This window comes from Oryctolagus cuniculus, chromosome 16, assembly GCF_051225735.1.
Source record: "Oryctolagus cuniculus isolate XC-2025 breed Fujian yellow rabbit chromosome 16, ASM5122573v1, whole genome shotgun sequence".
Lineage (NCBI taxonomy): Eukaryota > Metazoa > Chordata > Mammalia > Lagomorpha > Leporidae > Oryctolagus > Oryctolagus cuniculus.
This window is the reverse complement of record NC_142882.1, coordinates 11,954,023-12,026,111: the sequence shown is the minus strand read 5'-3', so window position 1 is coordinate 12,026,111 and position 72,089 is coordinate 11,954,023. Positions and strand designations below refer to the sequence as shown.

The 72,089-nt window shown below is 39.0% G+C and overlaps 1 protein-coding gene across 1 annotated transcript; it reads left to right on the top strand.

Moving 5' to 3' along the window:
* Nucleotides 1-18,316: 18,316 nt before the first annotated feature.
* Nucleotides 18,317-64,283, top strand: LOC149121478 (vomeronasal type-2 receptor 116-like). Its single transcript, XM_089315528.1, has 3 exons — nucleotides 18,317-18,466; nucleotides 49,681-49,814; nucleotides 63,266-64,283. Exons 1-3 carry the CDS (start codon nucleotides 18,317-18,319, stop codon nucleotides 64,281-64,283), a joined length of 1,302 nt encoding a protein of 433 aa, XP_089171654.1.
* Nucleotides 64,284-72,089: the final 7,806 nt, after the last annotated feature.

Genomic DNA, 72,089 nt, shown 5'->3' with positions numbered 1-72,089 from the left:
TATATACATTATAATATAATATATAATATACATATTATTATATAATTATTATATAATTAATTAAATGAATTAAAGTCTAGGGAAAACACAAATACCCAGATGTAAAATTTAACCTCAGAAAGTTTATTTCACTATCTAATTTCTATTTGCACTTATAATAATATTATTTCAAATACTCTGTGTTCTTATTTAGTCCTTAGAAAAGAAGTGAATATGTCAAAGGATTCCAATGATATATTCCTAATATATCCTACATCAGGCATCATGTGATCCAGAAGAAAAGGGTTAATTCACAGTATAGATAATTTCAATATAGTCAGAAGATTTGGAAGTTTTCTTTTTGGTCATACCCAGATTCCCATAATATCAAAGAAAATCACACTCAATAAGTAGTCCAATGACAGAGACAGAAAATAATCTATATAATATGATATGTATACATAAAATTGCATTTTTACATTTTTGTAAGTTTGAGCCTACCAGGTAATACAAGGTGTCTATAAACAGAAATGGTGAAATCTGAAAAAAATCCCTGGATTTATTTGTAATTGTTGAACAAAAAACATCTTGAATTTCAATTCTGAACTAAAATGAAATTATTTTAAAAAACCTAATCCTGTATGTTCACACTTGTGTGAGCTACATAAATTAATATTAATATCTCCATCCATGTTTTGCTTATGTTATTGAAGTACTAAATTAGCTTCCATAAAGTTGCAACCAAAGCTTTGTGGAATGGACTCTACAACAGCTCATACCCTAACCACCCTTGCAATTACTTCATACACTTTTTTCTTTGGACAGGCAGAGTAGACAGTGAGAGAGAAAGAGAGACAGAGAGAAAGGTCTTCCTTTTCCGTTGGTTCACCCCACAATGGCTGCTGAGGCCTGCGCACTGCACTGATCCGAAGCCAGGAGCCAGGTGCTTTCCCTGGTCTCCCATGCAGGTGCAGGGCCCAAGGACCTGGGCCACCCTCCACTTCCCTCCCAGGCCACAACAGAGAGCTGGACTGGAAGAGGAGCAACCAGCACAGAATCCCACACCCTGACTGGGACTAGAACCCGGGGTGCTGGCACCGCAGGCAGAGGATTAGCCTATTGAGCCGCAGCGCTGGCCCATACACTTTTCTTGATTGAGTTAAAACAATTCCCAGTTTGTTGCAAGGGTGCATGAACAATCAATTTCTCACAATTTAAACTCATGAAATGGTGGCCTCAAATATACAAAAAAAAAAAAAAAAAAAAAAAAAAAAAAAAAAAAAACTACACTTCAACTTCAACCAAAAAGAAACCTTGAGAATAGGGAGGTTGAGGAAAAATAAGGACTTTTGAGTACACATGCACCTCTCACCACTCATTGCACTGCTCTCTCTTTCCAATTATGCCTGTCCTACAGCTTCAGTGAGTTCCAATGGAAATCCAATTTGCAAACAGTGCTGGGATGACATATCATTCCATGACCAAGGCACCATTTGGAACACGATGATATCCACAGTGTGTGGATTTTCCTCTGGGTCTTGGGTTGTTGGCTAAAATTGGAGAGTTTCCCTGAAAGAGTGCACATGACCAAGCCTTGGTCACCAATGAAGAGATGATAGAACGGCCTACTGCATTCAAGAAAGTGTGGCTTCATGAGATGAATTAGAAACAGAGGGAGGTGAGAGGAGTTGAAATGTGAAACTTTGAAATATGCATTTAATTCTCACTTCACATGTATGCATAAAATATGAAGTTTCTCACACATGTCCTCAGCCAGTGTCTATTACACGTGGAAGTTGGTATCAGCAGTGGAGAGAATGATAGGAACATGAAGAAAAAAGCAAATTAAGCAGACAGAGGCACACACACAAACACATAGATGCTACATATTTTCCTGTACACATTCTGAAATGCTTAATCATATATGGTGAGAATCATTACTGTATTTTGATGCACTATGGACTCAAGCAGATTACACAAGAAGATGTGTAAGTGGATCAGTTTTGTGGAGGAGTTGGTGTGGGGATGAACTTCTGCCCTTCTCTGGATATGCATACTCATTGGCAAATCATGAAGCCCATTTCTCCATTTGAATACTGCAGGCCTGGGAGAGACATTAGACACAGCCATGAAGAGACTTTCTATGATACACGTAGGGTCATCAGTGGTGAATTTGACCTTTGGTCTTCTCTATGAAGAATCATGTGAAATAGTGAAACCGATTGTGTGTTTTTTTTTTCTAATTCCAACACTAATTTTTCTACAATTACCAAATCCCAAAAACAGGCGACTGACCTAACAATGCTTGGCCCCTATGCACACAGGTTTACAGAGCTATATCCCACAATGCTCCAGGGACAAAATAGAGTCCAAAGCATGTTTTTCCAAAGCTGTTTTTCCCATAAAGGAGAGCGGCAGGTGCATAGCCTCAGGTGATGCCATGAGTTCTAGGATGGGACAGAAGTTTATCAATGAAAATATATAGAAGTCAGAGCTCATCTGATCTTAGGAACATTAAGGCAAGGCCTCAGCCCTGTGACTCCCTTTGAAATGTCTTCCTTGTGATTCTAGCTGTGTCCCTGTGTGACTCAGTAGACTAGCACACACTGTTTATAGGATGAGGGCATACAGCAATACTGGGACCAGCTGTGCCTACATAGAGATCTATTCTCCCTGCAGGGGGCTGAGACAGAAGATATAATCCAAAAGAATTTTTTCCTAATATCAACAGAGTCTTTAACTTTATGTTGGGTTGAGTTGACATGTTCTTTACTGTGATTTTTCTCAACCTACTCCTGAATCTTTTATACAGTTCACAGGACATACCTCCCTGGAACTGTGATAATTCCATGAGGTCAAGTGTCTACAGAGATGGAGACCTGGTACTGGGTGGGTTTTTCCCCCTTTACTTCCTGGAACCAGAATCAGACATGGTCCAGTTATCTTTTTTATCCAGGCCAAAGGATAAAATGACAGTAAACTGGTAAGTCCAACATTGAGTTATGTGTTAACTGTGGTTCAGATTGCAAGTTTGTGTGTGTTTGTATTGGTTAATCTGCTTAAGAATTCTAAAAAATGTACACAGAAGTTTCAGGAATGCAGATCAATGAAGGCTGGTGTTCCTTCCCTTTCCATTTTATTTTTTTCTCTACTCCTTCATGGGAGGAGAGAGAGATGGATATATTTTGTATTCATCTGATATCCTGAACAGACTCCTAGAATCTTGAAATTAATGAGACAAATGGAACTCCAGCCCATATCCCCATCCCCACCCCTGCCTGCCCCATCCAAAACCCATGGAACAGAGAATGGCCTGAGGACAGTGTTCGATCTAAGGCACTCACTCTAGGTGTCATTGCTAACAAATGTGCCTGGTAGAGAAGCTGTTTGTGTCTGAGATCCACCACCTGACATACACACTGCCTCCCATACATCAACACTTGCAATCTACTCAATAGAAGTCTTTTGGGAACCCGCTCCTGAAAATAAATCTTTACTCTTTAATCTATGGTATTCTGTATGGGAACTTTGAGAATCTCTTTTGCTCAGGAGGAGCCCATGCCACAAGCATAGATGCCTGTTGTGGAGACTGCATAGAAATTGATTTGTTATCATCCATTGACTGGCACCTTTCACTGCACAATGTTTCCATGTTTTATCCATTTTGTGGCTTTTATCAACCTGTAGCATACTTTTCTCATACTATTTTTTAAAGATTTATTTATTTATTTGAAAGTCAGAGTTACACAGAGAGAGGAGAGGCAGAGAGAGGTCTTCCATCTATTGGTTCATTCCCCAGTTGGCTGCAATGGCCAGAGCTGTGCCAATCTGAAGCCAGGAGCCAGCAGCCTCCTTGGAGTCTCCTACATTTGTGCAGAGGCCCAAGCACTTGGGCTATCTACTGCTTTCCCAGGCCATAACAGAGACCTGGATTGGAAGTGGAGCAGCCAGGACCTGAACTGGCAACCATATGGGATGCCAGCATTGCAGGCGGCAGCTTTACGGGGTATGCCACACTGCCAGCCCCCTTCTCATAATATCTTAATAGCTAGGTCTACATTTGGTATCAAGATACTTGTGCTTACTTATTATTGATGTAAAATATTGATGTAAATTATTGATGTAACTATTAAGAATACATGTTTTTCTTTTTTATCAAAATTCTATTCAGTCTTTTTTTATATAACTTATTACATATGATTTATATCTCACAACTTGGAAAACCTAAACCTTATGAATGTTAGGATATACTGAACAAAATATTGGTTATTCATCAAATAATTTACCAAGTATCTTTCATGTGACAAACTAAACACGCTATGCATGGTTGCAGTATGCATCATGAAATCAGTGGATGTCTACATGTGAGACAGATTTGTTTTATCTAGAATGATCACACATCCTGGTTTGCTTCCTACAGCCTATTTATGCCAATAATCCTTGTGTATTCATTAATATCACCCTATCTTATTATTAGAAGTGTACCAGTTTGGAAGGTCATTTACATGGTCACTGTAGATACTGGAAGGAGTATGAGAACTGTTTACAGAAAGGAGATAAAGTTCTGACTGTGCCTTCTCTCTGTTGATGACATCAAGCCTTATGCCCTTCATCTGCTAATTAAGGATATTACTACTACAAAACAAAATTCTTATTATGATAAAGTTAAAGGTTTATAAAATGCTTGTTCCCCCACCAGCAAGTGTCCAGCATCTTTGTAGATGAAATGTAATTACTTTAAATGTATTTACTAAGAATATATGTTTTTCAATCTTCTGATATATAAACTTTACCATTGGTGTTATCTATAAACTGAATATTTGGCAAAATTGATCAATGAAGCAATCATAGACTTGTTCTGCCTCTAGACATCATATTCTAAAATCAATCTTGCTTTATCATCAAATTTTTAAAAATCTTCCAAGTTTAAAAAATATTTCACACACAAGTACTTTTGCACATTTTTTATGAAACAAGGCCATATTTCAAAACATGGATCCTGTGTCAAATCACCATTCTAAACTGCTTTAAGTTCCATGTTTTGTGAAATAATATCATCGAGATCACTAAGTGGAATCTAATTAAAAACATTTCTTATATTTTAAATTTGTTTCAAGGTTATAGGAATCACAGAAATAGTTTGGAGAGATCTCTATTTTATTATCACTGCAGCTTATTGCATACACTTGAAAGATGAGTTAAGAACACTGAAAAAATTTGGGTTTTGAGTGAGATGTCAGTCATGAATACACATATCTAGCGCTAATGCTTATGATCTCTATAGGGTTTTTATCAACTTTGTACACGGTCCAGAACTTAATACCGGGCAGGCATGTATTTGGGGGAAAAAGAAGCAAACTTCTCAGCTTTCAAGTGACAGCAAGAGCTACAAGTAACCAAGCACTGAAAAATAAAGCTCTTCATGAAATAAATAATTGCATTTAAGCAGAATGATTAAAAGCAAGAAACATTTCAATCAATGCTATTTGCCATTCAAATAAGTAAATCTAAGAACTAAACAGACTTCAGTAGCATATAGATAGAGAAATAGATAAAATGGAACTTCGTGGATGAGGAAAAGAGTGAATTAAAATAAACATTGTAAGTATTATGACAATTTGAAATTCTGAATGAAATGCTCATTTTCAAGACAAACATAACTGAATGAAAATACTTCTGTTAGTATTTGTATATTATAACAGAAAATTACAGAAAGGGCTCATGAAAATCCCTATGGTGAATAGATTAGAGATGCTTCCAAACGCTAAAATCACTGACAAGTCAGATGGTGTTCAACTATTTCAGAGGGTACTGAAAACAGAGATGCTTCCTCTTGGGTTCCATCCCTAAGTAGAAGTGAAATCCCATGTTGGGACACATCAAGGCTTTCCTGAAGGACTAGGGAAGGTGAGTGTGATCATGGACACAGTTTGCTTCAGAGAAATCTGAGGGTCATTCCAAAATCTTCTAGAGCCCTTGGAACCTCACTCACACCTCCTCCATGTGCCAGAGCTGAGGCACCACTGCGTGGAAGCCTGAGTATGACCATTGCTGCCTCAGGGCACGGCTGTGTTGTTGCTCTGAATTCCATAGTCTCACCCTTCTCCCTGATGCTGCCCCTCTCTTTAGGTGGCTGTGGAAGAACTACCAATACGTGCTGGCCTTCCACTTTGCTATCCAGGAGATCAATAAGGACCCCCAGCTCCTCCCCAACCTGACCCTTGGTTTCCAACTCTACAATTCTGTTACCAGTGGTCACTTCACCCTGAGGAGCACTCTGCACTGGCTGACTGGAAACATTCATTTCATCCCTAACTACACCTGCCAGACACAAGGCAAGACGGTTGCCATAATTGCTGGAACCATGTCAGCATTTTCAGCTGAAATTGGAACAATGTTGGAGCTGTACAAAACCCCACAGGTAAATATGTTGTGAATTCTGGTGAGGAATTCTGCCATCTCCCACCAGACATGTCCAATTTGAAGCAAAGGTCACGTGGAACACAACTGCACATATAGCACCACAATTTGAAACAGATTCTGGGGAATTCCTTAGATTGTGAGAGAGATCACTGTCTAGGCCCAATGTATCCATCCCCACCTGCTGAGAAAGTTGACTGCTGACTATTGACAGGAAATACCCACAGCGCAGAGATATCCTAGGATGACTCAATGTTAGACATGGGTATATCAAGACCTGGGCCCAGACTTTCCATTTGGAACCCACTGAGGTCCATGACAGTCCCAAAGATCATCAAGGAGTGTTTGGGGCTGAGTTACACTTAGATGAGATTTTACCCTCTCCCTAGGCCTAATCCTGACTTCCTCACATTCAGCAGATTCCTTCACAGGACTCCCAGTTCACTTCCATGTGCAACTAAGATATTTAGATCTTAGTGTTTGACAGAATAAGAAACAAATACAGGCAGACAGTGTGCACCCATTCACAGTATAATCACAAAATAGCCACCATAGTGCTGGTGCTCACTGACCATGGTGAAAGTAATCAATCCAAATCTTACAAGTAGGTGTTAGGAAACCAATCACGTAACCAATCAAGCTGCTTCCCAGGGCCTGTATTCACATTTCCAGGATTCTGAATGGAGACCCACTACAAAGAGGTAGCAATCTGCACACATTACCATCAAGCTCAGACTGCAATAGCTTAGGATGATTGTGGTCTGAAAAGCAATTTTATGTATACTCAGAGATGATAGGTGAATATATTTTTCAAGACAATTTAGGATATGCTTGAAAACAAATGAAATTCAAAGTATCAGGAGATCAACCCACACAAAATATTTGTCCCTGAGGAAACACACAACACCAGTTGCAGTGGGAGCTGTTCTCCACATGTCTCATGAGGTGAGAGGTGGGAAAGACCAATGTCCTGGTGATTCTGAATCTAAAATACATGCCTTCTTCTTCCCAAATATACATGAAGAACGTGGGTATCTTACACATTATCTTTCATGCTATGAATGAAGATGTACATTTCTTCTCCTAAAAGCAACAGGCATTGAAGCACAGTTACTCTGATCCCAGGTGATAGAATTTTCTTATGCCTACACATGATATTTCTTCATAGGACTTTTTTAAATCACTTCCCAAGACAGAAAACTCAAAACCCACAAAAGTCAAATCACACCGGTTTTCTTTCCATTCAGATCACATATGGCCCTTTTGATCCCATGCTAAGTGAGAGAGACAAGTTTCCATCACTCTATCAGATGGCCACTAGTGACAGCTCTCTGGCCTGTGGAATGCTCTCCTTGCTACTACATTTTGGCTGGATTTGGGTGGTGATCTTTGTATCTAATGATATGAAAGGAGAGAAGTTCCTACAGGATATTCAAACCGAGATGGTAAAGAAAGGTCTCTGCTTGGCCAATATAATAAAGCTCCCAGACACTAAGTCAAGATACGAAAAAACTGAAATATCCTTCCTAGCAGGGCTTCGAATTTCATCTGCAAATGTGCATATTCTATATGGTGATGTAAGGAGTGTGTATACCATGGAATTTCTAAGCAAATTCTATTTAACCCTGGGGAAGGTGTGGATCATGGCTGCAAAGTGGGAGATTGTTGTGAAGGAGACAGACCACATGCTACACTCTTTTCATGGAGGCTTCTCATTTTCATACCACAAGGAAGAAATCCCTGGCCTCAACCACTTTGTCAAGACAGTGGACCCTTCCCACTACCCAGAAGATTTCTTCCTCAGTCAACTATGGCTTCATGCTTTTCACTGCTTACCTCCTGGGCCACTTTGTGGAACAATTGGAGTCTGCCCACCAAATGCTTCCTTTGAGTTTTTCCCAGGACGCATTGACATGCTGACCATATCTGACTCCAGCTATTTCATCTACAATGCTGTGTATGCAGTGGCCCATGCCCTCCATAAGATGCTTTCAGAGCAAATAGAAAAGGGATCTCCAGGAGATGCAACTCAACCAAGAATTTTTCCATGGCAGGTAAACATCTCCCAGAACAGGACATTTATTGAACACCTGATGGCATTCTCAGGTATTTTTATTGCAGTACCACATGACCATGTTTTCATGTTGAGATTGCCATGATCAGGTATAATGGAAAGTGGGTTCTTTCACAACAGACTGGGCATAGATACATCTGTAATTGTTATCTATGTGTGGAGAATTTGTTATCTGCTATGGAGCATTTTAAATATATTTTCTGTTATGCAACATATTAAAAATAATTTTAAAATGGTCTATATGCTAAGAAATGCACATAAGTCTACAGATAAAAGAGTTTTTGGTCATCTGATCATACTACAACCAACACCCATATTAAGAACATAGCATTACTAGTACTGCAAGAGTCCTCAGTAGCAACCACTTAATTTTTTTAATGTGTGAAAGAGGAACATATTGTCAATAATATGATTTGATTTATTTTTTTATTTTTTTTACAGGTAGAGTGGACAGTTAGAGAGAGAGAGAGACAGAGAGAAAGGTCTTCCTTTGCCATTGGTGCACCCTCCAATGGCTGCCGCGGGTGGTGCACAACGCTGATCCGAAGGCAGGAGCCAGGTGCTTATCCTGGTCTCCAATGGGGTGCAGGGCCCAAGCACTTGGGCCATCCTCCACTGCACTCCCGGGCCACAGCAGAGAGCTGGCCTGGAAGGGGGGCAACCGGGACAGAATCTGGCGCCCCGACTGGGACTAGAACCCTGTGTGCTGGCGCCGCTAGGTGCAGGATTAGCCTATTGAGCCATGGTGCCGGCCTATGATTTGATTTAGCGAAGCACTACTTATAATTACATAGGAAATTATCTAAAGTCCACACAATTTTATACTCATATATTAACTAACACAAATGAGAGGAAACAATATTTTTGTACCTCTGGCTTATGTAATTTACTGTGATGACCTCCAGTTTTAAATGTCAAGATTTCATTCTTAATTATGGCTGTGTAATATTCATATATGTGAGATGATATAATATGATTTTTTATATATATATATAAGTATCTCACCAATTCCTTCTCCCAGCCATCAGTTGATGGACCTCTAGATGATTCTACATCTTATGTGTTGTGCATTGAGCTTCTGTAAAGTTGGGAGTGTAGGAGACTCTTTCTTGTGCTGATTTCAATTCATTTGGATACATTCCCAGGTCTGAGACAACTAGGCCATGTTGTAGAACCAATATTGGTTTTCTGAGGAGTTCCTCTATTGTCTTCCATTATGTTTGTACTGGCTTATAATCCTTCCCATCAACATTGTATTGGGGTACCTTTTTTTCCTGATCCTCAGCAGAATTTGCTATTTTTCAAATTTTGGATAATATTCATTCAAAGTGGGGTGAAGTGAAATCCCACGTTAGTTCTTATTGGTGCTTCCCTGATGGTTAGTGATCATGAACCTCTTTTCATGTTTCTCTTGGGCATTTGTATTTCATCCTGTGAAAAAATCCCTGTTCATATCCTTAGTTCATTTCTTAACTAGATTGTTGGTTATGTTGTTGTTAAGTTTCTTGAATTCCTTATACATCTGGAGATTAATACTTTATTGGAACCATGTTTTGCAAATATTTCTCCCATTTTGTAAGTAGTGTCTTCACTTAGATGAATGTGTCTTTTGCTGATGAGAAGTTACTTAGCTTAATGTATATTCTTGCCTTTATTGCCTTTACTTCTTGGATTTTATCTAAGAAATTCTTGCCAGGGAAATGACTTGTAGTGTTTCCCCAATGTTTGCCTCTTGTAATTTGATGGTTTCAGGTTTTAGGTTTAGATCCTTGATAAATTATGAGTTGATATTTGTATAGGGTATGAGGTAGCAGTCTGATTTAAAATCTCTGCATGTGGAAATCCAAATGTCTGCATTTGTTGATGAGACTTAATCTAGGGAGTGAGTTTAGCTCCATGTAACATTTTCAATACAGATTCTATAATGACATATCATAGAATAATGTTTCTCAGAGTATAGTGCAATGTTTAGAATATCCTAACACAGCTCATTACAAAGACTGGGAAGAAAAAATGATCAAAAGTACTCTTTTTGTTGGAATGTATGTAAGGTTAGGAAATGTGGACTCTGGACATATCCCACAACAACTATATACCCTATAATAATATCCCCTACAGGTGTGCTGTAGTCCACGCCCTCTGTGAGACATTACTGGGGCAAATAGCAGTGGGGTGCACATTTTATCATAAAATGACTCTGAAACAGGAAAATATCCTGATCAAATTATTTGAGTAAATCAAATAAATTGAATGTCTCACAGAAGATAAATATATATTCTATATTATACATATACGTAAATTAAATTGACTTCAGCATGTTTACTTCACTATGTAATTTCTGGGATTACATCCAATATTAATTAACATCCTATTTGTGATTTGATAGACTCACATTTTAAAAGTAAATGTACTGGCCGAGAAGGCTTACAAATATAAGATTAGAGAATATTTATGAAGTTCTTGGTTCAAATTAGTGAAGACATAATGATAGTCCTTTAAAGAATTGGCTGTCCCACAACAGGTGTCAGGAGACTCTGAAAGTCAAGAGTTAATACACACTGTTCAGATACTAACTGCCATCAGGGTATTGTTTTTTTATATAGTAAATAAAAATTTACAAAGTACAACTTTTGCATTGTTGTAGCTTTTTCCCCCATAACCTCTCTCCCACCCATAACCGCCCTATCTCCCACTCCCTCTCCCATCCCACTCTTCATCAAGATTCATTTTCAATTATCTTTATATACAGGTGATCAACTTAGTATATACTAAGTAAAGATTTCAAAAGACTGCACCCACCCAACCGCACAAGATATAGAGTACTGTTTGACTAGTTGTTTTACTGTTAATTCTTACAGTACAACACTTTAAGGACAGAAATCCTACATGGAGAGCAGGTGCACAGTGACTCCCATTGTTGAGTTAACAATTGACACTCTTATCTATAAGTCAGTAATCACCCGAGGCTCTTGCCATGAGCTGTCAAGGCTTTGGAAGCCTCCTGAGTTCACCAACTCTGATCTTATTTAGTCAAGGCCATATCACAGTGGGGGTCCATTCCTCCCTTCAGAGAAAGGTACCTCCTTCTTTGATGGCACATTCTTTCTGCTGGGATCTCATTCACCGAGATGTTTCATTCAGGTCATTTTTGCCACAGTGCCTTGGCTTTCCATGCCTGTGAGACTCTCATGGGCCTTTTAGCCAGATCCGAATGCCCCAAGGGTTGATTCTGAGTCTGGAGTGCTGTTCAGGGCATTTGCCATTCTATGAGGCTGCTGTGCATCCTGCTTCCCCCATAGGATCATTGTCTCCCTTTTAATTCTATCCTTCATTATTTACAGACACTGGTCTTATTTGTGAAATCTCTTTGACAATTATGTACTTAAAATGATCACTTTAACAAGTGAGATGGAATGGGTACATGCCACCTTGATGGGATTGAATTGGAATCCCCTGGCATATTTCTAACTCTACCATTGGAGGTAAGTTGGGTGTGCATGTGCCAAACTGTATATCTCCTCAATCTCTTACTCCCACTCTTATATTTAACAGAGATCACTTTTCTGTTAATTTTAAATGCCTAAGAATAATTGTGTATTAACTAAGGAGTTCAACTAATGGTATTAAGCAGAAAAAAAAATACTAAAAGGAATAAAATAGTAAGTTCTTCCTCAACAGTCAAGACAAGGGCTTATCTGGTCATTGTTTCTCATAGTGTCCATTTCACTTCAACAAGTTTCCCCTTTGGTGCTCAGTTAGTTGCCATCGATAAGTGAGAACATACGATATTTGTCCCTTTGGGACTGGCTTAATTCACTCAGCATGATGATTTCCAGATACCTTCATTTTGTTGCAAATGTCCAGATTTCATTTATTAAACAGCTGTACAGTATTCTGTAGAGTACATAACCCATAATTTCTTTATCCAGTCATCTGTTGATGGGCATTTAGGTTGATTCCATGTCTTAGCTATTGTGAATTGAGCTGCAATAAACATTGAAGTGCACACAGCTCTTTTTTTCCAGTTTAATTTCCTTTGGGTAAATTCCAAGGAGTGCGATGGCTGGGTCATGTGGTAAGGCTATATTCTGGTTACTGAGGACTCTCCAAACTGTATTCCATAGTGGCTTTATCAGTTTGCCTTCTCACCAACAGTGGATTAGTGTCCCTTTTTCCCCACATCCTCGCCAGCATCTGTTGTTAGTTGATTTCTGTATGTGAGCCATTCTAACTGGGGTGAGGTGAAACCTCATTGTGGTTTTGATTTGCATTTCCCTGATGGCTAGAGATCCTGAGCATTTTTTCATGAGTCTGTTGGCCATTTGGATTTCCTCTTTTGAAAAATGTCTGTTAAGGTCCTTGGCCCATCTTTATATTGGGTTGGTTGTTGTGGAGTTTCTTGATCATTTTATAGAGTCTAGTTGTTAATTCTTTACCAGTCATGTAGTTTGCAAATAATTTCTCCCATTGTGTTGGTTGCCTCTTCACTTTCCTGACTATTTCTTTTGCTGTAAAGAGACTTCTCAATTTGAGGTAAACCCATTTGGCTATTTTAGCTTTGACTACCTGTGCCTCTGGTGTTTTCTCAAGAATTCTTTGCCTGTTCCAATGTCTTGAAGGGTTTCCCCTATGCTCTCAATTAATTTCATGGTGTTATGGCATATATCTAGATCTTTGATCCATGGTGAGTGGATTTTTGTATATGGTGTATGATGATAGGGGTCTTGTTTCATACTTCAACATGTTGACATCCAGTTTTCACTGCACCATTTGTTGAAGAGGCTGTCCCTGTTCCAGGGGGTTGGTTTTAGCTCCTTTGTTGAATATGAGTTGGTTATAGATGTTTGGATTGATTTCCAGTGTTTCCATTGATCTGTCCATCTATTTTTGAACCAGTACCAGGCTGTTTTGATAATAACTGCCCTGTAGTATGTCTTGAATTCTGGAATTGTGAATACTCCGGATTTGTTTTTATTGTAAAGGATTGCTTTAGCTATTCACGGTCTCCTGCTTCTCCATATGAATTTCAGCATCATTTTTTCTGGGTCTGTGAAGAATGACTTTGGTATTTTGATTGGCATTGCATTGAACCTGTAAATTGCTTTTGGGATAATGGACATTTTGATGATATTGATTCTTCCAATCCATGAACATGGCAGATTTTTCCATTTTTTTGTTTCTTCTTCTATTTCTTTCTTTAGTGTTTTGTAATTTTCTTCATAGAGGTCTTTGATATTCTTGGTTAAATTTACCCAACGTACTTCAATATTTTGTGGCTATTGTGATTGGGATTTATCTTAGAAGTTCTTGCTCGGCCACAGCATTGTCAGTGTATACAAAGCCTGTTGATTTCTGAGCATTAACTTTGTATCCTGCTACATTACCAAACTCTTCTATGAGATTCAATATTCTCTTACAAAAATTTTTGGGATCCCCTATACATAGGATCATGTCATCTGTTAACGGGGATAGTTTGACTTCCTCTTTTCCCATTTGTATTCCTTTAATTTCTTTTTCTTGCCTAATGTCTCTGGCTAAAGCTTCTAGGACTATATTGAATAGCAATAGTGAGAGTGGGCATCCCTGTCTGATGTCAGTTTCAATGGAAATGCCTCTAACTGTTCCCCATTCAATATGATGCTGGCCATGAGTTTATCATAAATTGCCTTAGTTGTGTTGAGGAATGTTCCTTCTAACCCCAATTTGCTTAAAGTTTCATCATGAAAGGGTATTGTATTTTGTCAAATGCTTTATCTGCTGCTATTGAGATAATCATATGATTTCAGTTTCTCAACTTGTTAATGTGATTGATTCTCGAACACTGAACCATCCCTGCATACCAGGGATAAATCCCACTTGGTTCATGTGAATGATCTTTCTGATGTGTAGTTAGATTCGGTTTGCCAGGATTTTGTTTAGTATTTTTGCATCTATGTTCATCAGGGAGATAGGTCTATAGTTTTCTTTCTCTGCTGTGTCTTTCCAGGGCTTAGGGATTAAGGAAATATTGGTGGCCAGCGTCATGGCTTACTAGGCTAATCTTCTGCCTGCAGCACTGGAACCCCAGGTTCTAGTCCCGGTTGGGGTGCCGTTCTGCCTGGTTGCTACTCTTCCAGTCCAGCTCTCTGCTGTGGATCAAAAAAGCAGTGGAGGATGGCCAAGTGCTTGGGCCCTGCACCCACACAGGAGACCAGGAGGAAGCACCAGGCTCCTATCTTCAGATCGGTGCAGCACGCCGGCTGCAGCGGCCATCTGGGGGGTGAACCAACGGAAGGAAGACCTTTCTCTCTGTCTCTCTCTCCCACTGTCTAACTCCCCTGTCAAAAAGAAAAGATGATATTGGCTTCATAGAAAGAATTTGGGAGGATTCCCCCCTTTCAATTGTTTTGAATAACTTGAGAAAAACTGGGGTTAGTTGTTCTTCAAAAGTCTGGTAGAATTCAGTGGTGAAGCCATCCAGTCCTGGGCTCTTCTTTTTTGGTAGTGCGTTTATTGCTGATTCAATTTCTTTCATGGTTATGGGTCTGTTTATGTTTTGTATATCTTCATGGCTCAGTTTAGGAAGGTTGTAAGGGTCCAGGAATCTATCCATTTCTTCCAGGTTCCTCAATTTGTTAGCTTACATCTCTTTGTAATGGTTTCTGATGATTCTTTTTATTTCTGTTGTGTCTGCTGTTACATTTCCATTACCATCATTACTTTTATGGATTTGGGTCTTCTCTCTCCTTTTGTCAGTTCGTTGGTCCAATGGTGTGTCTATTTTGTTTATTTTTTCAAAGAACCAGCTCCTGGTTTTGTTGATCTTTTGTATTGTTTTTTTGTTTGTTTGTTTCAATTCTGTTTATTTCTTCTCTAATCTATAGTAGTTCTTTTCTTCTGCCTGGTTTGGGTTGGATTTGCTGCTGTTTCTCTATATCCTTGAGGTGCATTGAGAGGTCATTTGTTTGGTTCCTTTCCAGTTTCTTGATGTAGGCACCAATTGCTATAAGCTTTCCTCCTAGCACTGCTTTTACTGTATCCCACAAGTTTTGATAGGTTGTGCTGTCATTTTCATTTGTTTCTAGAAATCCTTTGATTTCTCTTGATTTCTTCTATGACCCACTGTTCATTCAGAATCATGTTGTTCATTCTCCATGTATTTGCATATGGTGTAGAGATTCTTGGGTTGTTGATTTTGAGTTTCACTGTGCTATGGTCTGAGAAGCTGCATGGTATAGTTTCAATTTTTTTGAATTTGTTGAGGCTCCCTTTATGGCCTAGCGTATGGTGAATCCTAGAGCGCTCCATGTACTGGGGTGAAATACGTGAACTCTGTGGCTGTGGGGTGAAAGGTTCTGAAGATATCTATTAGGTCTATTTGGTCTATAGCATCAATTAACTCTGTTGTTTCCTTGTTGAATTTCTGTCTGGTTGATCTGTCCATTGGTGAGAGTGGCATGCTGAATGCCCCTGTAACCATTGTATTTGAATCTATATCTCCCTTTAAGTTCTTTAGTAATTCTTTCAAGTAGTCAGGTGCCCTGTAATTAGGTGCATATACATTTATAATAGTAATGTCTTCATGTTGGATTGATCCTTTAATCATTATATAATGCCCTTCTTTCTCTCTTTTAATAGTTTTTGTGTTAAAGTCTATTTTGTCTGATATTAGGATGGCCACCCCAGCTCTTTTTTGATTTCTGTTAGCTTGAAATATCTTTTTCCACCCTGTCACTTTCAGTCTGCATGCATCTTTGCTGATAAGGTGTGTTTCCTGAAGGCAGCATATAGATAGATTCTCTTTTTTAATTCAATCCGCTAGTCTGTCTCTCTTGGTTGTCGAGTTGAGGCCATTTATATTCAGTGTGACTATTATTAAATACTGTCTTTTTCCAGTCATGGTTCCTTAAACAAGCTGTTTATGTATTTTGAGATTTGTTTGTAGTTTAGTTGGCTCATTTTCTACATTCACCTTTTTTTGTAGTGAAGTTCTTGTTTCTGTATTTCTGTGTGCAGCACGTCTTTGAGCCAGTGTTGTAGGGTTGGATGTGAGGATACAAATTCCTTCAGTTTCTGTTTGTCGTGGAAAATCTTTATTTTCCCTACATTCATATATGATAGCTTTTCAGGGTATAGTATTCTAGGTTGTCATTGTTTGTCTTTTAAAACTTGGAATATATCATGCCATTATCTCCTTGCCTGTAGTGTTTGCGATAAATCTGGGGTGAGTCTGATTAAATTATCCTTAAATATGATTCATCGTTTCTCTCTGGCACAATTTAGGATTTCTTCTTTGTGTTTCACTGAGCTGAGTGTTGCCACAATGTGATGCAGTGAATTTCTCTTCTAGTCTAATTTACTGGGGCTCCTGAGTATTTGTTGAATTTGGTTGTTTCCATCAATTTGCCTCTGTTGGAAGTTTTCTGATATTATTTCATTGAAAATGTTATACAAATAGAATTACACATAAACTGTATACACATGTTTATCAGTTTGGACTTGCCAGCAGCAGCCAGGGATGTCAGGTTCCAGAAACTTTATTATGAAAAATTATGCTTGGATTTCTAATTTATTTAACAGAATTCATCTGATATTTTATTCAATATTGTTAAACTCTAAAAAAAATTATTTGAAAATCAAAGTTACTGTAAGAGAGTGAGAGACAGAAAGAGAAAAGGAGACAGATCTTGCATCTGCTGATTCACTCCACAATGGCTTCAAGGACCAGGACTGGGAACACTCTAAGCCAGGATGCAGGAGCTTCAACTGGGTCTCTCATGTGAGTGTAGGGGCCCAGGCAGTTGGGCGATCATCTAATGCTTTCCCATGTACATTGGCAGAGACCTGAACCAGCAGTAGAACAACAGTAATTTAACCAGCACTCACAGGGATGCTGGGCACTGTGGACAGCAGCTTCACCTGCTGCACCACAAGGCCAGCCCAAATTTGCTAAAGTAAAAAAATATTGATATGAACATAATAGATTTCATGTATTTCATAGATACATTTCTAAGAAGATATCCATTCTTCCTTCCCTCCCTCCCTCATTCTCCCCTCCTTCCTTTCTTTTTAATTTTTGCAAAAATAGCATTTCAATTTGCTTTATAATCACAGGTGTAATGCCACAGTAATCATAATGATTCATAAATGAAAAGTAGAAAGACCATGTTCCACAGGAACTTACACGAGATGATAAGCAAAAATGAAATCCAAGATATCAGTTTCATTTTGATACATGGTGGGGTTTTTCTTTGCATCTATAGTAACTACTACACATCACAGAAAACAAATTATATTTTCTGATTGGAACTGGTTTATTTCAGTAAGCATAAGCATAAAGGTCTCCAGTTGCATCCATTTTTTGTCAAAGAGAGGATTTCATTCTATTTGGTAGGGGGTATATTTTGAAAAGTGCACATGTTTGCACTCACCTATGGAACCATCACAATAATCAAGATATTGCATATATAAAGTCATGTTGTTTACATTTGGAAAACTAAGATGAGCTTTCCTAAACCTCTAACAATCTTTCATGGTCAGCCACCCTGTGGGACACATCCTGTGATTTCTCTGGATTCAAACTGTCCCCATCATTTTAATGGGTGTTGTGGGGTAGAATTCCCTGCATTTGAACAATGATATGATGATCATTCAGACAAAAGTCAGCCTCCACCAAATAGAAAACCTGAAGATACACAGGAGGCAAAAGAAGGATTTCTCAGTCATATGCACCTCCCACCTCTAATCTGAATGTTCTCCCTCTTTCCAATTGTGCCTCCCCTCCAGCTTCATCCACTCCTGAAGAAAATCCAATTTACCAACAGTGCTGGGGAGGATGTTTCCTTCCATGAAACAAGACACCATATGGCACATTATGATATCCACAACATTGTGAATTTTCCTGCTGGATTTCGTTTGCTGATTAAAATCGGGGAGTTCTCCTCTGAGAGTGCACATGACCAAGGCTTGGTCCTCAATGAAGAGATGATAGAATGGCCTATAGCATTCAAGAAGGTGTGGATCCATGGAAATATTGGATACATACAGAGGGTCTGAGAGGAGATTAAGTGCGAGATTTTAAATAAGCATTCAATTCTCAATTCACATATTGGCTTCAAAAGATATGGTGTCCCTTACACATATATGAGTCAATGTGTATTAGAAGTTTATGTTTGTATTAGTTATTGCTGTTTTTACTTTGGAAATAATTATGCATTCAGATGTTGAGTGACTAAAATGAGCAATGTTAATGAATAGCGATAGATATCAGTATATAGACATAAAATTACAAAATACATGTGTACAGAAATTGTAAATTTTTTCAATTTTTTATTTATATAAGGTGAAAAATTTTCATTTCATGTATATATATACAGGTATATAGATTTAGAAGAACAGTGATATCTTAAATATGGTGAGAGTCATATATTTTAATGCAGCATGAACACAAGTAAATTATAAGTTGATCTATCCATCGCCTATTTGTAGCAAGCATTCTCATTTTCATTGTCATTGTGGTTGCCAATAAGTGCAGTTTCATTTCTGCATAGCATCTCACAGCTGTGGTCAAATGTTTTATCATCATTCTACTGTTGAAATCCCCCAGGGAATTTTGTGGGTGATTTGTGTAACTATCATGCTTTATGCCCAAAATGCATTCTTAGTTTCTTGAAATTGATACTCTTCCTGAATCTAGAAGTCCAGAAGAGGATTAGATACACAATCCATATTTTTATAACATTTGCTCATCATTTCTCTGTGGCCTTGTCTTTTTCTGAATACTCAGTCTCAAATATACACATTACATAATAATGATATGAATGTTAAAGATTTCAGAGGAAGAAATGTAGTAGAAAGAAACAAAGGCCTAGAAGAATAGATCTGGTGATGAACAAAATTACAGCAATCAGGTACCCTCATAATGTTTGGTAGACAATTGACAAACCTGGAAAGAGCATCATAGAAACTACAAATTGGATGTATGAAAAAATCAACAAGACAGAGAATGGGGAAGACAGTGATGACCTTCAGAGTGATGGGGCAAATAGAGACATCTTATCACAGTGCCTAATGATGTGCAAAACAATGACCATCGCTTCTCTTTCCCCCTCAGACTCCTCAGTCTTTATGTGGCCAGAGGTGTGGTCCAGGATTCAGGAAAATGCCACAGGAAGGAAGAGCTGTCTGCTGCTATATTTGTGTTATTTGTCCAGAGAGAGACATTTCCAATCATACAGGTAGAAAACGTGTAACTCACTATGAAAACTCCACCATCTTAACTATTTCTAGATAAAAAGGAAACCAAGAATCTTTATAATGGGATAAGAGTGCCCCATTGTTCTCTATGCACACTTTCACTCACTCTTTCCATACACTTGTTGTATGCTCACTCTCGCCATCTCAGTAGTCTGGTGGTGCTCATCCTCTCTAGCTCAACACTGACACTGATTCTCTCTGATATCCTTCTTTTCCATCCAGTGCTAGATGAGGCTGTCTCAATCTGAGATCTTCTAGTAGGCCTACTAATGTCTGAACAAAAAATATCAGATGAGCATTTGTTAAGGCTCCCTAAGGATTTCTAGAAATCTTGAAATCAAAACTTTTCGATACACACCTGAGAAACAGGGAGCTACTTCACAGGAATTGTGATGGGAATACTGTATTACTTTCTGTGCTGGGTCTTTTACATAGTGCGTGCTGTGTAGTACACATAATGAATGCCTCCCTTTGTCCTTTTGTTTTCTATACTAGAATAAGAGACAATAAGTGTGAAATATACAGACAAAACATCCTAATAACTATGCAACTACATAACACCTCCAGTCCTCCAGTCCATGAAGCTTGTATGATTACCAACTTAAAACCTGAGAAGCACTTTACTACAAGTGTGGACCAACTAATATCATTTCCTTTCTTTTAATAAATATTTCTTTTTAATTTCAAAGAGTTACAGAGGAGACAGACAGAGAGAGAGAGAGAGAGAGAGAGAGAAAGAGATTCCATCTACTTATTCAAGCCCCAGACATGCACAATTGACCAGGTTTGGCAAGGCAGATGCCAGCAGCCAGGTTCATTTGGGTCTCCCACATGGGTTCAGGGGACCCAAGTACTTGGGCCATCTTCTGCGGCTTTTTCCAGGCCATTAGCAGGGAGCTGGATTGGAAATGGATTACTGGAACACAAAATAATGTCCATAAGGGATGCTGGCATTGCAGCTGGTGGCTTTACATATCATGCCACAACACTGAATCTACTTTTGTTTATTAAATTGACATATGATTGAGAGAGAGACATGGTCACCAACTGGCCTGTTCTTAATGACTTCCTTCATGCTGCTGCTGCCGAAGTGTATTACTTCAACAGAGACAATGTGGTGTCCATGTGGTGTTCACATGACTAAAATGATGAACAAGCCATGCTTTCAGTGAAAAGGAGTGGAAAGTTCTCTTTCAATACTGTGATGAAAATATCACTTACTCCCATACAACCATTAAAAAACTAGTAGTGGTGGCGCCGCGGCTCACTAGGCTAATCCTCCACCTTGTGGCTCCGGCACACCAGGTTCTAGTCCCAGTTGGGGCGCCGGATTCTGGCCCGGTTGCCCCTCTTCCAGGCCAGCTCTCTGCTGTGGCCAGGGAGTGCAGTGGAGGATGGCCTGAGTCCTTGGGCCCTGCACCCCTTGGGAGACCAGGATAAGTACCTGGCTCCTGCCATCGGATCAGCGCAGTGCGCCGGCCACAGTGCGCTGGCCACGGCAGCCATTGGAGGGTGAACCAATGGCAAAGGAAGACCTTTCTCTCTGTCTCTCTCTCTCACTGTCCACTCTGCCTGTCAAAAAATTAAAAAAAAAATAAAAAAACTTTAAAAAAACCTAGTAGCAATAATTATTTTCTATGCAATCACAGCATATCAACATTTATATGGAAAGAGTGATGAGTCCATGCAGGAAATTAGAGTATTGACTGATGTATGGAAGTCCTAGGAGTGATAGATATTTTAAATAGGTCATCTACATTTGAGTATTAAAAAAAAAAAAACTTAAACCTGGTGACCGCAGACAAATATTTTAACCCATGTGAACACAAGCTTCTCCAGATAAAAACACTAGGGACAGTAGAGAAGAGGGTTTGGAAGAATCTATGCCCATATGAAATACAGGAAATACATCACTTTGAGAAAATAAAACACTGAAAGAAATATCTCTGAGTGACAAAATGAGTCCCCAGAGCCCCATGTGCTAAGGAGCTTGTTTCAGTGAGCTTCCTACACCTAGAGACGAGCATTCTCTCTGGGTCAGGAGTGCAGAAATATACTTTAGTGTGTCCTGGTACACATTAGAGCAGGCTGGACTCACCATGACATTGCAAAGGGGACCATTTTCCTTAACAGGGAAAAAGGAGCAAATTGTGAAGTGGAAACAGTCTTCCTTTTCTCCGCAGATGCAGAGCAGTGCAACCCGTGTGCAGATCATGAGTACCCAAACATGGAGAGAAACCGCTGCCTCCCCAAGCTGGTGACATTCTTAGCCTTTGAGGATGACCTGGGGAAGGCTCTGGCCTCCGTGGCTCTGTGTTTCTCTGTCCTCACAGCTGCAGTCCTCTGGGTCTTTGTGAAGCACCGAGACACTCCCATCGTCAAGGCCAATAACAGGACCCTCAGCTACATCCTGCTCATCACCCTCCTCCTGTGCTTCCTCTGCTCCTTACTCTTCCTTGGCCGTCCCAACACAGCCACCTGCCTTCTCCAGCAAATAGCATTTGGCCTTGTGTTCACAGTGGCTGTTTCCACCGTGCTGGCCAAGACCATCACTGTGATTCTTGCCTTCAAAGTTACAAAACCTGGAAGAAGTATCAGGCGATTGCTGGTATCAGGAGCTTCTAACTTCATCATTCCCATCTGCTCTTTGATCCAAGTGGCTCTCTGTGGCATCTGGTTGGGAATTTCTCCTCCATTTATTGAGTTAGATGCACATTCTGAGCCTGACCACATCATCCTGGTGTGCAACAAGGGTTCAGCCACTGCCTTCTACTGTGTCCTGGGCTACCTGGGCTCCTTGGCCCTGGCAAGCTTCACTGTGGCTTTCCTAGCCAGGAATCTGCCTGACACATTCAATGAAGCCAAGTTCCTGACCTTCAGCGTGCTGGTGTTCTGCAGTGTCTGGGTGACCTTCCTGCCTGTCTACCACAGCACCAAGGGGAAGGTCATGGTGGCTGTGGAGATCTTCTCCATCTTGGCCTCCAGTGCAGGGCTCCTGGGCTGCATCTTCCTCCCCAAGTGCTACATTATTCTCATAAAACCTGATAAAAATTCTTTGAAAGCTTTAAAGAACCAACGCAGTTCTAGGGGATCCTGAAATTTTTCTCATGCATTTCTTCACATTTTCAACTTTGTAATCAAAAGGAAGTTGCATTCCAACACTGTAAAATAAGCAAAACTAAAAACCATTGTTGTTTAGTCAATGAGTCCAGCAATTAATATCACCTTGTTCCATGATTGTACAGTTTCCATATATGCATGGATATGTCCTCAGTTTGTCCTTTTCCACTGATCAAACCAATTCTGAGCCAATGCCACACTCTTACTTACTGTGGTGTAATAAAAAGTTTTGATATGTAGAAGGGTGTGTACCTTTGTTCATTTTTAGAATTGTACTATCTGTTTTTGGACTTCTATACTAACTTTAGTTTCAGTTCATCGAGTTCCACTAAAAATCTTTTTTGGTATTTTGCTGAGTTAAATTTATAGGTTCAATCTGGGGAGCTATGACATCTTTATAAAATTCTGTCATCCAATATATTAATATTATGTTGCTTTTTAAATATCCTTCAAAAACATTTCCTAATTTGGTGATAAAACTCTTGTATGTCTTTGTCAGCTATTTTTCTATGTACAACTTCTGTTTCTAGTATAAAGTCAGATCTTTTTTCTATTAAATTTTTAAGTTTCTTGTTGCTTAGGCTATAGATTCTGCAATAAAGTGGATTTATTTACCAAAAAATCACCTTGTTCCACATGACACTCTTTGGGTTTGTAATTTGGTTCTGACCCCTGACCCCAGATTCCCAGGAAATAAACCCTTTCAGTGAGTGGTGATGGCTCAGAGATATTGGGTCCCTTTCAATCAGTATTTTTCCTGGCTCCTGGCCCTGGCCTCAGTTCAGGCTCAGCTACTGTGGGCACTGAGATGTGAAGCAGTGAAAGGTTGGTTTCTCAGCCATCTCTCTCTCCATTTCTCTCTACCTCTCAAAAAACACAATGCCATCTAGAAATAGTTTAATAAAAAATAAGAGTGATATTTAAAACGGAAACAGAGCTGACCAGCAAGTTATAAATACCAATGCCATTTTATATGATAGGGCTATCCCTGAAAATATACACACTGTTTGCTGCTTAGGACGCCTGTCATTCTATAAGTCTTTTGTGTGGACTGCTTCCCATGTTGTAACATTCTCTCCATTTTAATTCTCTCTATTGTTATTACCAAACACTTGATCATATTTATATAATCCCTCTGACAGTTAATCCTATCTATATGATCAATTAAACATAATATGATCACTTTAACATGTAAGATGGCATTATTACCACCCAGTTTCATGGGATTTGGAGTATCAGAGTGAGATTTTAGGTTTACCCTTAGAAGTAAGTCCATGGGGATGTATGCAAAACTATACAGTTCCTCTCTCTCTTATTCCCACCTTTATTTTTATAGGGATCTACTTTCAATTGACTTTATACACATATGATTAATTCTATGTTAAAGAAAGAGTTCAACCAATGTTATTAAGTAGGAAAAAATAAAAATAATTAAAAATAATTAAAAACTGTTCCTCAACAGATAAGACAAAGGTTGTTTAAGTCATTGCTTCTCATAGTGACAGTTTGATTTATATAGCTTTCATTTTAGGTGCTCTGTTAGTTATCACAGATCATGGAGAACATATGGTTTTGACCCTTTGAGACTGGCTTATTTCTCTCTAAGTATGATGTTTTCCAGATTCATCCATTTTGTTGCAAATGATTAGATTTCACCTTTTTTTACCACTGTGTAGTATTCTATAGAGTACATATCCCAAAATTGCTTTACCCAGTCTTAGTTGATGAACATTCATGTTGATTCCATGTCTTAGCTATTATAAATTGAGCTGCAATAAACATGGGAATGCAGATAACTCTTGCATATGCTGATTTCATTTCCCTTGGGTAAATTCCCAGGAGTGGGATGGCTAGCTCATATGGTAGGACTACATTCAGATTTCTGACGTGTCTCCAAACTGCCTTCTATAATGGTTTTCCAAGTCTACATTCCACCAACAGTGGATTAGGTTTCCTTTTTCCCCACAATCGCACCAGCATTTGTTGTTTGTTAATTTCTGTATGAGAGCCATTCTAACTGGGGTGAGGCGAAATCTCATTGTGGTTTAGATTTGCATTTCACTGATGGCTACTGATCTTGAACATTTTTTCATGTGTCTGTTGGCTATTTGGATTATATCAAAAGTACTGTCAATATGTGAAGTGGTGCTAAATTTTAAGTTTTGATAATATAAAATGCTGCTGATATAAATGTCTGAAAGTTAAAAAGTCTAATGATTTTGTGTTACTAGACGTGATGGTTATCTTAATGAGAAAGGCCCAGAGGCCTAAAGGGTTAACTGTTCTGTAAAATACTACAGGTGCTTTCAAAAACAATGGAGTAAGCAAGTGCCTCTTGTTGGTTAATGAGGTTATAACTTTTAATGTGGCAATTTAATCTTTTGACATCTACAGTTTTATATATAGTAATAAAAAAGACCTAAAGATTTCAAGAAGCTATTAATGAAACTGCTTTATTGTTCTACCTTGTATGTTACACGTGTGCACATATTGTATGTCTATATGGGAAGATTTATTAAGAGCTTTGTTTTAATTGCCTTATAGATAAAGAGATTGCTCATCGATTTAAACTGCTAAAAATAATCAAAGACACATTTTAATCCATGTGACCTGAATCTCTATTTCAGATGTTTTAAATCTGCTAGTACAAAGAAACTAAAAATATTTTATGTGCTTGTGCTTGAGTTTGCTGCTTAAACAAGCTACACCATGTTCGATACTTTAGAGATGTTTCCAAATACATGTATTCTTTTTTTTAACTTTTATTTAATGAATATGAATTTCCAAAGTACAGCTTATGGATTACAATGGCTTCCCCCCATAACGTCCCTCCCACCCGCAATCCTCCCCTTTCCCGCTCTCTCTCCCCTTCCATGCACATTGATTCATTTTCGATTCTCTTTATATACAGAAGATCAGTTTAGCATACATTAAGTAAAGATTTCAGCAGTTGGCTCCCACACAGAAACGTAAAGTGAAAAATACTGTTTGAGTACTAGTTATAGCATTAAATCTCAATGTACAGCACATTAAGGACAAAGATCCTACGTGAGGAGTAAGTGCACAGTGACTCCTGTTGTTGACTTAACAAATTGACACTCTTGTTTACGGCATCAGTAATCACCCTAGGCTCTTGTCATGACCTGCCAAGGCTATGGAAGCCCCCTGAGTTCACTGACTCTGATGATATTTAGACAAGGCCATGGTCAAAGTGGAAGTTCTCTCCTCCTTTCAGAGAAAGGTACCTCCTTCATTGATGACCCATTCTTTCCACTGGGATCTCACTTGTAGAGATCTTTCATTTAGGTTTTTTTCCCCCAGAGTGTCTTGGCTTTCCATGTCTGAAATACTCTCATGGGCTTTTCAGCTGGATCCGCATGCCTTAAGGGCTGATTCTGAGGACAGAGTGCTGTTTAGGACATCTGCCATTCTATGGGTCTGCTGTGTATCTCACTTCCCATGTTGGATCGTTCTCTCCCTTTTTTATTCTATCAGCTACTATTTGCAGACACTAGTCTTGTTTATGTGCTCCCTTTGGTTCTTAGTCCTATCATCATGATCAATTGTGAATAGAAATTGATCACTTGGACTAGTGAGATGACATTGGTACATGTCACCTTGATGGGATTGAATTGGAATCCCCTGGTATGTTGCTAACTCTACCATTTGAGGTTAGTCAGCTTGAGCATGTCCTGGATTGCACATCTCTTCCCTCTCTTATTCCTGCTCTTATATTTAACAGCAATCACTTTTCAGTTAAGTTTCAGCACTTAAGAAGAATTGTGTATTGATTACAGTATTCAACCAAAAGTATTAAGTAGAACAAACAAAAAAAATACTAAGAGGGATAACATATTAAGTTGCTCATCAACAGTCAGGGTGAGGGCTGATCAAGCCACTGTTTCTCATAGTGTTCATTTCACTTTAACAGGTTTCCTTTTTGGTGCTCAGTTAGTTGTCACATGTATTCTTAGAATTAATAGAAGCATTAGACCTTCTGGTAAATGTTTTCCTAAGTTGTTATCTAATGGTTGAAATACCTTTCTAAGTTTTTATTTGATATTGCTATTGTCAGTAAGTGATCTGGGACTTGCTCCCTCATTTCTCTATTCTAAGCCTGACTTCTTCCCTTATTTCTCTATTTTCTTCAAGGTGGGAAACTGACTCTATACTGAAGGATTCTCTAAGATGCACAATTTGAATTTAGATCTTATAAAAGGGATGACTAACATTTTCTGTAATAATAGAATAGTCAAAAATGAGAGCTTAGATTATGATTTCACAGCTAGATTTACCTCGACATGACACAGTAAACAGACCAAACAATGGGAGAAAAAAAATTAAAGTGAGGACATAGCTTTCCTCATGTGCATTGTCTGCCTCAGAAAAAAACCACTACCAGAACCTGCCTGTGACTATAGACTTCTAGTTTCACCTAATGAAGACTAGAGATGGGACTTGAGCACCCCTTGACTTTCATCCTCTGGTCTGCTTTAACAAAAGCCAGGAGCAGAAGAAAGCTAGGTATTAGAAGCAATGTAAACATTGGTGTTGCTGTGGATTCATTCTGAGGAGGAGTCCAGTGTGAGCAACAAGTGCAGAGTCACCACACAGATACCAGGAGTCGGGTGGAAGCGGGCCAGAGGCAAGCAGCCCACAGACTCATTTATTTCAGTTGGTACAGCAGATTATATAGCTGAGGCAGCCAATCCGGTCAAGGTGTATTTATGCCCTAACCAATCACAGCCTGAAGCCAGGCAGGCTCCATTGCCAGGTGGGTTTCGAACCCATTCCTGAATAACTGACACTCACCTGCCAGTGGCCATTTTGCCATGGCTTTCTCATTCCACCACACATAGGTAGCAGGCCTATTAAAGGCAGCTCTCTACAGGGATCTGCCCTCAAAGAGACCCAACAGGCCTGTTCACTGCAGTGGCTTTCAATGTGGAAATCCAGGGCTTCAGCATAAGTCAGCTTATGAAGAGCCCTGGCAGCTGCCAGCCAAGAGTTGGATCACTGGAAATGAAACTGTCCTGGAGTCAAAGAACACCCAGGTCAGAACCACAGATCTTTCTGGCTCTAAGCTGAAAGCCCTTCACTCAGTCCAGCTTCCAGAGTAACCACCACTGCTGAGGGAATGGCCAAGTAAGGTCAGTAATATTGCAGGCAGAACTGTAAATTTCCTGTTAGAGATGCCACCTGCCTTTACCTGGCCAGCTCTCCTCACAGGCCAAGTAGGTAATGGAAGTCAACAGGATGCCTTCCCAAGGAGGTTCACACCTCCCTTAGGATGTACCCCATGGGAAGAGATAGGTCTGGACCACATAACTGACAAGGCCTTAAAACCCACCAGATTATTATCAGGCCCCTTCTGTCAGTTTCTATTTGCCTCCAAATTGGAGAACTCATGTGTGGCTTTGAAAGCACCTTTCTTAGGTTCTCCAATAATGAGAACTTTTGTCTTTTGTTCTTTTGTTCTAGATCATATCTAGCTCATCTGGGGCCTCATTCCTTTGTAATCATAACCTCTACTCTAATATCAATGGCTCTACTCCTGGCCTGTGTGTATTGATGGTTCTCTAACCCACTTAATGTTGCATGATTTTTCAGAATTTCTCTACAGAAAAACCCCTATACCCAAAAAAGATGAGTGGCTTTTCTCCAAGTCTTGGCTGGAATCAGCTTTAAACCATATCCATCAAAGTCCTCCCAAGGGTCCAGAGGCACACCCCTCATTTCCTCTCCTCTATGAGATCCTCGCATTACTTGGTTAATGCCACTCTTAGGATCATTAGTTGCTATTCTCACCCTGTCTTTTATTCTACCATGTCTGTGTCTGGTGGTTGGGCCATGTGGTCACCTGGGTTCCAGCAAGCAGGGGCTAGAGCCTAGGAAGGTGTCCAGGTGTAGATCAATCCATAGATAAGATTGTGGCATTTTACTAACTTCCTGCTATTTACTGGAAATGATAATGTTTACAGTGTTTACAGGAAGTGATAATGGAACGAATCAAGGCCTTCACCAACCAGGTGGTCAACCAAATGCTGCTACAGGGATATACTCAGCTCCCCACCCAGGAGACAGTGGCTTGAGACATCACTCCATGTAGCAAAGAGAACCTCATTGCTCCATGTTAGCAGAAAGTAGCTTTAAACACTGAACATCACCCCTCTACCCTTCCTGGTCTTTTGGGGTGAATATAATCCCATGCAACCCTTACTTTATAAAAAACACAAGGGGGGAATGTCAGTAAAATGCCACATTCTTATCTATGGCTTGATCTACACCTGGACACCATCCTAAGCTCTAGCCCCCACTGACATTGCTGGAAGCCAGGTGACCACATGGCCAAACCACCAGTGTCAGCTCCACCCCTTTCCTAATGGGAATCACTGCTCCTACTTCCCTGCCCATCCCCCAGGAAAATTTTTGGAGGGCCTGTTCCTGAACATGTGGCTCTCTTTCTCTCCATCTCCTGATCTCTCTCTCTCTCTCTCTCTCTCTCTCTATATATATATATATCCTCTCTCTGTCTCAATATCTTCTCTCTCTCTCTCTCTCTCACTCTCTCTCTCTCTTACATTCTCCTCCCTCTTTTCCTTCTTTGCCCTACCCTCCAGTCTGTCAGGCTTCCTCCAATTCACTCTTTCCTTTAAAAATAAGTAAACAAATAAATGAATGAAAACAAACTCATTGGAAGATCTTCATAGAATAAGCCCAATTGGCCTTAACCAGACAGCAAGAGCCAGGAACTCAATTGAGGTTCCCCATCTACATACAGAAATCCAACTACTTGAGCCATTTCTGCTGCCTCCAATGGTCTGCATTAGCATCTCAGAGATTCATAATGGAAGGACCATTTCAAACAAACCTCTATCAGGAAATATCACTGCCAAAACCAGAACACAGTAGCTTTAGAGGATTCTGGGCTGGAAATTTATTTTATTTCCACGGTAATACAGAGCACATGAAACCCAAAGTTGTAAGATATCAATGCAGTAAAGATTTACATTAGTCTCAGAGTAAACATATAACATTGGGTTCTGAGAGAAGGGATTGTGCTCCTCAGAGACATGGGGAGAAAATGAGGAAAATACCACTGTCCTGATGATGCTACATCCAAAGTTCATGCCTCATCAGTTGAAATTGCAAAGCGTACAGAGCCCATGGAGATCATGCATGTTTTCTTGCATGCTAAGAGCAGTAAGTCACTCTCCTTAAACACTGGGCATATGAAATGTGATCATATCTGTGCACAGAACAACATAGAGCAGCATGGGGACTGCCTCATCCACAGCAATGCCTCATGTGGCTTCCACGAACCACACCTTCCTCATGTGAAGAAGCACTTTTCCACAATGTGTACAGTGACAAGACTCTTTAAATCACCACATAGTATGTGCACATTTGCAGAGGAAATTATTGTGCTCATCTTGAAAGCAATATAACTATATTCTGAGCATGCCTTTTCTTCCTCAGTGATAGATGGATTTGTCTGGATTTTATCCCTTTATTATCGGAATACATCACTAACATGTACAATATATTTAGAACTCATATATGCCTGTACATGGGACAAACACATTAAATAAATTAGCTGCAGAAATTAAAGTATAAGAAAAAGGCAAATAACCATCCGTAACAATTAATCACAGAAAATTCATATCACCATCTAATTTCTATTTGTACGTATAGCAATAGGATTAGAAATACCCTGTGTTCTTATTTAGTCAGTTTTTAGAAAAGAAATGAATTCGTCAATGGATTACAAAGAGATATTTCTAATATACACTACATTAGGTAACATGTGACCCAGAAGACAAGGGTTAGCTCACAATATAGATAATTTAAATATAGTCAGAAGATTTGGAAGTTTTCTTTTTGGTCATACCCTGATTCTTATAATATGAAAGAAATGCCATTCTCATAAAATAGTCCAATGGTAGAGACAGAAAATAACTTAAGTAATATGTATACAAAGAATTGCACTTATATAATGTATACATTTTTGTAAGCTTGGGCCTACCAGATGATACAAGGTGCATAAAAACAGAAATTGTGAATTCTGAAAAATCTATGTGTGCATTTGTAATTGTTGAACAAAAAAAAGTAGCTTGAATTTCATTTTTTGAACTTGAATAGAATTTAAAAAAAAAACCTCTCCCTGTATGTACATACTTGTCATTTGTCCAACCTACACAAAAATCATAGTAACATTTCCATCCAGGTAGAGTTATAGACAGAGAGAGAGAGACAGAGAGAAAGGTCTTCCTTCTGTTGGTTCACCCCCCCAAATGGCCACCACAGCCAGCACTGCACTGATCCAAAGCCAGGACCCAGGTGCTTCTTCCTGGTCTCCCGTGGGGGTGCAGGGCCAAAGCACTTCAGCCATCCTCCACTGCATTCCTGGGCTACAGCAGAGAGCTGGACTGGAAGAAGTGCAACCGGGAGTAGAATTGGCACCCATATGGGATACCAGTGCCACAGGCAGAGGATTAACCAAGTGAGCCACAGCGCTGGCCTCTCTGTTATGTTATTGAAGTACTATGATTAGCTTCCATAAACTTGCAACCAAACCTTTGTGAGATAGGTTAAACAAGAAGTCACATCCTAGGCACCCTTGAACTATATCATACGCCTACACCGAATAAAATACTCCATGATTTGCTGGAAGGGTACATGGACAAATAATTTCTCACCATTTGAACTCATGAGATGGTGGCCACCAAAAAAAAATGTATTTCAACCAAAAGACACCTAGAGGATAGGGAGGGTGAGGAAAAATAAGGACTGCTGAGTACACATGCACCTCCCACCTCTCATTTGAGTGTTCTTTCTTTCCAATTATGCCTTTCTATAGCTTCAGTAACTTCCAAGGAAAAGCCAATTTGCAAACAATGCTGGGGGTGATGTATCCTTCCACGATCAAGGCATCAAATGACAGACTATGATATCCATAGTGTGTGGATTTTCCTCTGGACCTTGGGTTGTTGGCTAAAATTGGAGAACTTCCCTGCAAGAGTGTACATGACCAAGCCTTGGTCACCAATGCAGATGATAGAATGGCCTACTGCATTCAAGAAATTGTAGGTCCATGAGATGAATTAGAAACAAAGAGAGCTGAGAGGAGATGAAGTATGAAACTTTTAAATATGCATTCAATTCTCATTTCACATATAGGCATAAAATATGATGTTCCTCATACACGTCCTCATCCTCAGCCAATATCTATCAGATGTGCAAGTTTGTACCAACAGCTGAGTAAATGGTAGGAAAAAAAATTAATACATGGAGAAAGAAGCAAACTAAGAAGACAGAAGTACACACACACATACACAGAAACTTATAGATACTACATATATTTCTGTATACATTCTAAATCGCTTAATCATATATGGTGAGAATCTTTCTTGTATTTTTATGCAGTTAATTGGTAAGTTCAACATCAAGTTATGTGTTAACTATTGTTCAGAATGCACGTAAGTGTGTGCTTTCACTGGTTAACCTGCTTAAGAATTCTAAAAACTGTACACAGAAGTAGCAAGAAAGCAGATCAATGAAGGATGGAGGTCCTTCCCTTCTTTTTCCTTTTACCACCTTCTCTTTCCATTTTATTTTGCTCTCCATTCAGAGACAGATAGACATATTCTGTACCACTCTATTGTTCTCATCTCCTGATCAGCTTCTGAAGATCTTAAAATGAGTGAGACTAATGGAACTCCAGCTCCCATACCTGCCCCCACCACCTGCCTGCACCAGCAGACACATGGAAGAGAGAAGGGACTGAAGTCAGTGTTAGGTCTAAGGCACTCACGCTGGGTGTCATTGCTAACAAGTGTGTCTGTAGAGAAGCTGTTCATGCCTGAGATCCACCACTCAAAATACAGCCTGTCCCCCCATATATCAGCATTTGAAATCTACTCCATAGAAGTCTTTTGGGCATTAGATCCTGAAAATAAGGGGCAATCCTTAATCACTGGTATTCTATATGGGAAAAGTCAGGGCCTGCCTTGTTCAGGAGCCCATGAGACAAGTGTGGAGTCCAAATTCTGCATTCTACTTTCTGTTTTCCAACTGGCAAATGTCTGTCCATCTCCATTCTATGCAGAAGAGAGCCTGCCATCATGTGTGTACTTGTCATGTCCCAGAATTTACTATTCCTAGATGTAGAAAATTCCTTTATGGGCACAGTCTGCCAATTCTATGTGTCATTAGACTTCCACATGAAGCTATATGTTATGAAAGTATTTCCTCATAACTGATGGACATTATGTTATTGTTTCCATGACCACCAAGTGTCATTTTGTATGCATAACCCTCACTTGTTTACTCAATATTAGATATTTGGAATGCCATGCATTTTGTGCAACTATATGTATTATACTGATGATCATTTTATTTGCATATTTATCTGATGAAAATAATTAGGGAAAATTCTTGGATCATGAAGTATGTTCCCTTATAAAGCTTTTGATACTTCTTGACAAATCCTTGCTGATAAAACTACTCATTTCTGTTACCTCACAAATTCCCATACCCATTGTCTCCCCATTCTTCAGTTCATCCTCTTGCATACCTTGTGTCTCTATGGATCTGCCTGTTGTGGGGACTTCATATAAATTGATTCAAATAAACCTCTGTTGACTGGCACCTTTCACTGCACAATGTTTTCATGCTCTATCCATTTTGTGGTTTGTACCAACATGTAGCATACTTTTCACATAATATCTTAATAACTAGGTATAAATAGGTATCAAGATACATCTGGTTAGCTATTATAGGTTAAGAATATTAAGAATATATAATTTTAATCTTCTGGATATAAACTATACCATTGGTGTCATCTAAAACTTACGCATCTGGCAAAAAACTTTGAGCAATCATAGATCTTGTTCTGCCTCCAGATACCAGATTCTTGAATCAATCTTACTTTGTCATCAAATTTTTTAAAATCTTCCAAGTGTTAAAAATGTTTGACACAGGCAGTTAAAACCAAAATTAACATTTGGGATTGCATAAAATTGAGAAGTTTCTGAACTTCAAAAGAAACAGTCAGGAAAGTGAAGACACAACAGACAGAATGGGAAAAAATATTTGCAAACTAATAAAAGAGTGGGAACAAGAGAGGGAAGAGATGTGCAATTCGGGACATGCTCAAGCTGACTTACTGCAAACGGCAGAGTTAGAAACATACCAGGGGATTCCAATTCAACCCCATCAAGGTGGCATGTACCAATGCCATCTCACTAGTCCCGGTGATCAATTTCTGTTCACAATTGATCATAATGATAGGACTAAGAGCCAAAGGGAGCACATAAACACGATTAGTGTCTGCAAATAGTAGCTGATAGAATAAAAAAGGGAGAGAACGATCCAACATGGGAAGTGAGATACACAGCAGACCCATAGAATGGCAGATGTCCTAAACAGCACTCTGGCCTCAGAATCAGCCCTTAAGGCATGCGGATCTGGCTGAAAAACCCATGAGAGTATTTCAGGAATGGAAAACAAAGACACTCTGGGGGAAAAAAAAAACCTAAATGAAAGATCTCTGCAAGTGAGATCCCAGTGGAAAGAACGGGTCATCAAAGAAGGAGGTACTTTTCTCTGAAGGGAGGAGAGAACTTCCATTTGACCATGGCCTTGTCTAAATATGATCAGAGTCGGTGAACTCAGGGGGCTTCCATAGCCTTGGCAGCTCATGACAAGAGCCTAGGGTGATTACTGATGCCATAAACAAGAGTGTCAATTTGTAAAGTCAACAACAGGAGTCACTGTGCACTTACTCCTCATGTAGGATCTCTGTCCTTAATGTGCTGTACATTGAGATATAATGCTATAACTAGCACTCAAACAGTATTTTTCACTTTATGTTTCTGTGTGGGAACAAACAGTTGAAATCTTTACATAATGTATGCTAAAGTGATCTTCTGTATATAAAGAGAATTGAAAATGAATCTTGATGTGAATGGAAGGGGAGAGGGAGTGGGAAAGAGGAGGGTTGTGGGTGGGAGGGACATTATGGGGGGGAAGCCATTGTAATCCATAAGCTGTACTTTGGAAATTTATATTCATTAAATATGAGTAAAAAAATATTTGCAAACTATGCAACAGATAAATGGTTAATAACCAAAATCTACAAAGAAATCGAGAAACTCCACAAGATCAAAACAAACAACCCATGTAAGAGATGGGCCAAGGACCTCAATAGACATTTTTCAAAAGAGGAAATCCAAATGGCCAGCAGGCACATGAAAAAATGTTCAAGATCACTAGCAATCAGGGAAATGCAAATCAAAACCACAATGAGGTTTCACCTCACCCCGGTGAGAATGGCTCACATACAGAAATCTACCAAGAACAGATGCTGGCGAGGATGTGGGGAAAAAGGGACACTAACCCACTGTTGGTGGGAATGCAAACTGGTCAAGCCACTGTGGAAGTCAGTCTGGAGATTCCTCAGAAATCTGAATATTACCCTATCATTCAACCCAGCCATCACACTCCTTGGAATTTATTCAAAGGAAATTAAATTGGCAAACAAAAGCTGTCTGCACATTAATGTTTATTGCAGCTCAATTCACAATAGCCAAGACCTGGAACCAACCCAAATGCCAATCATCAGTAGAATGGATAAAGTAATTATGGTATATGTACTCTTTAGAATACTATACCACAGTAGGAAACAATGAAACCCAGTCATTTGCAACAAAATGGAGGAATCTGGAACACATCATGCTGAGTGAAATAAGCCAGTCCCAAAGGGACAAATACCATATGTTCTCCCTGATTGGTGACAACTGACTGAACACCAAAAAGGAAACCTGTTGAAGTGAAATGGACACTATGGGAAACGGTGACTTGATCAGCATAGCCCTGACTGTTAATGAACAACTTAATACATTATCCCTCTTAGTAGTTTTTTTCTGTCTGTTCTACTTAATATGATGGTTTAATTCTGTAATTAATACACAGTTATTCTTAAGTGTTGAAATTTAACTGAAATGTGATCCCTGTTAAACATAAGAGTGGGAATAAGAGAGGGAAGAATGTACAATCTGGGACATGCTCAGGCTGACTTGCCCCAAATGGTAGAGTTAGAAACATACCAGGGGACTCCAATTCAATCCCATCAAGGTGGCATGTACCAATGCCATCTCACTAGTCCAAGTGATCAATTTCAGGTCACAATTGATCATAATGAAAGGACTAAGAGTCAAAGGGAGCACATAAACAAGTCTAGTACCTCCTAATACTAACCAATAGAATAAATAAAGCGGAGAGTGATCCAACATGGGAAGCGAGATACTCAGCAGACTCATAGAATGGCGGATGTTCTAAACAGCACTCTGGCCTCAGAATCAACCCTAAAGGCATGCGGATCCGGCTGAAAAGCCCATGAGAGTATTTCAGGCATGGAAAGCCAAGACACTCTGGCAAAAAAAAAAAAAATCTAAATGAAAGACCTCTGTGAGTGAGATCCCAGTGGAAAGAACAGGTCTTCAAAGAAGGAGGTACCTTTCTCTGAAGGGAGGAAAGAACCTCCACTTTGACTATGACCTTGTCTGTATATAAAGAGAATTGAAAATGAATCTTGATGTGAATGGAAGGGGGAGGGAGAGGGAAAGGGGAGGGTTGTGGGTGTGAGGGAAGTTATGGGGGGAAGCCATTGTAATCCATAAGCTGTACTTTGGAAATTTATATTCATTATATTAAAGTTAAAAAATGTTTGACACATAAGCAATTTTATGCACTTCTTTGTGAGACAGGGCCATATTTCAAAACATGTATGCTGCATCAAATCACACCCTTCTAGACTGCTTCATGTGCCCTGTGTTTTGTAATATAGCATCAAGAATACCTAGTGTAATCAAAGGAAAATCATTTCTTATATCCTAAATTTTTTTCAAGGTTATGGGGTTCTCAGAAATAGTTTGGAGAGTTCTCTACTTTATTACTTGATCGCAGTTTAATGTAGATGCTGGAAAGTTAAGACCATTGGTAAAGATTTGGTTTTGGAGTGGCATGTGGTTCATAAGTTTATACATGTACCTTTGATACTTAAGATCTCTGCATATTTTCTACAAACTTTGTGCAGGGTCTGAAGGAAACACTGGGCTGCCTTGTATTTGGAAAAAGAAGAATTAAATCCATCAGCATGCAGCTGACAGCAAGTGCTGTAAGTAACCCAGCAGTGAATAAAAATGACCTTTTCAGGGAAATTAACTGCAATTAAGCAAAATGATTAAAAGCAAGAAACATCTCAATGTAATGCCCTTAATGTATCATTACAACAAGTAAAACGAAGTATTGAACAGATTTCAGAAGCACATTTTTTGATAGATCTACTTAGTAAACTAAAAGTAAATGCTACTTCTGAAGTAAAAAGATTTTTTTCCTCAACTGTTTAAGGAAAAGAAACAAAATTTGACTATTTTAGGCAAAATCTCAGAATTTCAAATTCTGCATGTAAGACTAATAGAAAACTGTGAAACTAAGAAAAATGCACTTAACATAAAATCAATATTGACTTTTAGAAATGGTATAAAATTATTTCCTGAATTTAACACATTAAAATGACAATATCTCAACCTCAACTTTTAAACACGTGAATCAATGCACCCCAACAGAAGATGATTACATAGACTTATTATATCCCACGTAATCTATTGACAAGTATGAACTTCCTTAACTCTCAAATTATGGATGAAATATAAAAATAAGAAAAATTTCATAGGAAGAGGAGCAAAAGTATCCATTGTGAGAAAACAAAACATCTACTCTCTTGGACATGAAACATTTGAGAGCTATTATGAAATACCAAGACTCATACTTTTGCTTAAGATATGTAGAAAAATGAGAATGTTCAAGACTCAAATGTGATATGATAAAATAGAATTCAGTGCTTGAAGAAAACAGTGAATAAAAAGTGAATGTTGTGAATATTCTGACATATTGATGTTCTGAATGAAAAAGCAAACATAATTGAATGAAATTACCTCTGTGTTAGCATATTATATGGGAAAATTACAGAAAGGGCTCATGAAAATCCCTTTGGTGAATAGATTACAGATGCTCCCAAACACTTGGATAACTGACAGGTCAGATGTGTTCAACTATTTCAGAAGGTACTGAAAAAAAAAATGCTTCCCTCTTGGGTTCCATCCCTAAGTAGAAGTGAAATCCCATGTTGGCACACACCAAGGCTTTCCTGAAGGGCTCGGGAAGGTGAGTATGATCATGGACACCGTTTTCTTCAGAGGAGTCCATGGGCCATTCCATGATCTTCTTGAGCCGTTGGAACCTCATTCACACCTCCTCCATATGCCAGAGCTGAGGCACCGCTGAATGAAAGTCTGAAAAACATAGTTCCGTTGTTGCTCTGAAATCCTTGTTCTCACACTTCTCCCTGCTGTTGCCCCTCTCTTTAGATGGCTGTGGAAGAACTACCGATATGGGCTGGCCTTCCATTTTGCCATCCAGGAGAACAATAAGGACACCCAGCTCCTCCCCAACCTGACCTTCGGTTTCCAACTCTACAATTCTGTTACCAGTGGTCAGTTCACCCTGAGAAGCACTCTGCACTGGCTGACTGGAAATCATCATCTCATCCCTAACTACATCTGCTAGGCACAAGGGAGACATTTTGCCATCACTGCTGGAACCACATCAGCATTTTCGGCTGAAATTGGAACAATGCTAGAGCTGTACAAAACCCCACAGGTAAATGGGTTGTGACTTCTGGTGAGAAATATTTCCATCTCCCACCAGATCTGTCACGTCTAATGCAAGGGTCATGTGGAAGCCAGTTGCACTTATACTACTATTAGTTTAAACAGATTCCACAGAATTCCTTGGGCTGTGAGAAAGAGAAGGAGCAGTGGATCCTGAGAGCCTCATCTGAGATCCCTGTCTAGGGCAGATGTATGCATCCCCATCTGCTTGGACTGTTGATTGCTGACTATTGACAGGGAATATCCACAGCACAGAGATGTCCTAGGATGACTCCATGTTAGATGTGGGGATATAAAGATCTTGTCCTGAATTTTCCATTTGGAAACCCACTGAAATGATGACAGTCCCAAAGATCATTAAGGAGTATTTGGGCCTCAGTTATACTTAGATGAGATTTCACCCTCTTCCTATGCCCAATCCTGACCTCGTCACATTCAGCAGATTCCTTCACAGGGTTCCCAGTTCACTTTGCATGTGAAACTCAGAGATTTAAATCTTAGTGTGTGTTTGATTGCCTGAGAAACAAAGAGAGGCAGGCAGTGTACACACATTCACTGGTTTAGTCACCAAATACAAACTTTGGTGCTGGTGCTGACTAACTGTGGTGAAGCCTCAGAGTCTAGCACTCAATTCAAATCTCCCAAGTAGGTGTCAGAAACCCAATCACATGACCAATCAAGCGGACTACCAGGGGCTGCATTCGCAATTCCAGGATTCTGAAAGGAGACCCACTTGAAACAGGTAGTGTTCTGCACACATTACCAACAAACTCAGAGTGCAACAGCATAGGGGAATTCTGGTTTGAAAAGCAATTTTCAAAAACTCAGAGATGGTAGGTGATTGTATTCTTCAAAACAATTTAGGTTATGCTCTGAAAACAAATGAAATTCAAAGTATTAAGAGATCAACACATGAAACAGTTGTTTGTCCCTGAGGTAACATCTAATACCAGTTGCAGTGGGAGCTGTTCTCCACATGTGATATGGGGTGAGAGGTGGGAAGACCAATGTCCTGGTGATGCTGCATCCAAAATCCATGCCGCCTTCTCCCCACAACTGGAAATGAAGATACTTGGATATCTTACAACTTTCATTTTATGAATAAAGATTTACATTTCTCCTCCTAAAGCAATAGGCATTGAAGCTTGGTCTTCTCTGAACCTAGATGATAGAACATGGTCATGTCCACTCTGGAAATCACTTTTTATTCTCACTTGCCAAAACAGAAAACTCATATCCCACAAAAGTCAGATCATGGTGGTTTTCTTTCCATTCAGATCACATATGGCTCTTTCGATCCCATGCTAAGTGATAGAAAAAAGTTACCATCACTCTGTCAGAGGGCCACCAGTGACAGCTCTCTCACCTGTGGAATGCTCTCCTTGCTGCTACATTTTGGCTGGATTTGGGTGGCGACCTTTGTATCTAATGATATGAAAGGTGAGAAGTTCCTTGAGGATATTGAAACCGAGATGATAAACAAAGGTGACTGAATGGCCAATATAATAAAGCTCCCAGACACTAAGTCAAAGTATGAAGAAATGGAAATATCCTCCCCAGCAGGGCTTTGAATTTCATCAGCAAATGTGCATATTCTATATGGTGATGTATGGAGCCTCCATATCATGGAATTTCTAAGTGAATTCTATTTAACCCTGGGGAAGGTGTGGATCATGGCTGCAAGGTGGGATATTGTGAAGGAGACACACAGCATGCTGCACTCTTTCCATGGAGGCTTCTCATTTTCACACCACAAGGAAGAAATCCCTGGCTTCAACCACTTTGTCAAGACGGTGGACCCTTCCCACTACCCAGAAGATTTCTTCCTCAGTCAACTATGGCTTCATGCTTTTCACTGCTTACCACATGGGTCACTTTGTGGAACAATTGGAGTCTGCCCACCAAATGCTTCCTTTGAGTTTTTCCCAGGACACACTGACATGCTGACCACATCTGACTCCAGCTATTTCATCTACAATGCTGTGTATGCAGTGGCCATGCCCTCCATAAGATGCTTTCAGAGCAACTAGAAAAGGGATCTCCAGGAGATGCAGCTCAACCTAGGATTCTTCCATGGCAGGTAACATCTCCCAGAAGAGGACATGCGTTGAACATCTGTTTGCATCCTCAGTTATTTTTATTGCAGTACCACGTGACCATGTTTTCATGTTGAAATTAGCATGATCAGGTACAATGGAAAGTGGACTCTTTCACAACACACTGGGCATAGATATATCTGTAATTGTTATCTGTGTGAGGAGGATTTGATATGGAACATTTTAAAATACACTTCTTGCTATGGGACATGATAAAAGCATTTTAAAATGCTATATATGCTAAGAATTGCACATAAATCTACAGATAAATGAGTTTTGTTCATTTGAACACACTCATAACCAACACCCAAATTAAGAACATAGCATTATGAAAAAATATTTCTTGGAGGTGCTCAAAGATGGTGGAAGAGGTAGGGAGCGCACTGATAGTCCGGGAAAAGATAGTTTAATAAAAGTGGAGATATTGTAGTTTCAGGGAAGAGTTAGGGGAAAAAACTGCAAAGGAAACATGTCTGGAACCAGTGGGACACGGTGGACCTATGTGGAGGGCATAGGCGCCCATGGCTCGGGTACCCAGCCGCCTAGTCTATGCACCAGCACTGGAAAGGAAGGTAAGGCAAAACCTCAGTAGCCTGGGACACTGGTGGGAAAGCAGCAGGAAGAGCCTAGAGGGTACGAGGCTTGAAGCCCCTTGGGGGAAAGTTCACCAGGCTAACTAGAGAGGGAAAAAAGGGGGAGACCGGTATGGACACGATTCTCTCTCTCCAATAACTTTACAAAGGTGAGCAAAACAAATAGCAGGTGCCATTTTGGACATATGTAACAGCTGCCCAACTTCAGGGCTGCAACCACCCTCAGCCAAACAAAAAACCTGACTCTGGTGGGGAGAAATAACAGGAGGTTACAATCTAGTGAATGTGTGGAGCTTATGAACTGAGGGTGTGTGAAGGAACTCATGGAGTGCCTGAGATGTGAGTACTCAGTGGGAGATGCACAAACTCGGTAACCTTGGCAAACCAGTGGGAGATTGCAGGGGAATCTGAGCTTACACTGAGGACTGCACAGATCCTTTGTGTGGTTCTTGGGACAAAGCAGATGATTATTATACCAGCTGGGGCCAGTGCTCAGACACTGACTGCCTTCAAGGAGAATAGTTCAGCTGTGTGGAATTACTTCACTTCTGAATAAAAAGTGAGAGAGAGAGAGAGAGAGAGAGGAAGAAAGAAAGAAAGAAAGAAAGAAAGAAAGAAAGAAAGAAAGAAAGAAAGAAAGAAAGAAAGAAAGAAAGAAAGATTTACCACACCAAAAATGGGTGTGTCAACTTTGATACACCCTTAACCCTGAAGAACTGAACAGAGCTCTTTGGCCACACCCATCACAGGCCTCCAAAGATCCACCAAAAGCAGACAGTCTGCTTAATCTAGAGTCAAAGTATAACGAGAAAAGCCACCACAACAAGGAAAAAAATGAAGAAACCAAATAATATCTCCACAATGCCAAGCAACAAACACAGAAACTGAGGAAACAAGAACAATGAAGACATTATGATGCCCCCAAATGAACATGACACTCCAATTCAAGATTATGAAGATGATGAGATAGAAGGGATGCAAGATATGGGTTTCAAAAAATTTATCATAAAAACATTTAGAAATTCTCAAAAACAAATGCTTGAGCTACATAAATCCTTACTGGACAGGATAGAAAATCTCTCTCAAGTGGGTGGGAGGGAAGTTATGGGGGGGGGAAGCTATTGTAATCCATAGCTGTACTTTGGAAATTTATTTTCATTAAATAAAATATAAATACAAAAATTTTAAAAAAAAAAAACACAGTAAAAAAATGAAACCTTAAGGAGAAATCAAAATGAAAGGAGAAGAATCTAGTAGAACAAGAAATGGTGATATTGAAGAGAAAACAAAATGAAATGAGGAATACAATTGATCAAATGACAAACACATTTGAGAGCCTTAAAAACAGAGTCAGTGAAGTAGAAAAAGAATATCAGACTTAGAAGACGGAGCACAGGGAAGTATACAGTCAAACCGAAGAAAAGGAGAGGAAATTAGAAATCTAAAAAATATTCTTGGGAATCTACAGATTAGAACTTAAAAACCCAACATTCGGGTTCTAGGAGTTCATGAAGGCATAGAGAGAGAAAAAGGATTAGAAGGCCTTTTTAGTGAGATACTAACAGAAAACATACATGGTATGAAGAGGGCCAGAGACATCCAAGTACAGGAAGCTCATAGAATCCCCAATAAACTCACCGAAAGAGATCCTCACCATGACACATTGGCATCAAACTCACCACAATGAAACATAAAGAAAAAATTCTAAAATGTGCAAGAGAGAAATGTCAGATTACTCTCAGAGGATCTCCAATTAGACTCACAGCGGACTTCTTATCAGAAACCCTACAGAATAGAAGGGAATGGCCAGATACAACCAACGTATTAAGAGAAAAAAAAAATGCCAGCCCAGAATATTATATCCTGCTAAGCTCTCATTTGTGAATGAAGGTGAAATCAAGACCTTTCATAGCAAACAAATTGAAAGAATATGTCACCACTCGTCCAGCCCTGCAAAAGATGCTTAAAGATGTATTACACACAGAAACACAGCCATCAGTATGAAAGAAGGTCAAGGAAGAACACATCCCAGGAAAAGATCACAGGAAGTTCAAAGCATATATTAGAAATATCTTTGGGAAAATGGAAGGGCAAACTTACTATTTTTTAAAACTTTTATTTAGTAAATATAAATTTCCAATATACAGTTTGTGGATTACAATGGCTCCCCCCCATACCTTTGCTCCCACTTGCACCCCTCCCATCTCCCGCTCCCTATCCATTCCATTCAAATCAAGATTCATTTTCAATTATCTTTATATACAGATCGATTTAGTATATATTAAGTAAAGATTTTATCAGTTTGCACCCACACAGAACATAAAGTGAAAATACTCTTTCAGTACAGTTATAGCATTAATTCACAGTGGAAAACACATTAAGGATGGAGATCCCACATGAGGAGGAATTACACAGTGACTCCGGTTGTTGACTTAACAATTTGACACTCTTGTTTATGGCGTCAGTAATCTCCCTAGGATCTAGTCAAGAGTTGCCAAGGCTATGGAAGCCTTTTGAGTTCGCCAACTTCGATCTTATTTAGACAAGGTCATAGTCAAAGTGGAAGTTTTCTCCTCCCTTCAGAGAAAGGTGCCTCCTTCTTTGATGGCACTGTTTTTTTCCAATGGGATCCCACTTGCAGAGATCTTTCATTTAGGTTTGTTTTTTTTTTTTTTTTTTTTTTTTTTTTTTTTTTTTTTTTTTTTTTTTTTGCCAGAGTGTCTTGCCTTTCCATGCCTGTAATACTCTCATGGGATCTTCAGCCAGATCTGAATGCCTTAAGGGTTGATTCTGAGGCTAGAGTGCTGTTTAGGACATCTGCCATTCTATGAGTCTGCTGTGTAACCCACTTCTCATGTTGGATCATTCTCTTCCTTTATTATTCTATCAGTTAGTATTCGCAGACACTAGTCTCGTTTGTGTGATCCCTTTGACTCTTAGACCTATCAGTGTGATCAATTGTGAACTGAAATTGATCACTTGGACTAGTAAGATGGACTCAGTACATGCAATCTTGATGGGATTGTAATGGAATCCCCTGGTAAGTTTCTAACTCTACCATTTGGGGCAAGTCCGATTGAGCATATCCCAGATTGTACATCTCCTCCCTCTCTTATTCCTACTCTTATATTTAACAGGGATCACTTTTCAGTTAAATTTCAATACCTAAGACTAAATGTGTGCTAATTATAGAGTTCAACCACTAGTGTTAACTAGAACAAAAAAAAATACTAAAATGGATAAAGTATTACATTGTACATCAACAGTCAGGACAAGGGCTGATCAAGTCACTGTTTCTCATAGTGCCCCTTTCACTTCAACAGGTTTCCTTGTTGGTGCTCAGTTAGCTGTCACCAATCAGGGAGAACATATGATATTTGTCCCTCTGGGATGGCTTATTTCACTCAGCATGATGTTTTCCAGATTCCTACATTTTGTTGCAAATGACTGGGTTTCATTGTATAGTATGCTGTATAGTATTTGGTAGAGTACATATCCCATAATTTCTTTATCCAGTCTACTGTTGACGGGCATTTGGGTTGGTTCCACATCTATTGTGAAGTGAGCTGCAATAAACATTAATGTGCAGACAGCTTTTTTGTTTGCCAATTTCATTTCCTTTCAGTAAATTCCAAGGAGTGTGATGGCTGGGTTGAATGGTAGGGTTATATTCAGCTTTCTGAGGAATCTCCAGACTGACTTCCATAGTGGTTTAACCAGTTTGCATTCCCACCAACAGTGGGTTAGTGTCCCTTTTTCTCCACATCCTAAGTAGCATCTGTTCTTGGTAGATTTCTGTATGTGAGCCATTCTAACTGGAGTGAGGTGAAACCTCATTGTGGTTTTCATTTGCATTTCCCCCATTGCTAGTGATCTTGGACATTTTTTCATGTGCCTGTTAGCCATTTAAATTTCCTCTTTTGAAAAATGTCTACTGATGTCCTTGAACCATCTCTCAAGTGGGTTGTTTGTTTTGTTGTTGTGGAGTTTCTTGATTTCTTTGTAGATTCTTTTTATTCATCCGTTATCTATAGCATAGTTTGCAAATATTTTTTCCCATTCTGTCGGTTGCCTCTTCACTTCCCTGTTTCTTTTGAAGTACAGGAACTTCTCAATTTGATGCAATTCCAATAGTTAATATTGGCTTTCATTGCCTGGGCCTCCTGGTTTTTTTCCAAGAAGTATTTCCCTGTGCCTATATCTTGCAGAGTTTCTCCAATGCTCTCTAATAATTTGATGGTGTCGGGTCATAGATTTAGGTCTTTAATCCATGTTGAGTGGAATTTTCTGTAAGGTGAAAGGTAGGGGTCTTGCTTCATGCTTCTGCACGTGGAAATCCAGTTTTCCCAGCACCATTTATTGAATAGACTGTCCTTACTACAGGGATTGGTTTTAGATCCTTGATCAAATATAAGTTGGCTGTAGTTGTTTGGATTGATTTCTGGTGTTTCTATTCTGTTCCATTGGTCTATCCATCTGTTTCTGTACCAGTACCATGCTGTTTTGATTACAACTGCCCTGTAGTATGTCCTGAAATCTGGTATTGTGATGCCTCCGGCTTTGTTTTTGTTGTACAAGATTGCTTTAGCTATTGAAGGTCTCCTGTGGCTACATATTAATTTCAGCATCATTTTTTCTAGATCTGTGAAGAATGTCTTTGGTATCTTGATTGGTATCGCATTGAATCTGTAAATTGCTTTTGGGAGAATGGACATTTTGATAATATTGATTCTTCCAATCCATGAGCATGGAAGATTTTTCCATTTTTTGGAATCTTCTTCTATTTCTTTCTTTAAGATTCCGTAATTCTCATCATAGAGATCTTTAACGTCCTTGGTTATGTTTATTCCAAGGTATTTGATTGTTTTTGTAGCTATTGTGAATGGGATTGATCTTAGCAGTTCTTTCTCAGCTGTGGCATTGCCTGTGTATACAAAGGCTGTTGATTTTTGCACATTGCTTTTATATCCTGCTACTTTGCCCAACTCTTCTATGAGTGCCAATAGTCTCTTAATAGAGTTCTTTGGGTCCCCTAATAATGAATCATATCATCTGCAAAGAGGAATAGTTTGAGTTCTTCCTTCCCAATTTTTATCCCTTTCATTTCTTTTTCTTGCCTGATGGCTCTGGCTAAAATTTCCATAACTATATTGAATAGCAGTGGTGAGAGTGGGCATCTCTCTCTGGTACCAAATCTCAGCTTCCAACTTTACCCCATTCAATAGGATGCTGGCCATGGGTTTTTATAAATTGCTTTGATTGCATTGAGGAATGTTCCTTCCATATCCAGTTTGCTTAGAGTTTTCATCATGAAAGGGTGTTGTATTTTTTTTGAATGCTTTCTCTGCCTTTATTGAGATATTCACATGTTTTTTTCTTCTGCAGTCTGTTAATGTGGTGTATTGATTGATTTGCAAATATTGAACCATCCCTGCATACCAGGGATAAATACCACCTGGTCTGGGTGGATGATCTTTCTGATGTGTTGTTGCATTCTATTGGCAAGAATTTTATTGAGGATTTTTGCATCTAGGTTCATCAGGGATATTGGTCTGTAATTCTCCTTCAATGCTGCATCATTTTCTGGCTTAGGAATTAAGGTGATGCTGGCTTCATAGAAAGAATTTGGGAGGATCCCCTCTTTTTCGATTGTTCTGTAGTTTGAGGAGAATTGGAGTTAGTTCTTCTTTAAATGTCTGGTAGAATTCAGCAGTGAATCCATCTGGTCCTGGGCTTTGTTTAGATGGGAGGGCCCTTATTATTGTATCAATTTCTGTCTCAGTTATGGGTCTGTTTAGGTTTTCTAAGTCTTCCTGGTTCAATTAAGGTAGGTGCATGTGTCCAGAAATTTCAAAGCATAGAGCCTCTGGGTATCTTGCCTATTTTCATTCCTTCTGTGAGCAAAAGTCATTCTCCTTAAAGCAATGTGCATGTGAAATGTCATCTTCTCTATGTCCAGAATGACAGAGTGCAGCATGGGGATGGCCTCATCCACAACCATGCCCCACGTTGCTGCCATGATCCACACCTTCCCCACATGAAGAAGCATTTTTCTACAATGTATACACTGACAAGACTCTACATCACTGTGTAGCATGTGCACATTTGCAGAAGAAACTCTTATGCTCCTCTTGAAAGCAATATCACTAGATACTGAGGATGCCTTTTCTTCCTGAATTATAGCTGGATTTCTCTGGATTTTACTACTATATTATCTGAACCCAAACTTATATTTATTAACTCATGGGACAAAAAGATTAAATTAGTTGAAGAGATTGAAGTCTAGGAAAAAGGCAAATAACCATATGTAAGAAAAATCTCAGAGAGTTTATTTCACCACCTAATTCATTTTTTTTAACTTTTAGTAAGAGTTCTTGAAATAGTCTGTGTTCTTATTTACAGTTAGTAACTTGGAATAATTTACAGTGAATTTGTCAAAGGGTCTCAAAGATGTATGCCTAATATGCCTTATATTAGGCATCATAAGCCCAGAAGATAAGGTTTAGCTCAGACTATGAATAGTTGCAATATCGTGTGGAGATTTGGAAGCTTTCTTTTTGGTCACACACTGATCCTTAATTTCAAAGGAAAATCACAGTCTCATAAAGTAGTCCAAGGGTAGAGATAGAACATAACATAAGCAGTATGTATACATAGGTTTAAATTTATAGAATGTGCACATTTTTGTAACTTTGAGCCTACCAGATAACACAAGGTGTCTTTAAGGAGAACTTGTGAATTCTGAAAAGTCTATGGATCAATTTGTATTTGTTGAACCAAAATTGAGCTTGGATTTCATTTGTTGAACTTACATAGAATTTTAAATAAACCTACCACTTTTTGTTTGACCTACACAAAATCATAGTGACCTGTCCACCCATGTTTTGCTTATGTTATTGAAGAACTAGGTTTAGCTTCCACACAGTTGTAGCCGAATCTTTGGGATGAGTTCCAAAGTGCCCATACCCTAGCCAACCTTGAACTACATCATACACCTATCTTGAGTGTGTTAAGAAAATTCTCAATTTGGTGGAAGGGTTCATAGAAAAAAATTTCTCATCATTTGAACCTATGACATGCTGTCCACAAAAACTAATTTCTACCAAAAAGAAGCACTGGGGATAGGGATGTTGAGGAAAAAATAAGGACTGCTGAGTACACATGCACCTCCCACCTCTCATTTGAGTGCTCTCTCTCTTTCCAATTATGCCTATTGTACAGCTTCAGCAACTTCCAAGGAAAAGCCCACTTACAAACAGTGCTGGGGTTGAAAAATTTCCCAATCATCAAGTCACCATATAGCACACCCCAATATCCATAGTGTGTGGACTTTCCTCTGGGTCTTGGGTTGTTGGCTCAAATTGGAGTTTCCCTACAAGAGTGCACATGACCAAGGCTTGGTCATCCATGCAGACAGATAGAAAGGCCTACTGCATTCAAGGAGGTGTCGTTCCATGAGTAGAATTCGAAAAAGAGGGAGGTGAGAATAGATGACGTGTGAAATTTTAAATATGCATTCAATTCTTATTTCACATGTATGCGTTAAATATGATGTTCCTCACACAAGTCATCAGCAAATGTCTTTCAAATGTGCAACTTTCTATCAGCAGTGGAGAGAATATTAAGAACAAAGCTAATTATGTGTTATAAGCAAATTAAGAAGAAACAAGCACACACACACACACGCATGCACACACACAGATGCTATATATATTCCTGTATACATTCTGAAAGGCTTAATTATATATGGTGAGCATCTTTACTGTATTTTGATATACTACAAAGACAATTAGATTACACAAGATGATGTAAAAGGGTAAGTGCATGGATGAACTACTGCCCTTCTCTGGATGTACATACTATTTCCAATTTATGAAGCCTATTTCTCCATTAGAGTACTACAGGACTGGGAGAGATGTTAGGCACAGCCATGAAGAGACTTCCTGGAGGTACACATAGGGTCATCAGTGGTGAAGGTGACCTTTCACCTTTTTTTTTTTTGATAGGCAGAGTGGACAGTAAGAAAGAGAGAGAGAGAGACAGAGACAGAGAGAAAGGTCTTCCTTTGCCGTTGGTTCACCCTCCAATGGCCACCGCAGCCAGCACACCGCACTGATCCGAAGGCAGGAGCCAGGTGCTCCTCCTGGTCTCCCATGGGGTGCAGGGCACAAGCACTTGGGCCATCCTCAACTGCACTCCCAGGCCATAGCAGAGAGCTGGACTGGAAGAGGGGCTACCAGGACAGAATCCGGCACCCCAACCAGGACTAGAACCCAGTGTACCGGCACCGCAAGGTGGAGGATTAGCCTAGTGAGCTTCGGCACCGGCCTCTTTTACCTTCTTGATAAAGGATTTTGTGACATGATGAAACTGAATTTTTTTATTTCCCAAACTAATTATTTCTACAATTGCCAAATCCCTCAAAACAGTTAACTGACCTAACAACTCTTGGCCCCTGTGCACGCAGATTTACAGAGCTCTATCCTGGCAATGCCCTAGGGAGGAATGAGAGTCCAAAGCATGTTTTTCCAAAACTGTTTTTCCTCCTAATGGAGAGTGGCAGGTACTTGGCCTCAGGGCGGGATGATGCCCTGAGTTCCCGGATGGGACAGAAATGAAGCAATGGAAATATATAGAAGCCAGAGCTGATCTGATCACAGGGACATTAAGGCAAGGCCTCAGCCCTGTGACTCCCTTTGAAATGTCTTCCTTGTGATTCTAGCTGTGTCCCTGTGTGACTCAGTAAACTAGCACACACTGTCCACTGATTGAGAACATACAGCTATACTGGGATCAGCTGTGCCCTACACAGAGCTCTATTCTCCCTTCAGGGAGCTGAGATAGCAGATATAATCCAGGCCGTTTTCACCTAATATCAACAGGGATTTGGGCCTTTAACTTTATGGTGGGTTGACTTGACATGCTATTTTCTATGATGTTTCTCAACCTACTCCTGAATTTTTCAAACAGTTCACAGGAGATACCTCCCAGGAACTGTTATAATTCCATGAGACCAAGTGTCTACAGAGATGGAGACCTGGTACTGGGTGGGTTTTTCCCCCTTTACTTTCTAGAACCAGAATCAGACATGATCCTGTTATCTTTTTTATCCAGGCCAAAGGATAAAATGGAGATAGATTGGTAAGTGCCACATTGAGTTATGTGTCAACTGTGGTTCAGACTGTGAGAGTGTGCTTGTTTCTGTGAGTGGTTAATTGCACTTGAGAATTTTCCAAAAAAGAACATATACAGAAGTTTCAGGATTGCAGATCAATGAAGGCTGGAGTTTTTTCCCTTCTTTCACCATTCACAACCTTCCCTTTCCATTTTCTGCTTGCTCTCCACTCCTGCACAGAGTGTGAGATGGACATTTTGTATGTACTTTATTGATCTTACTTCCTGATCAGCCTCCAAGAGTCCTGAAATGAATGTGCAGGTCAGAACTTAAGAGCTGGCAACCTTGTACTCAGGGATAGAAGAAGTAAATTTGTCAGCTTGCAGCTGACAGCAAGTACTGTAAGTAACCCAGCAGTGAATAAAATTGCACAAGATGATGATAATTGCAATTATGCAAAATGATTAAAAGCAAGAAATATTTCAATTGAATGCTCTGAATTTCCATTCAAGTAAGTAAAACTTAGTATTGAACAGTCTTCAGTAGCATATTTTTTGATAGGTCTACTTAATGTATAAGAAATAAACATTGTTTCTGAGGTAAACATTTTGAATCAACCTTTTACTATAAGGAACAAAATTTAACTATTTTTATGGAAAAATAAACTTTCAAATTCTGTATGTAAGTATAATACAAAATTGTGTGAAATTTGAGAAAAAATGTACTAACCTTGAATCAAACACTGCATTTTAGAAAATGCATAAACATATGTCATGAATTGAACGCATATTGAAATGACAATCTGTTAAGCTCAGCATTTAAACACATGAATCAATGCACCTAAACAACAGATGATTGCATAAATTTATTAAATCCCACATAATCTATTGACAAGTATGTGTTTGCTTGACATTCAAATTATGGATGAATTGTAAAAATAAGAAAGAAAATTCCAAGAAGAGAAGCAAAGATATCCATTGTGTGAAAACAAAACATCCACACTCTTGGACAGGTAACATTTGAGAGCCATTGCTAAATCCCAAGAACTCATAATTTTGCTTAAGCTTTATAGAAACATGCAGAGAATGTTCAGGAATAAAAAGTGAAATGTTAAAAGACATTTCAGTGCATAAGGAAAACAATGAATAAAAATAAAGTGAACCTCGTAAATCTTCTGAGAATTTGACCTTCTGAATAAAATGCTCATTTTCAAGGCAAATATATTTGAACAAAATTGCTTCTGTGAGTGTTGGTATATTAAGAGGGAAATTACAGAAAAGACTCATGAAAATGGCCTTGGTGAATAGATTAGAGGTGCTCCCAAATGCTAATATACCTGACAAGTCAGATGGTGTTAAACTATTTTAGAAGTTGCTGAAAATAGAGATGTTTGCCTCTTGGGTACCATCCCTATGTAGAAGTGAAATCCCATGTTGGGGCACATCAAGGCTTTCCTGAAGGGTTCGGGAAGGTGAGTGTGATCATCGGCACAGTTTGCTTCAGAGGAGTCCAAGGGCCATTCCATGATCTTCTAGAGCCCTTAGAATCTCACTTACACCTCCTCCATGTGCCAGAGCTGAGGCACCCCAGAGTGGCAGCCTGAGTCTGACCATTGCTGCCTCAGGGCATGGCTGTGTTGTTGCTCTGAATTCCATGGTCTCTCCCTTCTCCCTGATACTGCCCCTCTCTTTAGGTGGCTGTGGAAGAACTACCAATATGTGCTGGCCTTCCATTTTGCCATCCAGGAGATCAATAAGGAGCCTCAGCTCCTCCCCAACCTGACCCTGGGTTTCCAGCTCTACAATTCTGTTACCAGTGGTAAGTTCACCCTGAGGAGCACTCTGCACTGGCTGACTGGAAAGCATCATCTCATCCCTAACTACACCTGCCAAACACAAGGCAAGACAGTTGCCATCATTGCTGGAACCACATCAGCATTTTCGGCTGAAATTGGAATGATGTTGGAGCTGTACAAAACCCCACAGGTAAATGGGTTGTGAATTCTGGTGAGAAATATTTCCATCTGCCACCAGATCAGCCACATCTGAAGCAAGGGTCATTGGAAGCCACGTGACATATACCACTGTTAGTTGAAAGAGATCTCCAGAGATCTCTTTTGGCTGTGAGAAAGGGAAGGAGCAGTGGAAGCTGAGAGCCTCCACCCAGATCCAGCTTGGGCCAATGTATCCATCCCCACCTGCTGGGAATGTTGATTGTTGACTACTCACAGGAAATACCCATAGCACAGACATGTCCTATGATGACTCCATGTTAGACATGGGTATATAAGTCATCGGCCTGTACTTTCATTTGGAGCATATGAGGAACATGAGAGTCCCAATGATCATCAAAGAGTGTTTGATGCTGAGTTGCATTTAGGTGAGATTTTACCCTCTCCCTATCCCAATCCTGACTTCATCACATTCAGCAGATTCATTCACAGGGCTCCCAGATCACTTTCCATGTCAGCACAGTGATTTAATCTTAGAGTGTGGTTGATAGACTGAGAAACAAAGAGAGGAAGACAGTGTACACACATTCACTAGTTGAGTCATCAAATACCCACTATGGTGCTGGTGCTGACGCTCTGTGGTGAGAATGAGGGACTAGCACTCAATTGAAATCTCATAAGAAAGTCTCAGGAACCAATTAAAGAATTCGATCAAGCTTCCTCCAAGGGTCTGAATTCACGGTTTCAGGATTCTGAAAGAGACCCACTTCAAACAGGTAGCAATCTGCACAGATTAATATCAAGCTAGACTGGAATAGCATAGGAAGATTCTGGTCTGAAAAGCAACTTCACCAAAACTCAGAGGTGGTAGGTGAATGTATCCTTCAAGGCAATATAGGTTATGCTGTGAAAACATATGTAATTCAAACTATGAAGTGATTAACAGAGTAAGGGGTTGTTTGTCTCAGAGGTAACATTTAACATCAGTTGCAGTGTGGGCTGCTCTCCACATGTGAAATGGGGTGAGAAGTGGGGAAGTCCAATGTCCTGGTCCAAAATCCATGTACTCTTCTTCCCTTGGATGAATAGGAAGATATATGGGTGTCTTACACATTTTCTTTCATGCTATGAATGAGGATATGTATTTCTCCTCCTGAAAGCAATAGGCATTGAAGCATGGGTTTCTCTGAGCCCAGTTGATAGAAATTGACCTTCTTTACCCACAAAAGTCAGATCATGATTGTTTTCTTTCCATTCAGATCACATATGGTCCCTTTGATCCCATGCTAAGTGAGAGAGACAAGTTTCCATCGCTCTATCAGATGGCCACAAGTGACAGCTCTCTGGCCTGCGGAATGCTCTCATTGCTGCTCCATTTTGGCTGGATTTGGGTGGCAATCTTTGTATCTAATGATCTGAAAGGAGAGCAGTTCCTTCAGGATATTTTAGCCGAGATGGTAAAGAAAGGTGTTTGCTTGGCCTATGTATTAAAGCTCCCTGACACTAAGAAAAGGTATGAAAACACTCACATGTCTTTCTTAGCTGATCTTCACATTTCATCAGCAAATGTGCATATTCTGTATGGTGATGCGAGGAGTCTCTATACCATGGAATTTCTAAGCAAATACTATTTAACCCTGGGGAAAGTGTGGATCATGGCTGCAAAGTGGGAGATTGTTGTGCATGAGACACATCATATACTGCACTCTTTCCATGGAGGCTTCTCATTTTCACATCACAAGGGGGAAATCCCTGGCCTCAACCACTTTGTCAAGACAGTGGACCCTTCCCACTACCCAGAAGATTTCTTCCTCAGTCAACTATGGCTTCATGCTCTTCACTGCTTACCTCCTGGGTCACACTGCAGAACAATTGGAGTCTGCCCACCAAATGCTTCCTTTGAGTTTTTCCCAGGACACATTGACATGCTGACCATATCTGACTCCAGCTATTTCATCTACAATGCTGTGTATGCAGTGGCCCATGCCCTCCATAAGATGCTTTCAGAGCAAATAGAAAAGGGATCTCCAGGAGATGCAGCTCAACCTAGGATTCTTCCATGGCAGGTAAACATCTCCCAGAACAGGACATGCACTGAACACCTGTTGGCATCCTCAGGTGTTTATTGTAGTTCCACATAACCAGGTTTTCATTTTGAAAAAACTAGCATGATCACGCATGTTGGAAAGTGGGCTCTTTAACATTTCAGTGGGCATGGATACATCTGTAATAGTTATCTATGTGTGGAGGATTTGTTATCTACTATTGAACATTTCAGAAAACATTTTCTGCTATGGACATGTTGAAAATATTTAAAAACAGTATATATACTAAGAAATGCACATAAGTCTACAGATAAATGAGTTTTTGTTTTTGCATCACACTCATAATCAACACCCAAATTCAGCAAGCTTATAGTATTACTAGTATCGCTAAGGAGCTCTGTATCCCCAACTCAATTTTTTCAATATGTGAAGGAGGAGAATATTGTCATTAGCATGCTATGATTCAGTGAAGCAGTATTAATATTGCATAGTCAATGATCTGACATCCACACAATTTTATACTCTATGCATTAACTAGCACAAATAAGAGAAAACTTACTATTTTTTATGTCTGGCTTATATAATATAATGTAATGATCTCCAGTTTTAAATGTCAAATATTCATTCTTTCTCATGGCTGAGTAACATTCCACTATATATGCTTGTGTGTGCATATATATATATATATATGTACATATATATTTGTATGTATATATATGTATATATGTCACATTTCCTTCATCCAGTCATCAGTTGATGGACATTTAGATGATTCCACATCTTAGCTAATGTGCGTTGAGCTGCTTTAAACATGGGAGTATGTGTGATTCCTTCATGTGCTGATTTCACATGAATACAAGCTGTCCTTGTAATGAGCTGTATTAATATAAATTTGTGAGCTGTCAAATATCTTAATACAGCTCATTACAAGGACATGAATATTTCCTTTGAATACATTCCCAGGTGTGGACAGCTGGACCATAAGTTACAACTAGTATTGGTTTTCTGAGGTTTCACTCTACTAACTTCCATTATGGTTGTACCAGCTTACAATCTTTCCCATCATCAACGTATTGGGGTACTTCTTTTCCATATCCTCACCAGACTTTGTTATTTTTCACATTTTGGATAATAGTCAAGCTATGTGGGGTGGAGTGAAATCTCACTGTAGTTTTTATTGGCACTTCAAATAAATTTAATGTCACAGTAGAAATACATATAATCTATATATAATATATAAAAATTATATATTAATATATTATATAATATATATTGTATATTATATTATAAAATATATAATCTATATATGCATATATGTAAATGGACATCAGCATGTTTACTTGACTATGTAACTTCTGTGTTTATGTACAGTAATAGTTGACAGACAGATGTGATTTGGTAGCCTCATAATGAGAAAAGTAAGTATCTTGGCCAAGTATGTTTACAAAGATAAGATTATTGATATTTATGAAGTTCTTGTTTCAAGTTAGTGAAGATATGATGACAGTTGTTTAAAGAACTGGTCATCCCACAAAGGCATCAAGTGACTCCAAAAGTCAGGGCTAGTACACACTGTTCAGATCCTAACTACCATCAGGGTATTCTTAATTATCTTTTTGGTTATACAATATTTCCCCTATCATCTCAAAAGGTACCTTTATTCCCAAAAAAAAAGTCAAAGTGCAGAGAGTCAAATAAAAGTCATGCATATTTCTGTTAAACTCTATTGAGGTGAAAATGCTATACAAATAGACCTGTACATACACAGCATACACATTTTTATAAGTTTAACTACCAGGTGCAGCCAGGGATGTACAAGCAGATTTTGCAAAATGTTTTTTAAGAAAAATTATGCTTGGATTTCTAATTCATTTAACCAAAATCAACAGATATTTCATTCAGTTTTGTTAAACTTTAAAAAATTATTTGAAAATCAGAGTTACTGGGAGGGAGAGATAGAGAGAGAAAGAGAACAGATCTTGCATCTGCTGATTCACTCACCAATGGCTGTAAAGACCTGGAATAGGCCAAGCCAAGCCAGGATGCAGGAGCTTCAACCACGTCTCCCATATGAGTGCAGGGGCCCAAGCACTGGGACCCTCATCTGCTGCTTTCCCAGGCACATTAGCAGAAAACTGAATCAGCAGTAGAACAACTGGGATTTGAACCGGCATTCACAGGGATGCTGGGCACTGTGGACAGCAGCTTTACCTGCTGAACCACAAGGTCAACCTAATTTTTGTTAAATTAAAGAGAAATTTACTGATATAAAAGAACAGATTTCATGTATTCATTCATACAATTCTAAGAAGATAACCATCGTGTCTTCCTTTTCTTTCTCAATCTCCTCTAATTCCTTTCCTTTTTCTTTTTAACTTCAATTTACATTAACTCACAGGTTTAATACTGCACTAATCATAATGTTCCACAAGTGAAATGTAGAAATACCACTGCTCCACAGGAATTTACACAAGGGTGATAAACAAAAATCAAATCCAGAGATGTCAGTTTCATTTTTATACATTGTGCTTTTTTCCAATCTATATTATGTAGTACATATTACCAAAAAACTTATATGATATTTTTTTTTATGGAATGGGTATATTTCACTATGCATAATGGTATCCAGCAAAAACCACTTTTTGCCAAAGAACAGATTTAATTCCTTTTTGGGGAATGAGTTAAACTTTTAAAAGTGCACATGAATGTACTACCCTGTGGAACCATCACAACAATCAAGATATTTCACATATAAAGCCATGTTGTTCTCATGTGGAAGAACTAAGATGAGCTTTCCTAAACCTCTAACCAATCATTCATGGTCAGCCACTCTGTGGGACACATTCTGTGATTTCTCTGTTTGGAATCTGATACTCCCCATCATTCTAATAGGGGAGAGGCAGAATTCCCCTTACTTGAACCCACAATATGGAGACCATTCAGGCAAAAGTAAAGCAAATACACTCTCTGATGTTAGAAGGAGGGAATAGAAGGATTTCTTAGTCGTGTGCACCTCCCACCTCCAATCTGAATGTTCTCCCTCTTTCCAATTGTGCCTCCCCTCCAGCTTCATCCACTTCTGAGGGAAATCCAATTTACCAACAGTGCTGGGGAGGATGTTTCCTTCCATGAAATGAGACACCGTGTGGCACACTATGATATCCACAACATTGTGAACTTTCCTGCTGGATTTCGGTTGCTGATTAAAATCGGGGAGTTTTCCTCTGAGAGTAAACATGATCAAAGCTTGGACCTCAATGAAGAAATGATAGAATGGCCTGTAGCATTCAAGGAGGTGTGGAATGTTGGATACATACAGAGGGTCTGAGGAGAGTCTGAGAGGATACAATGTGTGAAAGTTTAAATAACCATTCAGTTCTCATTTCACAACTTGGCTTCAAAAGATATGGTGGTGCTTACACATATAGGAGCCAGTGTATATTAAAAGTGCACGTTTGTGTTAGATATTGATGTTTTTACTCTGGGCATATTTATGCATCCCGAGTTTGAGTGACTAGAAAGAGCAATGTTAAGGAATAGAGATAGAGATCAATATGTAGACATAAAATTACTAAATGCATGTCTACACAAATTCCAAAATTTTATTTCAACTTTTTATTCATATAATGTGAAAAACTTCATGTATTAGATATATATCTATAAGCATAGTGATATTTTAATCTTTTGGTGAGAGTCGTAATTATGTTTGATGCAGTATGAACACAAGTAAATTATGAGTGGACTTATCCATCACCTATTTGTAGAAACCATTTCCATTATTTATATTTTCATTGTGCTTGCCAATCAGTTCAGTTTTTCTTTGGAGTAGAACCTCAAAACTGTGATCAAAAATTTTATCATCACTGAGCTGTGAAATACCCAATTTTTTGGGTGATTTTATAACTATTGTTTGTTATACTGCAAATGCATTGGTGTATTAGGAATTGATTCTCTCCCTGGGTCTAGAAGTCTAGAAGTAGATCAATGGGCAATCTACGTTTTAGAATATTTGCTCATCTTTTCTGTGTGGGCTTGTCTTTTCCTGAGTAGTTACTCAGAAGTGTACCTAGTCATTCTGATTTTTGGATATTATTTTTCTGGCATGTAAAATCTACTCAATTAAGGAAAGACACATGTCAAATAGTCTCAGGCATACACATTCTCAAAATAATTATCAAATAAAAAGCTGAACAGCAAAGATTTCAGAGGAAACACTTCAATAAAGAGAGAAATGTTCAGAAGCATATATCTGGTGATGAATGAAATTTAAGCGATCAGGTACCCTCATATTATTTGTTACACAGATGAAAAACCTCTAACGAGCATCATAGAAACTCCAAATTGGGTGTCCAGGTAAAATCAAGGAGATACAGATAAAGATTGGGAAGGACACAGTGATGTCCTTGGGGGTGATGAGGTAAATAGTCATCCTATCACAGTGCCTAATGTCGTGCAAAGCAATCATCATCATTCTCTTTTCTCCACAGACTCCTCAGTCTTTGTGTAGCCAGAGGTGTGGTCCAGGATTCAGGAAAATACCACAGGAAGGAAGACCTGCCTGCTGCTATACTTGTGCTGTTTGTTCAGAAAGAGACATTTCCAATCATACAGGTAAAAACCCTAGAATTGACCTATGAGAATCCAGCCTCTGAACTATCTCTTGATAAAAAGGAAACCAAGAATATTTGCATTGGGATCAGAGTGCCCTATTGTTCTCCATGCACACCTTCACTCACTCTTTCCATATCCTTGTTGTATGCTCACTATCACCATCTCATTATGTATAAGCTGTTGTCTGACAGTGCTCATCCTCTCTAGCTCTTCTCTGACACTGGTTTCCTTCTTTCCCATCCAGTCCTGGAGGAGACTGTCTCAATCTGAGACCTAATGTCTAAACAAGAAATATAATATTTATATTTGTTAAGGCTCACTTTGGATCTAAAGGGCTTCAAATCAAAACTTTTCCATACACAACTGACGAGCAGGGTGCTACTTCACATGAATTGTGATGGGAATACTGTGTTATTTTCTGTGCTACATCTTTGACACTGTGCATGGTGTGCAGTACACATAACAAAAGCTAACACTTTGTCCTTTGGATGTATATAATAGAGTAAGAGAAAATCAATGTGAAATGTAGACACAAAATCCTAAAAATGATACAACTTGGTAACCCCAAAAACCATTGCAAAAGGTCAACTTTTAAGCAATGTTAAATATCACAGTCAATCATTTTGAGAAATGTAAAAATGTACTAAGTCTCATTGGTAAATAGTTCCACTGTTCAATGTAGAATAAATATCTTTTTTTAACTTTTATTTAATGAATATAAATTTCCAAAGTACGGCTTATGGATTACAATGGCTTCCCCCCCATAACGTCCCTCCCACCCGCAAGCCTCCCCTTTCCCATTCCCTCTCCCCTTCCATTCACATGAGGATTCATTTTCGATTCGCTTTATATACAGAAGATCAGTTTAGCATACATTAAGTAAAGATTTCAGCAGTTTGCTCCCATACAGAAACATAAAGTGAAAAATAATAGATGATTTTTTAAATGATGATGAAATCAGATCAGACCTATTGTCATGTTTAATCCCAGTGAGAGTCAAGTTGGGAATTGATGATTTCTTTTATTTATTTATTTTTTTACAGAAGATCAGTTTAGTATACATTAAGTAAAGATTTCAACAGTTTGCACCCCCATAGAAACACAAAGTGAAATATACTGCTTGAGTACTCATTATAGCATTAAGCCTCAATGTACAGCACATTAAGGACAGAGATCCTACATGAGGAGTAAGTGCACAGTGACTCCTGTTGTTGACTTTACAAATTGACACTCCTGTTTATGGCATCAGTAATCTCCCTATGCACCAGTCATGAGTTTCCAAGGCTATGAGCCCCTTGAGTTCTCCGACTCTTATCTTGTTTAGACAAGGTCATAGTCAAAGTGGAGGTTCTCTCCTCCATTCAGAGAAAGGTACCTCCATCTTTGAAGACCTGTTCTTTCCACTGGGATCTCACTCACAGAGATCTTTCATTTAGTGTTTTTTTTTTCTTTTTTTTTTTTTTTTTTGGCAGAGTGTCTTGGCTTTCCATGCCTGAAATACTCTCATGGGCTTTTCAGCCAGATTGGAATGCCTTTAGGGCTGATTCTGAGGCCAGAGTGTTGTTTAGGACATCTGCCATTCTATGAGTCTGCTGAGTATCTCGCTCCCCATGTTGGATCACTCTCCCCTTTATTCTATCGGTTAGTATTAGCAGGTACTAGACTTGTTTATGTGCTCCCTTTGACTCTTAGTCCTTTCATTATGATCAATTGTGACCTGAAATTGATCACTTGGACTAGTGAGATGGCATTGGTACATGCCACCTTGATGGGATTAAATTGGATTCCCCTGGTATGTTTCTAACTCTACCATTTGGGGCAAGTCAGCTTGAGCATGTCCCAAATTGTGCATCTCTTCCCTCTCTTATTCCCACTCTTATGTTTAACAGGGATCACATTTCAGTTAAATTTTAACACTTAAGAATAACTGTGTATTAATTACAGAATTAACCCAGTCATATTAAGTAGAACAGACAGAAAAAACTACTAAGGGGGATAATGTATTAAGTTGTTCATTAACAGTCAGAGCTATGCTGATCAAGTCAATATCTTTATCATAAATTGAATTCTTTCAAAAGGTTGTTTAAATTCCCATAATCTTAGTTCTAGAAATATTTTATTTCAGTATCTTCAAATAAGGTCTATATAGTTCCCTTTATGAAGAAGATAACAAAAATGACTTCAAGTTTTGTGAGAATATTCAACATGCATTAAGTTAAAGAAAGAAAACTAAAGTATCATGCATTGACTCATTGTACAATGTACACTTGCCTATGTGTGTCCAGTGCATCTCTGATACGGGTGCCAGAAGCACCTAGAGATTCTATCAAAAGTAAAGGATGCACATTGAAAAGAATTGTAAGAGAAAATTCTTCAAATATTTACAGATGCTTATATTCTTTCACTCTGTCCTTTTTTTTTACCAAATATGTTTATTTCTTTGAATGTGAGTTACAGAGAGAGGGAGAGCCTAATAGAGAGAGAGAGAAGTGAAAGAGAAGACCTTCCATCTGGTAGTTTCACTCCCCAGATAGCTGCAATGGCCTGAACTTGGCCTGGCCAAAGCCAGAAACCAGGAACTACTTCCAGGCATTGCAGAGGCCCACCTATTTGGCCTTCCTATAATGGTTTCTCAGGGACATTGGCATGGAGTTGGTTTGGAAGAGGAGCAGCCAGGACACGAACTGGTGCCTGTATGGGATGCCATCATCCCAGGCTGTGGCTTTTCCTCCTACATCACAACTTCAGTCCCTGAAGCTTGTATTCTTGCATGAACACCAAGGATAAAAACTGAGTAGGACTCTTACTGCAAGTGTAGCCCTACTGATAGCATTTTCTTGATTTTTCAGAAAAGATTTATTTATTTTATTTGAAAATCAGAGATTCAGAGAACAGGAGAGAGAGAGAGTGAGAGCAAGAGTGAGTGAGAGAGAGAGAGAGAGAATTGCTCATGCCCCAGATGAAAACAATGGCCTGGGCTGGGCCAGGCAGAAGTCATGAACCAGGAGCTTCATTTGAGTTTCCCACATGGATTTGGGGGCCCCAAATACTTGGACCACCTTCTGCTGCTTTCTGTAGGTTATTCACAGGAAGCTGGGTTGGAAATTTATGAACTGGAGCACAAAACAATGTCCATATGGGATGCTAGCATTGCAGGCAATGGCTTTACCTACTATGCCAAACACTGACCCCACTAGTTTTGTTTATTTAATGGACATTTGTTTGAAAGAGATTTACCAGCTGACTGGTTCTTAATGACTTTGAAAATCATAGATTCAGAGATGGAGAGAGAGAGAGAGAGAGAGAGAGAGAGAGAGAGAGAGAGAGAAAATCTAATTGTTCACTACCCAGATGGAAAGAAAGAGTGTCCTTGGCTGGACCAGGCACAATCCAGGAACCAGGAGCTTCATTTGCATTTCCCACATGGGTGTGGGGTTCAAAGTACTTTGGCCATCTTCTGCTGTACTTTCTAGGCAATTAGCAGGGACCTGTATTGGGAAGTGATCAACTGGAACACAAAACAATGTCCATAAGAGATGCTGGCATTGTCGGTGGTGGCTTTGCCAGAATACTGGCCCTATTTTTGTTTGTTTGACATATGATTGAAAGAGAGACATATTCACCAACTGGCCTGTTCTTAATGACTTCTCTCATGCTGTAGCAGCAGAAGTGCATTATTTCAAGTGAGACAATGTGGTGTCCAATGTGGTGTTCACAGGAGGTAAAATGGTGAACACGTCATGCTTTCAGGTTAACAAGAGTGCCTAGTTGTTGTTCAGTAACATGATGAAAATACCACTTACTACCATATACCCTCATAAAGACAAACAGCTACAATTCTCTTCTATTCAACCGCAGTATCACAGCAGTTATATGGAAATACTGACAAGACGAGTCCATGTAGGAATTAGAGTAGAGAAAAATGTATGGCGGTCCCAGGAATGACACATGATTTATATTGGGCATCTCCATTTGAGGATAAGTGAGAAAAACCTTAACACTGATGACCCCAGAATAATATTCTAACCCATGTGAACAAAAGGCTTCTCCTGAGAAAGACACTGGGGACTGTAGAGAAGAGGGCTTGGAAGAATCCAAGCCCATATGAATTACAGGAAATTCACCATTTTATAGAAATTAAAACACTGAAAAAAAGTCTGAGTGACAGGATGAGACCACAGAGCCCCACGTGCAAAGGAGCTTCTTTGAACCAGTTTCTCCTATGGGAGTCAAGCATTGTCCCTGGGTCAGGAGTGCAGAAATATCCTTTAGTGTTTCTTGGTATACATCAGAGCAGGATGGACTCAACATGATATTGAAGAAGGGACCCTTTTCCTGAACAGGGAAAAAGGAGCAAATTGTGAAATGGAAACGTGGATCTTGCTTTTCCCCACAGATGCAGAGCAGTGCATCCCATGTGCAGATCATGAGTACCCAAACCTGGAGAGAAACCACTGCCTCCCCAAGCTGGTGACCTTCTTAGGCTTTGAGGAATTTCTGGGGATGGCTCTGGCCTGCATGGCTCTGTGCTTCTCTGTCCTCACAGCTGCCGTCCTCTGGGTCTTTGTGAAGCACCGAAACACTCCCATCGTCAAGGCCAATAACAGGACCCTCAGCTACATCCTGCTCATCGCCCTCCTCCTGTGCTTCCTCTGCTCCTTACTCTTCCTTGGCCATCCCAACACAGCCACCTGCCTCCTCCAGCAAATAGCATTTGGCCTTGTGTTCACAGTGGCTGTTTCTACTGTGCTGGCCAAGACCATCACTGTGATTCTGGCCTTCAAAGCTCTGAGACCTGGAAGAACAATGAGGCGATTGCTGGTAATAGGAGCTTCTAACTTCATCATTCCCATCTGCTCCTTGATCCAACTGGCTCTCTGTGGCATCTGGTTGGGAATTTCTCCTCCATTTATTGAGTTAGATGCACATTCTGAGCCTGACCACATCATCCTGGTGTGCAATAAGGGCTCGGTCACTGCCTTCTACTGTGTCCTGGGCTACCTGGGTTCCTTGGCCCTGGCGAGCTTCACTGTGGCTTTCCTAGTCAGGAATCTGCCTGACACATTCAATGAAGCCAAGTTCCTGACATTCAGCATGCTGGTGTTCTGCAGTGTCTGGGTGACCTTTCTTCCTGTCTACCACAGAACCAAGGGGAAGGTCATGGTGGCCGTGGAGGTCTTCTCCATCTTGGCCTCCAGTGCAGGGCTCCTGGGCTGCATCTTTGCCCCCAAATGCTATGTTATTCTCATAAAACCTGATAAAAATTCTTTGAAAGCTTTAAAGAATCAGAGTAGTTTTAGAAGACCCTAAATTATTTTTCCCAAGATTTTCTTCACATTTCTACATTTGTAAGCAAAATCCAAAGTGAAGTAGCCTTTCAACTTTGTCAGATAAGCAAAACTAAAAGCCATTGTTGGTTAGGCATTTGGCTTTGCAATTAAGATGACCTTGCATTCCATAATAGTATCTCAGTTACTAATTTGGTTCTGACTCCTGACCCCAGTTCCCCCCCCAAAAAAAAAAAAAAACCATTGAGTGAGTGGTAACAACTCAAGCTATTGGATCCTTGTCAGTTATTTTTTTTCCTGGCTCCTTGCTCTGTCTTCAATCCAGGCTCAGCCACTGCAGACATTGTGAGGTGAAGCACTGAAAGGTTTGTCTCTCAACCATCTCTCCGTTTCTCTCAGTTTTTCTATCTTCCTCTCAAAAAATACAAGGCAGTCTAGAAATATTTTCATATATCTGATATGATTTGGATAAATTGAAAATGTAATGCCATGTTAAAGAAGCTAAATCTAAGAGGTCTCATATTACCTCATTCCATTGCCAGGAACTGTCCAGAGTAGGTAAACACATAGCAAATAAAGAGATGAATGGTTGCATGAACCAAGTTCATGCAAGTTTGCAAGTGGCTGCTTAGTGGACAAAGGCTTTGATTATGGGATGATGCAAAAGGCTTCAATCTACATAGACATGATAATTGTACAATTATCTGATCTGATTTCATCATCATTTAAAAAAAATCATCTATTATTTTTCACTTTATGTTTCTGTGTGGGAGCAAACTGTTGAAATACTTACTTAAGGTATACTAAGCTGATCTTCTGTATATTAAGATAATCAAAAATGAATCTTGATGTGAATGGAAGGGGAGAGGGAGTGGGAAAGGGGAGGGTTGTGGGTGGGAGGGACGTTATGGGGGGGAAGCCATTGTAATCCATGAGTCGTACTTTGGAAATTTATATTCATTAAATAAAAGATAAAAAAAAAAGAATTTATTACTAAAAATGCTAATGATCACCTGGGCCCCCAGTAAGTTGTAATCATTTTGCTAGGGGAAGGTCTTGCCCCCATGTTTATTGATGCCTGACCAGGATGACTGATGTTATGTAATTGCCCTAAGCTCTGTGAAGAAAGCATGCTGAAAGCCAAGACAGGCCAAAAGCTAAGCCTCTTGCATCACTTAGCCAAGTTGTGAAGGCAAAGGAAAAAAAAAAAAAGGCTTCAATCTACATAGACATGATAATTGTACAACCCTGTGAACATACTTTATAAAAAGTCAATGCAGAATTTGAATGTAAAAGTAATGTAATACAACATATTTGTACATTACTTCAGTGGTTCCCACAGGGTATGTGAATTTCATCGGAATAATAGCATCATTGTCTCCTGGAATATGAACACTAAGCAAAGGCAAAAAGAGAAAGCAGTCAAATGATGGAGGACACAATTACAGAATAATGTCTATAATCGTGGAATCTACCGATAGTTGTGATAAAGATATGCTGTCCAAATAACTAGACAGTAATTATTGACTAAGATGTTTGTGAACAATACAGTGTCCAAAGTGAAGAATGCTCAAGGATTAGTTGACTCTTGTGTTTGGGAAATAAATTCCACTAAATTATAACAACAAAAGGATAAATTCAAGACCTCGAGGAAAGCAAGATAAAGCAGGTATAACTGAGACATGTTTTCAAATATAAACATTTATAGCATCTAAATTGATAAACAAAAAGGAAATTAATTAGTGTACATATTTTCAGGGATAACCCTACCATATAAAATGACATTGCTATTTATAAGTTGATGGTCTGCTGTCTTTCAGTTTCCTTCATTATTTTTATAGCTGTAGAACATTCAATCTTATGGATCTGCCATATTCAACTTATTGAATCATTCACAGGCGATGATTTGTGTTGTTTCCACACTTCCAGTGTTATGAACAGATTATCCTGACTATTCTTTTAAAAATATATGTTTGGGTATGTACCTCCAACTGTTTGAGTGCACAGGATATTTCAAATGGTTCTGAGGAAAATGCAGTGAATATATATGTTTATTTTAGTGAAAAATTTAGTTTTTATTTATTCATGTTTTAAGCGAGTTTCTAAAACTTAAAACAACTAAAAAAACACCCCCCAAAAGAAGTGACTTCTAAGTGAAAAGTTTTTGAAATTAATGAAGATACTGAAGAAACAAAACTCTCTGTTATCCAAACATAACACATACATAAACATAAATAAGTTGAGTTTTAAAATTCTAGGCAAATATAACTTATAAGTGTGTAACCATTACAGTAGTATTCTATGTGATCTGAATTTTCATGACATTTCTTATGTTTTGCTATTTTCTTAAATATCCATTTCATAATTCATTTATTTATTTTATATTAAATATTTAAATAATGTTTCCTAAAAGTAGGTAATTATGTTCTTTAGATGAAGAATGATGAGGCCGGCACTGCGGCACAATGGGTCTCCTGGCTTTGGATCAGCGCAGCTCCAGCCATTGCGACCATTTGGGGAGTGAACCAATGGACGGAAGACCTTTCCCTCTGTCTCTCCCTCTCACTGTTTGTAACTCTATCTCTAAAATCAATAAATAAAAATCTTTCAAAAAATAATACAGAATGATGATAAAATACTGAAGCAATTTAAAGGCTTTGCTAATGAGTACACCCATCCCAGATTCTTTCACACTCACTGTTTGTAGCTCCATCTCTAAAATAAATAAATAAAAATATTTCAAAAAATAATTCAGAATGATGATAAAATACCAAAGCAATTTAAAGCCTTTGCTAATGAGTACACCCATCCCAGATTCTTTCACACATATCACTGCCAAACACAGAACATAGCTCTGGAGGATTCTGGGCTAGAAATTGATTTTATTTCCAAGGTAACTCAGGTCATGCTTTGGTAACATATGAACCCCAAAGTTGTAAGACATCAATGCAGTAAAGTTTTACATTAGTCTCAGAGTAAATATATAACAGTGGTTGCTGAGAGAGGGGGCTGTGCTCCCCAGAGACATGGAGATAAAATGAGGGAAAGACCACTGTCCTGATGATGCTGCACCAAATGTTCATGCTTTCCTCACTTGGAATTTCAAAGCATAGAGCCTCTGGGTATCTTGCCTATTTTCATTCCTTCTGTGAGCAAAAGTCATTCTCCTTAAAGCAATGTGCATGTGAAATGTCATCTTCTCTATGCTCAGAATGACAGAGTGCAGCATGGGGATGGCCTCATCCACAACCATGCCCCACGTTGCTGCCATGATCCACACCTTCCCCACATGAAGAAGCATTTTTCTACAATGTATACACTGACAAGACTCTACATCACTGTGTAGCATGTGCACATTTGCAGAAGAAACTCTTGTTCTCCTCTTGAAAGCAATATCACTGGATACTGAGGATGCCTTTTCTTCCTGAATTATAGCTGGATTTGTGTGGATTTTACTACCACATTATCTGAACCCACACTTATATTTATTAACTCATGGGACAAATAGATTAAATTAGTTGAAGAGATTAAAGTCTAGGAAAAAGGCAAATAACCATATGTAAAAAAAATCTCAGAGAGTTTATTTCAGCATCTAATTTCATTTTTTACTTGTAGTTAGAGTTCTTGAAATAGTCTGTGTTCTTATTTACAGTTAGGAACTTGGAATAATTTACAGTGAATTTGTCAAAGGGTCTCAAAGGTGTATGCCTAATATGCCATATATTAGGCATCATAAGCACAGAAGATAAAGTTTAGCTCAGACTATGAATAGTTGCAATATTTTGTGGAGATTTGGAAGCTTTCTTTTTGGTCACACCCTGATCCTTAATTTCAAAGGAAAATCACAGTCTCATAAAATAGTCCAAGGGTAGAGATAGAACATAACATAAGTAGTATGTATACATATGTTTAGATTTATAGAATGTGAACGTTTTGTAACTTTGGGCCTACCAGATAACACAAGGTGTCTTTAAGGAGAAATTGTGAATTCTGAAACATCTATGTTTCTCACACGTGTCATCAGCAAATGTCTTTCAATTGTGCAGCTTTCTATCAGCAGCTGAGAGAATATTAGGAACAAAGCTAATACATGTGCTAGAAGCAAATTAAGAAGAAACAAGCACACACACACACACAAACACAGACGCTATGTATATTCCTGTATACATTCTGAAAGGCTTAATTATGTATGGTGAGCATCTTTACTGTATTTTTATGTACTGCAAAGACAATTAGATTACACAAAGTGATGTAAAAGGGTAAGTATATGGATAAACTACTGCCCTTCTCTGGATGTACATACTATTTCCAATTTATGAAGCCTATTTCTCCATTAGAGTACTACAGGACTGGGAGAGATGTTAGACACAGCCATGAAGAGACTTCCTGGAGGTACACATAGGGTCATCAGTGGTGAAGATGACCTTTCACCTTCTTGATGAAGGATTTTGTGACATGATGAAATTGAATATTTTTTTTAGCTCCAAACTAATTATTTCTACAATTGCCAAATCCCTCAAAACAGTTGACTGACCTAATAACTCTTGGCCCCTGTGCACGCAGATTTACAGAGCTCTGTCCTGGCAATGCCTTAGGGAGGAATGAGAGTCCAAAGCATGTTTTTCCAAAACTGTTTTTCCTCCTATTGGAGAGTGGCAGGTGCTTGGCCTCAGGGAGGGATGATGCCCTGAGTTCCCGGATGGGACAGAAATGAAGCAATGGAAATATATAGAAGCCAGAGCTGATCTAATCACAGGGACATTAAGGCAAGGCCTCAGCCCTGTGACTCCCTTTGAAATGTCTTCCTTGTGATTCTAGCTGTGTCCCTGTGTGACTCAGTAGACTAGCACACACTGTCCACAGGTTGAGAACATACAGCTACTGGGATCAGCTGTGCCCTACACAGAGCTCTATTCTCCCTGCAGGGAGCTGAGATAGCAGATATAATCCAGACCATTTTTACCTAATATCAACAGAGATTCGGGCCTTTAACTTTATGGTGGGTTGTCTTGACATGCTATTTTCTATGATGTTTCTCAACCTACTCCTGAATTTTTCATACAGTTCGCAGGAAATACCTCCCAGGAACTGTTATAATTCCATGAGGCCAAGTGTCTACAGAGATGGAGACCTGGTACTGGGTGGGTTTTTCCCTCTTTACTTTCTGGAACCAGAATCAGAGATGGACTGGAAGAGGAGCAATTTAAAATTAAATCAATGAATTAAATACAGTTTAGAGCTTCAAGAACAGATAAACCAAGACAGAGGGGAAACAAAACTGCTGTTCTTGAGAATAGATTTTTGGAATAATAATAATAATAATAATAATAATAATGAAAAGGACAGTGTGATATATGGCATATCAATAAGTAAACAAACATTTGTTGTTACAGGAATAATTGAAGGAAAAGGCTATGGAGAACTTCCTGAATGCAATAATAACTGGAAGCTTCTTAGTTCTTGAAAGAGATATGAACATTCAGATAACGGACATTCAACCCTTTACAGACTCAACCAATAAAGATGTTCCATAAGGAATGTTGCAGTCAAATTGTCAAAAGGTAATAATAGTGGGCCGGTGCTGTGGCACAGTGGGGTAAATCCCTGGCCTGAAGCTCTGGAATCCCAAATTGGTGCTGATTGTTGTCCCAGCTGCTCCTCTTCCGATTCAGCTCCCTGCTGGGAAAGCAGTAGAAGATGGCCCAAGTGCTTGGGTCCTGCACCCATGTGGGAGACCTGGAATAAGCTCCTGGCTCCTGGCTTTGGATCAGCACAGCCTCGGCTATTGAAGCCATTTGGGGAGTGAACCAACAGAAGGAAGACCTTTCTCCCTGTCTCTTCCTCTCACTGTCTGTAACTCTACCTCTCAAATAAGTAAATAATATTTTAAATAAACTATACCCAAGCCTACATTATCCATAAAAAACTCACTTCACAGGTTAAGATACACATTCACTGAGAGTAAAGGATTGCAAAAAATATTAGATACAAATAGAGAGAAAAAATGATCAGGAGTAGATGTACTCATATCAGGTAAAAACAGATTTCAATCCAGAAATTAAAAAGAGACAAAGAAGATTATATATTAATAAGAGAATTCATTTAGAAAGAAGACATAACTATATATATATATACATATATAATACAAAACCCCAAATATATAAAGCAAATATTATTATAAATAAATGGAGAGATAGATTGCAATACAATAATAGTGATGCACTTCAATATCTCACTGTCATTAATGGACACATTGTCTATGCAGAAACTCCACAAAGGTATATAAGAGAGCCAAACCATGGAGCAAATGAACAACACAGGCATTGACAGAACATTTTAATTAAAAACCACAAGAATACACATTCTCCTCATTAGCACACCAAACAATGTCCAGGATAAATCATACATTGGGTGACAATCAGGTCTCAGAATTTACATATTCAACATTTTCTTCATTTACTCATTGTTACTATTATGGATTGTGCTTCAATAAACAGAGTTCATGTATCTCTTTCATAGGCTGACTAAGCTAGACACAGAAAGAGAAATATCACATATTCTCTCATATGTGAAAGTTAATACATGTAGAGTATAAAAAATGTATGTGTGTTATATTGTTTGGTGTATAAAAGTTATAAATATTGTCTTCACTAAATTATAACATCAATATAATATACCCTTATTTCCTCAGTTTATGATCATTGTCATGAGTCCTGCATTATGTCATATTAATATACTGGTTTTTATAAATATAGTATGTGTACATATATAATATCTACATATGAAAGGAATTTGTCAAACTGTTAAGACTTATTAAATCTAAAAATCAACTACAGTTTTTAAAAATTCCTTGAAACAAAAAATGAAAACACAGCATGTCAAGTGTATTTATCTATTCTACCAAAAGTAGAATTAAGAAATTTCAGAAATAAATGCATACACTAAAATACAGAAATATTTCAGATAAAACAGTATAACAATGCATTTTCAAAGACTTAAAAAAGCAAGAACAAATGAAACTCCAAATTAGAAGGAGGTGAGAAATGAAAGGGACTGAACAAACATAAATAAAATTGAAATTAAAAAATGAAAAAGATCAACAAAACAAAAAACTGGTACTATGTACAGATAAACAAAATAGACAAAACTTTACTCAGGACAACAAAGAAAAATTTGAATAAAATTAGGGATGAAAGTGGAAACATCATAACTGATATCACAGAAACACAGAGAACCATAAGAAATTACTACAAACCACTGTATGTAAGCAAAATAGAAAACTTTGCAGAAATGGAAAGGAACCTAGATACATGCAACTTGTCAAAATTACATCAAGAAGATGTATAGGGGGCTGGCACGGTGGTGCAGCGGGTAAGGCCACTGCCTGAAGTACCAGCATCCCATATAGGCATTGGTTTTAGTCCTGGCTGCTCCACTTCTGATCCAGCTCTCTGCTATGGCCTGGGAAAGCAGTGGAAGATGGCCCAAGTCCTTGGGCCCCTGTACCCATGTGGGAGACTCAGAAGAAGCTCCTATCCCTGGCTTTGGATTGACACAGCTACAGCCATTGCAGCCATCTGAGGAGTGAACCAACAGATGAAAGTCCTCTCTGTCTCTCTCTGCCTCTACCTCTGCCTCTCTATAACTCTGCCTTTCAAATAAATAATTTTTTTAAAAAAAGAAGATATATAAAACCTAACCTAATAACACTAAAGCAGTAATGAAATATCCCATCAAAGAAAAATCCAGGGCCCAGTGGCTTCAAAACTGAATTCTACAGAAATAACTCTGATTCTTCTATAACTGTTTCAAAATATTGAAAAGGATG

Excerpts from the sequence above, each read along its gene's own strand:
- LOC149121478 (XM_089315528.1), top strand. The coding sequence starts at position 18,317 with ATGGCACATTATGATATCCACAACATTGTGAATTTTCCTGCTGGATTT. Across the intron at positions 18,467-49,680 it reads GGCCTATAGCATTCAAGAAG|TTAACTGACCTAACAACTCT; the intron begins GTGTGGATCCAT and ends CCCTCAAAACAG. Across the intron at positions 49,815-63,265 it reads CTCCTAATGGAGAGTGGCAG|AGCAGGATGGACTCAACATG; the intron begins GTACTTGGCCTC and ends GGTATACATCAG.